This window comes from Xenopus tropicalis, chromosome 10 (genome assembly GCF_000004195.4).
Source record: "Xenopus tropicalis strain Nigerian chromosome 10, UCB_Xtro_10.0, whole genome shotgun sequence".
Lineage (NCBI taxonomy): Eukaryota > Metazoa > Chordata > Amphibia > Anura > Pipidae > Xenopus > Xenopus tropicalis.
The window spans coordinates 22,050,179-22,111,126 of record NC_030686.2 but is presented as its reverse complement, the minus strand read 5'-3'; the positions used below and the strand labels follow the sequence as shown (position 1 = coordinate 22,111,126).

At 38.0% G+C, this 60,948-nt stretch overlaps 1 protein-coding gene across 2 annotated transcripts; it reads left to right on the top strand.

The window, feature by feature from the left end:
• The first annotated feature begins 8,052 nt into the window (after positions 1-8,052).
• ramp2 (receptor activity modifying protein 2) lies at positions 8,053-40,423 on the top strand. Of its 2 annotated transcripts, none has more exons than XM_031894744.1 (4): positions 8,053-8,250; positions 36,236-36,313; positions 37,061-37,139; positions 38,973-40,423. In XM_031894744.1, the coding sequence occupies exons 1-4, from the start codon at positions 8,190-8,192 to the stop codon at positions 39,226-39,228; spliced, it is 474 nt and encodes a 157-aa protein (XP_031750604.1). In that variant the 5' UTR covers positions 8,053-8,189; the 3' UTR covers positions 39,229-40,423. The 2 variants fall into 2 exon arrangements, with proteins under 2 accessions (XP_031750604.1, XP_002932549.1); XM_002932503.5 differs by having other exon boundaries at positions 8,059-8,250; positions 37,037-37,139.
• Positions 40,424-60,948: the final 20,525 nt, after the last annotated feature.

The following is a 60,948-nucleotide window of genomic DNA, read 5'->3' as shown; positions in this document are numbered from 1 at the left end:
ACTGCTACTGCTCTGAAAACTAAATACTTGAAGGACATAGCTGACCATGTGAACAGTGTATTGGTGTATGTCCAAGAAGTGTGCAGCATTGCAAGAAAAGATACCAAAGATATAAAAAGGGTCCTCAAGAAAAAACTTTCTAATGAATACAAATGTGTATAGGTACACATCATACAGAATTACTTCTATTTAAGACTTGCTGATCTGCTTTTCTGATGACTTTGCTTTTACTTTCTGCTTACTGCCTTTCCTTCCTTTTTTTTCTTCTTTACTGCTTTCTTTACTTTTATGTTATATTATGTACTGCGCTACTTATGTACCCAAGGCTGTTGAGTACAACAAACAATTAACACAGTAAATAGGGGGGGTCATTACAATAATATTCCAAAACCATGTTAATGCCCTGTACTCTCCTTTATGAAGGAGGATAATTCTGGAAGCATTGTTTAATACAGAATATAAAGCAGAGCGAGGCCAGTTAGTAGCAAGTTGCAGTAGGTTAGTAGGGTTAGTGTGAGCGTATGCCTTAGTATCTTACTTGTTACAGTTAAAAGAAAGAGAATAATTTGGGCAAGAATGAGTAACACAAAGTGACAATGTTGTTATGGAATTGTTTATTCTAGCCAACATAATAAAAGCATTACTATATTTTGTTTAGGTCTGGAACTGAAGGTGACACGTCTAAAAATGAATTGAGATTGTTTTTACTATTTTGTGCTCTAATTTCACAATTTCCTAAATCTTACACAAACATTCAAGAAAAAAGTTATTTTAAATTTTTTTTTTTTTTTACTATTTCACATATTTGACGATTAACACACAGAATGGTTGAGTCCCTCACAACAGATCTGTGCTATCGTGGTCAACTAGCCACTCTGAAAAGCCTTTCCACTAACAACAATAGTAACCGGTGGAAAGCCTTTTCTGAGTTGCTTGATGGCGGCAATAGCAGAAATTTGTTGTGGGGGACTCACCCACTCCAAGGGACATGAGTTTTAGTGGAGAGGATCCAGTTATGTTTAAATATACAACTATTTTCAAGTTAGCTGTTGCAGTTTGAATTACTTCATTATTAGCAGCAATAAGCAGTTAGTGAATCATAGTTATTGTGAATTAAGAAATGCTGCATATTGCCAGTCAGTACTGCTGAGCTCAATAAAATACATGAACATTTTTTTTTTAAAGCGTGCAACTATTTTCACTGCAAATAAAAAAAAAGTATTGTCGTACTGGCTGATACATTATATAGCCTTAAGAAGGGGCTGGATGGATTCTTAGCAAGTGAGGGAATACAGGGTTATGGGAGATAGCTCTTAGTACAAGTTGATCAAGGGACTGGTCCGATTGCCATCTTGGAGTCAGGAAGGAATTTTTTCCCCTCTGCGGCAAATTATAGAGGCTTCAGATGGGTTTTTTTGCCTTCCTCTGGATCAACTAGAAGTTAGGAAGGTTATATAAAGGCATTATGGTTGAACGTGATGGACGTACATCTATTTCAACCTAACTTACTACTGTATGTTACTATGTTTCAGATGTTGTTTTGTGTTTCTTTTTAATTATAGTAAAAGTTGTAGGTGCTTACACGCAAAGTCATTGTTTACGATTTCTCCCAGTACTCGATTGCCTCTGTTATCTGCACTTTGTACATGATGTGTTGGATGAATTGGATCATCTACGTCATCAGTAGTGATGAGCAAATCTGTCCCGTTTCGCTTCGGCAAAAAATTCGTAAAAAGGCAAGAAAATTTGCGAAACGGTGAAAAATTTGAGAAACACATTTGTTGCATGATTTTTTTTTGTCACCCACTGCTATTTTTTTTGTCGCCCATGTCTATTTTTTGTCGCCTGCACTTTTTTTACACAACCGCGCCCATTTTGATGCACCGCACCCGTTTCTGACGCAACCGCGCCCTATTTTTTTTTGTTGCGAGACAAAAATAATTCTGCGCAACGCATTTTTTTGCAGCGAATTTTCACGGAAGTTTCGCAAAACAATTCACCAATGGCGAAATGCGGAAATTCGCTGCGAATCCATGCCTGGCGAAAAAATCCGCTCATCACTAGTCATCAGCCAGAAACCTAGGAAATCCATGACAGTTGCCAATATTGCGCAGTACATTTTACAACAGTTAGGGCCACTTTACTGGGACTGTACAATAGGCTTCCTCCTGACTTATCCAGACATCTGAAGTGGCTTTTCAGAGCCCCAAAAGTTTACAGACCGTGCTTTCACATGTGCTTCATTAAAAGCAGATTCAGCCGTTGTATGCAGCCTGATTATTGGAGTCATTAGACACTGATAACATGGGTAGCCAGCGTCTCCTAAAATAAAATAAGATGAAATAAGTTCATGAAGTCAAATAAGCTGCTTCCAGTCTCCCACTGTGAAAACAGGGCCTGCTTGCAATGGATGTCACAGTGTGAGACTGATAGCTGACACTACAAGTAGCTGCTTTCAGTCTCCCACTTTGAAAAGAGGGCCTGTTTGCAATGGCAAACCATGCTTATGGCAGGGAGTCCCTGGTTTCACAGTGGGAGAAAGCAAATATAGGAAACTTCTAATAGATATGACACAAATACTTAACAAACAACCATCCATGAGGCATTTTTCCACATTCAAAATCAGCATATAATCCGGACTGCTTCAAGATGTAAGAATCATGTGAGGAGCCTGGAAATCCTAACACAATACTCATGATATTTACCTTACTGTCACACACGACTTGGATATTCAGAGAATGGTAACTTTTGTGGTTCTGGAAAATATGCTGTCTAGTGGGGGGATTAAATGCCACATGGGTGCAATCTATGGCACCTTTGACATTTGGGATGCCACTGACACACTGACGGTGTTCCAGTCATTTCTATTGATGGGAACCTTTATATAATTCCCAGACACTGAACGAATTGCATCCAAGACCTGCCCAAGGCTACATGAAAATGTGGGCTGTGACACTCCACCATATATCCCTCCAACTTTCTGAAAACTTCATTTCTGAAAAAATGAAGGGAGCACAGATGTTTCACTATGCCAAAAACAGCATGGCTTCTGTGTGTTAATGGCTGCAGATAAGGCTCCAGTACCTCATACAGGCCAGAGATTGCTGCTCTACTTAATCTATAACGCCTCACTATTTCCTCCTCTGATAATCCCTCTAGAGTTGATCTTTCCCTGAAAACTTGAGGATGCATCACTCTAGGACGATCACATACTTGATTCTCTTGTTTACATTCCAGAAAAAATCTGACTGCAAACTCCATCTTGTCTTCACAAACGCTCAGGAACTGCAATTTTGTTTAGTAGCTCCCACTTCTAGGAGGTGTTAATATTCACAATAAATATTGCGATACTTCATGCTTTTAACACTCAAAATATGTCTGTGAATTAGGCGTTAGGACTATTTCTATTAGATAATTATCACAATGCGATGGACATAGCGCTTTGCGATAATTGAGATTTTTCTGCATGCTATATGGCTATTAACGCATGAGAAATGACCTTGATGAATCTAAAACTATGCGTTAAGTGATAACGACCTTTTGTGAATCAGACCCAATGGCAGATATCCCTTCCCTTCTCTGGAAGATCTTCTATTGTTTCGAATTGTTATGGGTTTTCAGATGTTTGTTGCGGGCTTTTGTGTAACAATATGAAATAGTTGTGTTTATTGTGTGATAAGTCAAAAAAGTTGCAGATTTTGCCATTTTTCGCAACTTTTTCTACATTCCTGGAAATGAATATATCCAAAGTTTAATTTTTTTTAAAAAAATTCAAGTTTTAGTAAAACTGTCTCTTGGTGTGGTCCCCACAGCAGTTGGGTAACACTTAGCATTTAAGAGTGAGTAGGAATTGCTAACAAAAATTCAGATTTAGAAAAATATATAAAACATTGTACAGTTGAATTGTTGATATCACTTTTTGATGAATTATCTTTCTAGATTACTGTAATAATGAAAGGTTAAAGGAACAGTAACACCAAAAAATGAAAGTGTATAAAAGTAACTAAAATGTAATGTGCTGCTGCCCTGCACTGGTAAAAGTTGTGTGTTTACTTCAGAAAGTCTACTATAATTTATATAAATAAGCTGCTATGTAGCCATGGAGGCAGCCATTCAAAGGAGAAAAGGCACAGGCACATAGCAGATAACAGATAAAACACTATTGTATTCTACAGAGCTTATCTGTTATTTGCTATGTAACCTGTGCCTTTTCTCCTTTTTTCCAGCTTGAATGGCTGCCCCCATGGCTACACAGCAGCTTATTATATAAATTATAGTAGTGTTACTGTAGCAAACACACCAGTTTTACCAGTGCAGGGCAACAGTGCATTATATTTTTATTACTTTAAAGCTGTTTCATTTTTTGGTGTTACTGTTCCTTTAATAAAAAATAAAGCCAACCTTGACCTTAGATAGTAATACAAGACAGCTTGAAATCTACTTAGAGGGGCATTAAATCAGACTCCCCTAAAAAGGACATGGAATCTTACATAACCATTTACTCTGTGTACTTTTTGGCCTGGCAGCTAACACATGATAAGAAAATGATAGCTTGGATAAAAGTGCCATCTACTTGCAAAGTAACAATGTTCATCTGAAGATTTAATGTATATATTAATGCATAGAACAGGAAAGAAAAAATCCCTGACACTCAAAAACACTTACATTTACAAGATATAAATAACTGATTCCAATGAACAATAATAACCTGAGTGCTTCCACATGTATAGCAACTACATTCAAATTATGCAATTCCAGCTGACTTACTTTGTCTCCCCAATATTGATGTGAGCTTGCAAACATTACTGGCTTCATGGGCTGTGTATTATGCAGATGAATGCATTTAACCATAGATGGAGTTTTCTCCAAGCTGAAAGAAGAATATGTGTAAGGTATTGGAAAATTTTGGTTGCCCCTTAATACCAACAGATGGCAGACTGGCCCATACTTCCTTTATGGTAACCCGTGGGCTGGTGCCTAGGCTGGAAGCTTCAGAGGTGGGACATAGGTGCCTATACATTCCTCAGAATGTGTTCCACTTCTTGGGGTGGCCTAACATATTTACTTTCAGCAGAAATGCTTAACACTAACACCTGTTCGGAAAGAAAACTGAAGGATCCCTGTTTTTCAAATGTATATGATATTTGGACTAACAATAGAGTTTGTATGCAAGGGTTAAAAAATCCAATATGAAAAATAAGAATCTACAAGTTATATTTTGGAGTTTCTAGAAGCCACATACTTTTGATACACTATGAATGGTGGGGTGGCTATTTACTAAGTAGAAACATAGGGTTCATTTTTATCGAACATTTTTTCGTTTGTACCCAAGAGCCCTTGTATAAAATACAACTGCTATAATAATTATGGAAACTTTATAAAAACCACAAATTGTAGCAACAACTTGCAGTATGGTTTTTAACCCATTTTGAGTTTTTAGTTTTCCAAAACGATATGGCTTTGTCAAGTTAACTTTTTGGTGGGTCTAAGGACACAGGGCAGACCATAGAGCTTGTTTACCATTGTGAGGTTAAATAAAGGTACTGCTCATTGTACTACAGGTATGGGATCCCTTATCCAGAAAACCCATTATCCAGAAAGTTCCAAATTACAGGAAGGCGATCTCCCATAGACTCAATTAGCAAACAATTCTAATTTTTAAAAATGATTTCCTTTTTCTCTGTAATAATAAAACAGTGCTTGATCCCAACTAAGATACAATTAATCCTTATTGGAAGCAAAACAATCCTATTGGGTTTATTTAATGTTTAAATAATCTTTTAGTAGACTTAAGGTATGGAGATCCAAATTACGGAAAGATGCTTTATTCGAAAAACCCCATGTCCTGAGCATTCCGGATAATGGGTCCCATACCTGTACTACAATGGGGCACAAAGAGGTGAGCCTCACTCATGTATGTTGTGCTACATGGCATTGGTGCTGCATAGAGGATAGGCAGTGGTGGCCAGGACGTAGGTCTGCCCATGAATACCCCTATCTTGCACTTGCAGCTATACATACATTACAATCGGTTATAATGGTAATTGTGTATTTTTGTCACTATAATAACAGTTAGGTTTCTTTTATAATGTTTATAGTAACACAGTGAGTTAGGTTGAAAAAATACATATGTCCATCAAGTTCAACCATAATGCCTATATATAACCTGCCTAACTTCTAGTTGATCCAGAGGAAGGCAAAAAAAAACCCATCTGAAGCCTCTCTAATTTGCCACAGAGGGGAAAAAATTCCTTCCTGACTTCAAGATGGGACCAGTCCCAGAATCAGCTTATACTAAGAACTATCGCCCATAACCCTGTATTCCCTCACTTGCTAAAAAGCCATCCAACCCATAATTGGGGCCGATTCACTAAAGGTGATATTTATAGCATGTGTTAAAAATATTATCACTTGTTATTTTTTTAGAGTTAACAAACGATTCACTAAAAGGACAATTGTCATAATTAAGAAGCGATGTTCTTTGCGTTTTTAATGCATGCGAAATTACATTGATGAATCGGTACTATTTATCGCATGCTTTTTAATGCAAAAAAGCATGCGATAAGCATTATTGACCTTTAGTGAGTTGGCCCCATTGAATCTAATGTATCAGCCAGTACAACTCATTTGCAAAGGGAATTTCACAACTTCACAGCTCTAACAGTAAAAAAATCAGAATATTTAAACGGAACCTCCTTTCTCTTAATTGGAGTGGGTCCCCTCATGCCAGTTGGAAAAACCTATTGGTAAATAAAGCATTAGAGAGATTATTATATATTATATTAAACATCTCTTTGTGCACTATGTTATTGTGTATGCCACTGTTATTCCTAAGCATGTCTCTGTGTCATTCTATGAGTATCACTATAGGGCTCAAGTACATCCACAAGTGTAATTTCCCTGAAGTCAGTTGTGCCTAGAACCACTTTCATTAAAGGTACTTGCGCAAAGTAAAATGCACTTCTTGCACTTCCATATAGCCGTCCTGCCTTTCCTTCCAAAACGGTTGCTTCTGAGCCTATTGACGCTGGGGAACCTTGGAGCAACCACCGCCTCCTGACCAGGGGTTAGCTCCATCTACTTCTTCAATTTATTTATTACCTTCAATTTATTGTTACCATTATTACCATATTGTTTTTGCATTTCCCACCACTAGTAATTGTGTGCTTACTGTTTGCAATTGCACTTGCAAATAGTGCAACTGCATTTGTTTCTTATGGCCTAAATGCAGAAATCTTAAATTTTTTCACCATTCTTGACTGACAAGTAGTATGCTGGAGCATCATCTATGTTGTGATCCGTTCTACCACTGCCTTATTTTGTAAAATGGAACATTTTGCGCATATTAGTGATCGACAACCCATTGTAACAGTGTGTTCAAATTTATTTAATTATCGACGATGAAGAGGAAAAAGTACTGTATTTCCTATGACAATTTTGGATTGGTGTGGGGACCTACACCCTCTATGCCAATGGAGTAAAGCTGCATGTTTTGCAAACACTATTTACCATTACTCTCTGACTATTTGTAGGAGGAACGCACAACTGCAAACATTTCTTTTCAAGGCTGCTAATCATTATTTGGACTCTTTTTGTGTAGATTTATGGGGAGTCGCACAAGCTTAATGTTGAGAAAGCCCACCATATGTTCCTGCTCCTACTGAACCTTAATTGAACATGAAAAGTTCCCTCGTGTGGCTCGGATATTTTACAAACTATGCATATTTAATAGGATCCATGATGCTGAAGAGTTCAGTTCTAAGACTCAAAACGGCAGAAACTGGACGTAGTTCGAACAACAAATCACATCCTGTGATTTGTTTGGAAAATGGCTGAAAATATAAATTTGCTTGCGCTGGTTTGGCTTCGTCAGGGGACTTTTGATAGAGAGACCTCTTGGCTTCTTCTATTTGACACAGATGCTAACTTTCCTTCATGACAATAACAGTCAGAGTCCAGTGTCTTATTGCACTCTCCTGGTTCAGAATCCCTCTTAACACGTCACGCCATATATGTTGTGTGACGGTTCACCCGGTGGGAGGTCTGTTTCTAAGGCTGTGCTGAGTAATCTCATTATTTACACGGATTCTGTACTTGTGCAGGAAAAGCTCCGCTTCCTGAAAACCTCTGTTCTCGCTTATTTCCCACTCTGCTGCTTCTGCTGGTCAATAGCACGGAGAAATCCCAGGATGGAGTATAGAAATCTACGGACACTTACACACGCATTGCTGCTTCTGCTCTGCTCTTGGGGTAAGCTTTTCCTTCTGCACTTCTCTTTCATTTAGCAGTTCCAATGTCAGCACATCTGTTTGGTGTAACTTTTTTTTTTTATCGTACTTCTTGAACTAATTTCCTCACAAGAAACGTATCTGAAGTTCGTTCATGGGCTGTTTTGTAGTTAAACAGATTATGCTGTGATGCACGTGTTGCTTGTTGAACAAACATGCACTCGTTTTTCCCATATATAATATTTTCCTACCTAGCAGTATCTTCTGAAACCTCAGCAATCAAAGTCAAAGTAATTCACAAAGAAAGGGATATCATACTGACAATGCATTGTGAGATCCTAAGTAAGTCTATGTTGGCTGTAAGGGATAGCACTAGCAATGCATTCAAATTGAATACAGGAAAAACATGATATTCATGATACCAATTTGCCTTTTTTTTTTCTTTCTGTATGCAAGCTGGCATAAATGATGCTTTATATTGTTCTCTGAAGCCTCTAATCTTCTGAAATATAATCACAAAGCTGCTTTTGATTAGTATAATTTAAAAGTAAGATGCAGCATATTTGTTTACATGGACTTGAGTATTGGCAGGCAAAATATCATACAGTCATGTACAGTATTACTGCATTAGTAAACCACTGCTGAAATCATTATATGACATGATTTACAGAGTTGGAACATACCCAAGCACCCATGCTTTGTTTAACTATTTTATGACCAGTATACTGCTTTGCGATATGATTGCCCACTGCAAGTTGCATTAATTTGCATTTAATTTGGAGAGACTGCTCCACTTTCAGAAAGCTTTAGGTGAGGAAATTAAAAATGACTTGTGGTTATTTGCAGCAGTTTGGCCCAGTATAAGAGACTGCTTATTCATCATATTGGACAAGGCATTGAGGTCCCTAATCAGTACTGTGGCTCTGTTCTACCTGAACCAGCCCATTACATGCAGTGGCCGCTGGCAACGTTGACATACAAGCAGCTGTGCAGAAGACTATTTTTGCAGGCTCCCAAAAACATAATAATGAAAAGCAGCTTCACTACTTGATACCTTGACTACCAAGTGGACTTCTATATGCTGTTCAGGATTGAACATCCAATGGTCAAATAAAAGCAGCCAAGTCAATTAACTGGATTTAATAATTGGAAACAGTCATTCAAGATACTGGTAGCACAATTTCAGGTTGGTATAGACCTGAAATAACACACGAGAATACGCAGATGAATGGGAATCATCTGCAGTTTTATCTGTTTAGAGTAGAAGCTAAATCTAAAGGCAAAGTTTGACTTACTCACATTGATTGTTTTGACATTTTGGTATAAAGTATTAGAAGGAAATCCTTTTCATGAATATTTTTATTTATTTATGTGTATGTGTACTGCCATACTGTTCCTCATATTAACAACCCTAAACCCCTAGATAAGGAAAAGGGCGATCCAGGGAAAAATGCTTGTTAATAATCTGCAAATATTTCCAGTTGCCAGAAGTTTGGAGAAGCTACCAGCTTTTCTCTGGAGAATGATATATATAATATGTATGAATATATGACAGTTGGTCTTTTTCTGCGGAGAACCCAAAGTGAAGACATCAGATGTAGGAGTAACCCTATACAATTGTAAGGTTGCATACTAGATCAACTAGTAGTTAGGCAGGTTATATATAGGCATTATGGTTGAACATGATGGAAGTATGTCTTTTTTCAACCCAACTTACTAAGTTACTAAGTAAATCACTATCAAGGGGCAAAACTAGGACCTATAAATGTTTTCACCTCCAATTATTTACTATTTAAGTCTTTATACTCAGTGCATGACATTTTTGTTTGGATTTATTTCTCTGTGCCATGATTTAGATGCCTTGTTATGTGAGTTTAGAGATATTATAGAATAGTAGGGTTAGGGTACACTTACCTTTTGGGAGGAAGTTTTCTGAGCATGAGATTGGTGAATTCTTATTAAACTCCCACTGTGACTTCTGTCTCTAAGAATTCTCACTGGAAGGTGCCAATATAATATTACTCAATTTGTTCTCTAAATAACAGTTGTGCAAAACTTGTCTACAGAGGAAACATATTTCTACACTGACTTTTTAGTATATATATTGTGGCGTGTGTGCAACTCAAATTAAATTCAGTTCCTTAAAGGCAAACTCTGTGCAGTTTTATCTCATATTATTCTTGATTTACTTGTTCCTTTGTTTTAAATGACATAAAACAAGAAAAAGAAAAAAACACAAGCCTTACACCCTTATCAAATTAAAGGACTATCCTGTTGAACTTATCTTTGTTTTGTGAGATATTAGATGTCATTGGAGAGATGTGGTTTCAAAAGTAAAGCTATTTTATTTTTTTGAGTTGTTTTAAAAAGCTAAATTTGTAAAAAATAAATGGAACATAGTGATTTATTGTAGCAAGTTGTTTAACAGGTCATTTTTCAGGTGGGTGTCATAATGAGCCCTAGAGAGTGATAACAGTAGGAACCAGTGCAAAAATGCAAAGGAGACAAAAACACATAAAAATAATACATGGGAAATAGAAAACTCATGGAAGTGGCATTTTATTTGTAAAAAATAAGCCCTGCAAAATGACAAGTAATTTAGATTGGTTGCCGGGATCTTGGAGACTTATTGTCTTTAACGGGTATAATCTTAGACTTGCTTAGGTAAACCAATGCTCTAATACAAATTACTATGGGACATAACAAAATATACTATATAGACCCATGATCCCCAACCAGTGTCTCGTGAGCAACATCACCAACCCCTTGAATGTTGCTTCCAGTGTCCCCAAAGCAGGTTCTTATGTGTATATTTCTAGTTAGGAGGCAAGTATTGGTTGCATAAAAACTCAGTTTAATGCCAAACAGAACCTTCTGTATGTCCACAAGATTATAGCTCGTATTGCCGCCACCCCCCATACTTTTCCATTTGAATGTGGCTCATGGGGATTTACAATTGGGGGTCCTTGATAAGACAATAGCAACATTTTTAGCCAAAAGTATCAAGACACTCCAGTTAAAATATGTCCTCAGTTGCAATACTTACTGCTGAGTTCTAAACTATCTTCAGAAGCACAGGAACTATTTGTAGGATGCAAACAAACCTAACATCACCACATGCAATGCATTATAACAAAGTAAGGTTGAAAAAAGACATACATACATCAAGTTCAACCATAATGCCTATATATAACCTGCCTAACTTCTAGTTGATCCAGAGAAAGGCAAAAATGAAAAAATTCCTTCCTGACTCCAAGATGGCAATCGGACCAGTCCCTGGATCAACTTGTACTACGAGCTATCTCCCATAACCCTGTAATACCTCACTTGCTAAAAAAAGCCATCCAACCCCTTCTTCAAGCTATCTAAATATCAGCCAGTACGACTGGTTCGGGGAGGGAATTCCACAACTTCACAGCTCTCACAGTAAAAAATCCTTTCTGAATATTTAAACGGAACCTCCCTTATTCTAAGTGGAGTGGGTGCCCTTGTGTCAGTTGGAAGTCATAGTTATCATGTCACCTCTTAAGCACCTCTTCTCCAGTGTAAAAAACCCCAACTTGGCCATTCTTTCTTCATAACTTAGACTTTCAAAATTAAACAAACGTGGACCCAGTACAGAACCCTGAGGGACCCCACTGAGAACCTTACACCCAGCAGAGAATGTACCATTAACAACCACCTGTAGCCAGTTTTCTATCCATTTGCAAACAACTTCACTAAGACCAATAGACATTAGTTTAGAAAGCAGTCGTTTGTGGGGAATGGTATAAAATGCTTTGGCAAAATCCAAATAGGTCACATCTACTGCACCCCCACTGTCCAGCTTCTTACTAACCTCATCATAAAAAGCAATTAAATTGGTCTCACATGACCTGTCCTTTATAAAGCCATGCAGATTACTGCTCATAATGCCATTCTCCAGTACATAATCTTGTATGCGATCCCTTAACAAGCCATCAAATAACTTGCCCACCATGGATGTCAAACTTACTGGCCTATAATTGCCAGTCTGAGATCTTACTCTCTTTATAGATATAGAAATGGCATTAGCCTTCTTCCAATCCATAGGTACTACACCAGATGAATATCAGAAATGGAGGCCACTGTAAATCTGACCCTAGCTCTCTCAGTACCCAATGGTGTATTCCATCTGGCCGTGGTGCCTTGTTCACATTAATCTTGTGTAAACCTCTTTGGTGCGATATATGACATTTCACCATCTGGCAGTCTAAAAAAAATGTTTCTAGGTTGAACACTAACTGCATGATGAATAATAAAGCAAGAATGAATTAAGAAAATATAATGGTTCTTGGCTGTTTTCCTTGCTCTGGGGCTAGGGGCCCTGGTTCCATTGAAAGGCAGTCCTTTGGGCCACAGCATACTTGACAATTTTGTGCTTCTTACTTTGTGGCAACAGCCTAAGGAAGGCACTTTCATCTTTTGAGCTCTATAATGCTCCTATGCTTAAAGCAAGGTTCATACATAATGGTTTTACTGAGTTGAGAGAGGAATACATTGGCTGCCCAGCACAGAGCCCTGACCCCCTCTCAACTGAACACCTGTAAAATGAAATAGAATGTCCACTGTGAGACAGGCCTGGCCTCCAATATCAGTGCCTAATGATCTTGTGGCTGAGGGAAAGAAAAACCCTGCAACAAAATCTAGCAGAATGCCTAGAGGGTTTTCGATCAGCAAGGGAGGACAAGTTTATATCAAGACCTTTGGTTTAGGAATGAGATGTTGAATGAGCAGGTGTTTGTATACTTTGGTAATTTATTACAAATTGTAATACAGTATCTTACTCCTGTGGTTCTTCACACGTTCGAATAAAATATGCATGGACTAGAAAAGAGGGAATACCCCCACAATATTAACCTCCATGAGTTCAAACAAGACAAGTGGTTTCCAGTTAGTTATGGTTCCCTCCAACATAACCAATATAACATTTTGTCAGGACCTCATAAATGTTGTTATAAATGTTGTTGTATTGGTGCTCTAGGTGTAAATAAAATATGTGTAGTCTAAATGTTTTCCGATTTGGCTACAAGGATTCCCCACAATAACCTGTATAGCCTACTTAAACCATAATGAAGTCCTTATGAAAATCAAAAAGCATGCAATTTTTTTTTTTACTTTAACATCCTTGAACGACGAGTAAAGTTTTGGTGACCTTTATCCATATCTCAGTTTCTTAGGGGATCTTTGTATCATAGATCGGGAAAAGGAAATTGCCATAAGGAAACATTGTCAAGTCTCTTATGCCGGAATGTTAACCTGGGTTTTTGCATTGTGCGTCATCAGTGTCAAAAAAAGATTTGTGGACACATTCTCAGTACTTGAAACCGCAACCTGTTCCCATATACATGTGCAAGGAAAGTATTGATAAGTTTTTGAAATTGGGAAATCAATGGCGATATTTTTCTGCTTTTATTTCTAATGGCCTACTCAGCAAAAGCTTCAGTTGACCAGCCCATACTTGTGCTGGAATTCTATGGAGGATGTTGAACTGCAGGAAAAAAAACATGGCGCTTTCCATCTGAATTTGCACTTTGTGCTTATTTTGTAAATGAGTCCTCTAGTATATTTATTAACCATAAGCAGTTGCATATATTGCTACAAAAGGTAACATAATAACTGCCCTACAGAGTATAAGCTGCATGGCCAATGTGGCATTTGAAAAAAAAAGGGTTCCAAGATCTGCTTGTATTCCCATTAACATATAACTTATACTCATGGTATCCCCAAATATTTTATGCAAAAACGCTTCTTTCCTAGCACTTGTGGCTCACTGTGACCCACCAGCAGTTTTGCATTATTATACACTTCCCATTAACTTATGAAAAATGGTGAAGTATGGCATATTAATTTAATTTTACTTGATTTTTAATTAAAGTGAGTTAAATAATGTTGATTGAAACCCCCACTGTGTTATTAAAAGGATGTTCTTATTTAACTTGAGTGACAGGGAAAGGATGTGAGAAATTCAAAATAATAGGAATATCCTCTTTTTGTCAGACAAAGTGATATAAACATCCTTCCTACTCTTTCAGTTATGCTGAGTTGAGAGTTATGGACTTAGGAAAGTACTGTCACCAGTTACACACTCTGGAAACCTACTGGGAAAACACTTGAGTAATAGAAGTAGTTGCCAGCACATGAACTACACATGAAAAAACCTAATCAATGGAAGGGTGCCCTTTTGATCCTAATTTTACAGTTATATTATAGTGTTATTATAGGTGGGGGTGCTATTTTACCACTTTAAAATTTGCTATTTATTAAAGATAAAGCAGTGAACACTTTTAGCACCTATACATAGCTCCAGGGTTCCTCTGCATCAATAGGCACACATGAAAACAAATCACTGGATAGCCTGAACAGGCCTGAATAAGCCTTTGCTTATTTTTACCTATTAGGGAAAGCATTTCCATACAATAAATACTCTGGTGCCTTCCATTAGTGGATCTTTCCATGGGGCACCAGGCCTTCATTAAAGGAACAGTAACACCAAAAAATGAAAGTGTATAAAAATAATTAATATACTATGTACTATTTCCCTGCACTGGTAAAAGTTGTGTGTTTGCTTCATAAACACTACTACAGTTTATATAAATACCCTGTTGTGTAGCCATGGGGGCAGCCATTTAAATTGAAAAAAGGAGAAAAGGCACAGGTTACTAAGCAGATAACAGATAAGTAACATAGATTCCCATTGTATTCTACACAGTTATCTGTTATCTTCTTATGTAACCTGTGCCTTTTCTCCTTTTTTCAATTTAAATGGCTGCCCCCATGGCTACACAACAGCTATTTCTATTAACTACAGTAGTCTTTCTGAAGCAAACACACACCTTTTACCAGTGCAGGGCAACAGTACATTATATTTTAATTATTTTAAAACATTTTTATTTTTTAGTGTTACTGTTCCTTTAAAGATAAAAAGAATGTTTTAAGTTAAGTGCCAGCAATCATGCTTTCAGTCCTCCAGTTTTCATTCAGAAAGAAAGTAGAAAATCACTCAATTTATAGGTCCCAATAACTGGTCCCTGAATCCATCAGAGTAGAAAAAAGGAATGGAAGTAATCAGTAATGTGGACACTTCGTGTTGATCCCTCAAGTGGGTGTAAAGCCATTTTGCTGCAAGCTTTGTGAAGCTTTTTTAAAGAGATGTGAAGATGTTAAGGAGATGTGGTTCCCCCCCCTAAAGTGCTTGTACTGGCAGATATATTAGATAGATTAGATGGCTTTTTAGGAATGGAGAAAATACAGGTTTAACGATATGTATATTAATGAATGTTAATATTCTTGTACAGTGCTGATTCAGTGACTGATCTTACTGTAGTTCTGAAGTCAGGATGGAATTCTCCCCATCTGAAGCAAACTGGTGACAACTACAGAGGTTTTGTTTTTGTTCTACTTCATTCTCAAGTAAGATTTATCTGAGCAAATATTTGGATTTGCCAGATGTGGCAACCTCAACTAAATATGTAAGTCCTCAAGGAAACACCAATAGCCCCAATTTTCATAATACACTTAAATGTGTACAGGTTGAACTGTCCGAATGCTTCATCAATTGGTCTATCCATCTGTGTTTAGGTCATGATATTCTAAACAGACCTCAGTGTTCCTTAAGGACTAAAGTTGGAAATCCTTTAAGTATACCCATGTGAGTAGGTCAGGTCTAGTGTGCATTACCTTGGTTCACATCTGCATTGAATAAAGATGACATATTCCCACAGCTTTCATTTAACACTCTTTTGAACATTCAGGGAAATCTCTACGTGCAACAGGTCCTCTCCGCTTTTTATGGAATACAATTTGACTTTGTCTTGAGTTTTTCTTTGCAATAGTTGATAGGGGCTGTTTTTACATTTATTCTTTTGCAAACTGGAAATTGGACAACATACACAGCACAACCTTCATGTTGTGCATATGTTTTGTGAAGTTCACATGCAGCAATACTGGGCCATTTCTACTGGACTTTCTGTAGCTGTCTATGAGTGAATGGCACCAAAGCCACTGATAAAGGTCTTCTTGCACCTAACACTTGCACCTTACACTTGCACCTAAGATTTTCCAGCCTTTGGTCAGCACCCTCTTAGCCCCCCAAAAATCTACAGATATAAGAGAATAGAGAGTCTTTCAATCAGCCATAGTTTCAAAAGGTATGTAGGACCTCAGCTCCACAAATGTCACACTGTTTTATCTCTGGGTTTCAGATGTATTTAATAGGGTGACAATATTTTTTTTCTCTCTTCCAGATATATTTGAAATGCAGAAAGTTAGCTGGGATTTAGGGAGAAAGCTTATTTGTTTTACCAGATATGCCCAAAGTCCAGATAGAAATACAATAAGGGTAATGTCCCATGTAGAGATTAGTCACCCACAATAGATCTTTGCTACCACGGGTGGCTAATCTCTCCGAAATGCCTTTCCGCCAGCAACAAAGGGAATTGCCTGTGGTAAAGCTTATGCATCACTATGGTTTTCTGAAGTCCTGCAAAGTTGCTTGCAGCAGGAAACTTGTGTTGTGAAAGTAATGCATAGGAGAGAGATTAGTTTCCCAGACAGATTAGTTGCCCACTGTAGCAGAGATATATTGGGGGCAATTAATCTCTTTGTGCCCCAAGTTCTTCCAGAGGGAGGAAGCTTCACAGTGTGGCAACCACTCCCATACACAATTTGAATGCAGAGTTTACAAACATCACAACTGTCAAAACACCACAATTTGTTCATGAAACCATCTCATGTATGGCCTTTCAATTAATGGTAAAAATATAAAAATAATGTAATGTAAAAATATGGACAAAAAGTACAGACACGTCAGCTCTCCTGTATTTGTTGGGAGTCTCCCTGATATACGCCCTTCTCCCTGGTCTCCCATAGTAAAATGTCCGTCCAACTTCGGGTGAAGATTCTATGAAATGCATAGAATTATTTCCCAAAGTTTTAACACCAAAATACCAAAAGCAGTGGAGCTGGGAGCACAGTAGGGTAGTGATACAGGAAAGGGAAAAGGGTGAACCAAGAAAGGGGCAAAGGCATGACAGTATCACTTAAGATCCAGGTTGGGATTTATAGTAGCATTTTTACATAAAAAATGTGTTTCTATTCATGTGAATGGGTGTAATACCTCTCTCTGGTGCCCAAAAACAAAAAAGAAAGGTCACTATGGGGAAAATTGCCCCTTTTGCCAGCAGTAACCTCACAATGACACTTCTTACTTTTTCATAGGAACCTTGGTTCCTTTTAGGTTTGAGAGGCAGCAATTCATTAATTGTCTGTGTTACAGGCCACAGCGACTAAACAGCTGCTGACATCCCTGTTAGAAACTAACATGAAGTAACACACAACATTATATGTCAGTATGTGTATTAACTTACTCAGTATAGAATCCTGAATGAGAGAAACATGATACTGGAAATGGAAACATGATTCTTTTCTGTGCCAGAAAAACTTCATCTTGCACTGAACAACACAGGTCCCTCCCAGAACTCCAGACAAGATAGGGATTATGAAAAGCAGGAGCCTCTCAAAGTCTGGCAGGGAGTACTGTCATGGAAGAGCTGAGGGCAGAAATAAAATAAAGGTCCCTGCAGATGTTTGTGTACAAGAGCGGGGGTGAGAGGCCTCGCTGTATAGTGGGGCTCCCCCAGGCAACACAAAGGACAATACTATAAAGATCTTGGCCTGAGGCACTAAAAGGTTTGTGCTTGATGTAATATGAGTTTGTTCCAGATATATAGAGTACATTAAGTCTCAAGGTTTGAAGTTATTTTCTGATAAATTCAGTAACATTACCAAGCTTTAATCTATTGCAAAATGACAGATAAACAATGCCTTTATCTCTATGCTCTCTCCTAACTGCCATATTCCCATGGCTCTTATCAGTGCTAAGACCTGTACCCACATAGCCCCTTCTCACAATATCTCCGCTGTCTGCACAACTCCTCTCTAGTTGTACTCTAGCTAAAGAAACAGCAATGCTAAAATCAATTTGCTGTTATGTGAAAAAGTAAATCTATTGTAAGTTTTACTAATACCTCACAGTATTTATGTTGGCTTTTGCAATATATGATATATTTATTCATTTTTTTCTTGAATCCGTTAAGTTAATTAGTGCCACATTAGTCTTGCAAGCCACATTATGATATTGGCTTAATATAAAGGCATAGGGCCTTTGGAGATGTTTTAATGTAACTTTGAATAAAGTATTTTTTGCTTTTAAACATTTTTTGTGACCCCTGTAGAGTTTCTTGAGTGCCTATTTGTCCATGGTGGTTGTTGATTTTTACTATATTTTAGGACAGGGTTTGCCTAGGCTGAAGAACAAGCCTTTGGCAGCCTATTATTTAAAGGAACAGTTCAGTGTAAAAAGAAACTGGGTAAAATAGGTTGACTTCACAAAATAAATTTTTTTTTAATATAGTTTGTTAGCCAGAAATGTAATCTATATGAGGAGTGGGCAGATGTCTAACATAATAGCCAGAACACTACTTCCTCCTTTACTGCTCTCTAAGCTGTTAGCAGTAGGTAACCAGTAACCAATTAGTGATTTGAGAGGGACCACATGGGACATTTAGTTCAGTTAGTTTGCTATTAACTCTGACCTGCTTGCTTACAAATTAACTGAACAGTTATGTCCCATATGGCCTCCCCTAAAGTCACTGACTAACTAAGAGGTTAGAGAGCTGAAAGCAGGAAGTAGTGTCCTGGCTATTATGTCAGACATCCTTTTACTCCAGCCTTTATAGATTATATTTATGCTTAACCAACGATATTTTATAAATATTTTTCATTTTGTGCAGTCTATCTATTTTACCCAGTTTCATTTTTACACTGAACTGTTCCTTTAATTCCTTGCAGCACAAAAAAAAACCATGTCAAAGGCACTCACCCTCCATAACATAAAAAGACCATTAGTAGTCAAAGGCAATTTCATGGTATATGTGCCCCAAGTTCACAGAGACACCTATAGGTAAAACACCTAAGTACAGAAAGAAAAATAAAATCACAAGGCAAAATATAAATTTCTAAACAAGGGAACAGCTAAGAGGAAAGCCAATACAGGTCCAATAAAGGCAAATAAGAACTTTCACAGCCAGTTAAAACCCATAATACAAAAAGTTGGCGGGTACTGGGTGGGAGAAAGATTTGTAAACCATACATACAGTATAAAGCATAGTAAAAAATGCAGGAGGGTTTGCTAACCCTTTTCTACTGTTTGTGCTAATTAAGAACCAGTTGATGAAGTATACTGTAGGTGACTGGTTGGCTCCAGGGAACTATAAGTATGTTAAATTGACATCTCTGGTAGAAAGCTACATTACATTACAAATCACATTATAAATAAATATTAGCAACCTTGTATGCACAAAATATCCCATGAAATAAATCTAATTATGAGGTGAGCATGCGGTGGATGTGATTTGTTAAAATATTTCTAAAGCATTTGATAATGCAAGCCATTTTTAGCAATTAAATCAAGGAATATTGGACTTGAACATGCTATTTGTACTTAAGATTACAAGGAGTGGTGATAAATGGAATGTTTTTAGTTGGACCAATGTTGTTATTGGAATAACTTAAGTCTCTCCATGGTCTGTTGCTTTTTAATTTACTCATGAATGGTCTTGATGTTGACATTGCATGTACTGTATAAAAAAAAATAATAGGTTCCATGCAGGACATTTCTTTTTTGGAGTACTTTCATAAAAAACATGATGCTAGGTATACACTAAATTGAAATGTTCTGGTGGTCTTCTTTCTTATGGTCTCCTTATGTGAGAAAGACTTAAATGCTATAACAGGTAGACTGCAGGCATGAAACTACTTAAAATAGCAGCTGCTATCTTAAGCCAATGGAGAAAGCTTCAAAAGCTTAGGTACTCAGGTAAGGCAATGGTTCCTGCAGAATAAATATATTATTCTAGGTGGCACTAATGTGGCAAATCTATTGGCAGTAAAATGACAAGATAACTTTCCTTCTCCTTTAATGACTTCTAGCTGCAGGGTCTATTTCCTCTCCGCCTCAGTTATAGGAATATCTGCTGAACATTCTGGGAGGTTAATTATCATCTTGCTATTGTTTTGCTGTGCAAATGTAGGGCGTCAGATCCCCAAAGTTTTTTGGCTGTTGGACGGAAGGTATAATGGGGCAGGCCCTGCAATGTGTGCCATAAATTCCCATTATGAACCAGGGAGGACCAAATGGACTATTCCCAAATGGTCTAGCCTACACTTAAAACAGATATGAGTTTAGGTTTATATATTTATTCACCTCTTTTATTCCCTTGATATATTGTTGTGTGTGCTGTAAATGTTGTTTTTAACCGAATCCTTTAAATTGAATTGTTGTCTGGTATTGGCTGATAATTTATGTCAGCAATTAAGTAGCATTTTTATTATATGTTATCCAGCACTTGTATGGAAAGAGCCAGTGCACTGGGAGATACTTTGTCTTATGTTTATTGCCTGAGCAAACAGGTTTTGTGCGTTGGAGTTGAGGTGTTGTGGGAAGCTTATTTCTATCAGTCAGTGAGTTCCATCTATCAGTTAGTATTTGCCCTTGGCTTGTCTGACTTTCATTTGTGTTGACCCCTGGGTACTGCATTGTCTAGTTTATTGGTTATGACCTGGTCCCATTTTATCACTGGTACTCTGCTTGTATATGATCTGGCTAGCCTCCTGACTCCTCTACTCTCTTACCCATTAGTCCTGTTTCTCCTCTATTGTGTATGAAGTGGCCCGGCTTACCATTCCTCCACTCTCATTATTCTTAGAGATGCCCCTAGCCCCCTGCCTTTCTGACACTGTTGTAAGTTATAGTTCTGCATCCTGCTATACTCACAAGCAAGGAGATGGGGCATGCTAATACTTTTCCTGGTGCTGTTGTGCATTATAGTTCTGCATCCAGCTATACTCGCAATCTAGGAGTTGGGGCTCGCTTATACAATTTCTGGCACTGTTATGCGTTATAGTTTTACATCCAGTTATACTCACAAGCAAGGAGCTGGGGCTCGCAAATACGATTCCTGGCACTGTTGTGAAGTTATAGTTCTACATCCAGCTATACTCGCAAGCAAGGAGCTGAGGCTCCTATTAATCTTAGCACTGTTGGGAATATGATTCTAATATGCACATTGAGCCTTGAGGGCCATCCCACATTCTGTACTGGTATTACAGGCTCAGCCTTTGGGATTCAGCACTAAGTTTGCACAGGAGCAGTAACCCATAGTAACCAATTAACAGGGTTACTGCTACTGGGCAAACTTAGTGCCTTTAATTATGGGGGTTAGTGTCTCATACCCTAACCCAAGGTGTGGTCCTTCATGGTTCCTGGAAACTATTTAGCAGGTCTTAAAATAGGAAAGTGACCTTTTTCATAGTTCTTGGAATAATTGACAGCCCTTGTGCTGAGACATACCGATTTGTTTATTATTTGTATGTTAGAAGTAGACAGAATCTAGAGGATCAGGGCTAGGTGTTCTAGTATCTGAAGAGGGGCTGATTTAATGCTGTTAACGTTTGCTAGGAACATTTCCTACAAAGCACAAGGAATACTCTATGAAAGGGTCCCTTTAAAGCAACTAATACTTTTCATATGCTGAGCTGCAGAGGTCTCTCTAGTGCTACAGCTGAGCTGGTCATCCCCTTGTGGAGCAGCCTCTCTTTGCTCTCAAGCCAAAGCAATCAGAGGGAAGCTGAACTGATAGGCCTGCGGCAAAACTCTGTGGTTTCCTTTGGCTGTTGCAGTGTGTGCCATTACAGCAAACTCAGACCCCGGGGTCTTCTGTGAAAACTCCATTCTCTAATAGCAAATAAAAAGAGGTCAGGCTTTTATAAAGTAGTGGAAAATTGAGACGTTGTTTCAAAAAAGGCAGTTTGTGAAGAAAATAAGAGGAATAAATGTTGGAAACATATTTAGAAAAAAGCACGGGATAGACAGAAAGATCCATGTTGCACATGAAATCAGACACACTTTGGGGAAAAAGTCATATATGATACTATTTACAAAGCCAAAACAACTTTTTTTTGCCCATTTTCCACTCTACATATGATTTACATTGCTTTCAAGTGCCAGTAAGCAATTTGCATATTTATAGACTTTGATGTATTTAAATTAGGACCCCTCTAGAGTTTTTCGGTTTTCATTTATGTATAGCGATTTCCTTTGGTCAGTGATAGCATTATAATACATAACAGTGTATTTTGGTGAGGGGCTATGCTGAAATAATGTTAGGTAATGTGGGCCTTTAATGCTAGGAGGTAAGGGGAAAATTGATTGACGGATCAAGATCTTTTTTTTCAACCTAAATTAACAAACTAAGGCAACCCCTCTCTTCTTTAGGGTAATACATATATTTGCATTTATTTGTACAGGTATGAGGATCTGTTATCCAGAAAGCTCTGAATTACATGAGGGCCATCTCCCAAAGACTCCATTTTAATCAAATAATTAAAATTTAAAAAAAATGTATTTCTTTCTCTCTGTAATAATAAAGCAATACATTGTACTTGATCCCCACTAAGATATAATAAATCCTTATTTAAAGTAAAACAACCCTATTGGGTTTATTTAACGTTTAAATAATTTTTTAGTATATTTAAGGTATGGTGATCAAAATTACAAAAAGACCCCTTATCTGGAAAACCCCTGGTTCCCGAGTATTCTGGATAACAGGCCCCATATCTGCACAAGAGAAGGTACTAATACCCCCGTAACTGTTCAGAAACAAGGTTCAATAAGCACATGGGGCTCGCACTAGAAGAGTCTGCTGTTTTAAATACTCACCTAAAAGACTTGAATGGTCAATGGCAGGTATAAGCTACAGGGTAAAACGTCTATACTCCTACATTAATTGGATCCTCATATCCTGTTGTCCAGAAACAAGCAGCTACTTTTCCATAGTTGGCCGTTAAAAGAAATTCAACCTGGCATGAATACGTTATTCCTGATTTTTGAATTGAACAAAATTATATCATTCTGAAACATTTTGGCCTTAGAGTAAAATCTTTTTTTTTTTTTTTGCTATGTCCAGGACATCTGCTTCAGGATTCTCTAACACTTACCAGCTATTATTCAGAGCACACCAGACTGGTGTATTGGCATAGCCACCCTATGCTTGGAGTACATATGTGTGCAAATGCCCTTAAATAGCTTCAATACATGTTCAGTTTTTGATCCAAACTATTGCTTTAACTTGTACTTGTGTTTTTAAATGAGCCCTATATAAAATTCCAATAGATCAGCGCTGAAAATCTACAACTGAATTATGAGGCTTTAGCTAGGCTCAGGACATCTATCCCAACTCATTATTTTCTTCACAACACGTTCATCAGATATCTTCACAGGAGAGCAGAATGGCATTTTCACTGGTGGATGTGAGTCATTCATTGCATAGACCCCTTGTGCTCATGAAAAGATATGTTGAGAAAACAACACAGGGGGCACTTGAGGGCCAGAGTTTCAAACTCTAAATTAAATAATTAACTGAAGTCTTTGAATACACATTGAATTATGCCTGTAGCAGCACAAAATATTTATTTAAAGGGGAACTCCACCCAAACACAACTAAATTTTTTTGAAAAGTAAACATAATTTCAAGCAAATTTGCAATATACATTAATTAAAAATATGCAGCCCTTTTCATGATTTTTAATATAATATTATGGTTTAGAACAGTCCCCTAAGCCTGGCCCCCTATTCTCCTGCTGATCTGGCTGACTACTTTGAATCTCATAAAATGAAACAGTAGGTGACTGTCCTCAGCCTGCATCCTTCAAATCCCACAATTCCCTGCATACATAATGTTAAGGTATGAAACATCACAGTGCAAGGGATTGTGGGTTATGTAGTTCCCGGATGCTGTCTGTAAGCTGAGGTTGTTACAATTTGTAAGATCAGTAACATCAGTCCCTACTCCCCTGCCAGGATTTCAAATGATGCAGAAAGAGAAGAACTGGTTTGCAGCCAGATTTCAGCATATAAAAATGTTATTTGTTCACACTTTTTCAATAACAGGTTACAGTGCTAGGTACACAGTATTAGGAGTTTCAGTGCTGTGTTAACACATTTTGGTTTGGAAAACCGGAGTTTCCCTTTAATTTCTTGTAATTGGTGCTTGAAGAAAATTTGCATTCTTTCTCTGAACCAACACAGGTCTGACAGTTTGCTCAGTAACTGGGTTTGGACCTATGTCAATAGGTGCATATTAGCTAAACATCCGGCCCCAGTGGTTCACCTCTCTTGTTTCCCACAATCTATAAGGCTTTTCTGTTGGTGAAAGTAATCTGGAACAGGAGGGAACCTGTTCCAACAAGAAATTATTTTTCGGGAACAGAGTTCCCTTAGGAACCACAAATATTTCAGTAGAAAAGCATCAGATTACATACAGTTTGGGGTTTCTTAGTCAGCAAAATATAACAATAATAATATACCTGTTAAGGGGCAAGATCTTGAAGGAACGCTTTGCAAAGCAGCACCTACTAATTTATGGCTAATTTTTACTAATTATTCTTATAATAAAAGTGATTTATTACTAGTTTGACACCTAATTAGACACATGATATATCTTATGTGTTCTTACAAATGTATTTACAAACTGTGATGAACAATCACAAAATGTGATTATTATAGCTATGGTCAGTTGCACACTCACAGTGTAAACACTAATAACCTTATATATATTTTTAAAAGGGTCACTTTTACTTAGGTAGAAATGTGTGAGTGGATGCCCTTTCCTGTGGGGGGTGGGGGGAACTGTTGTCAGGGGCCCCTGAGATGGAAAGACACATAAAAGGGGGTGGGGCGTGCAGGTAGTGTTTGGCAGATCATAGCTGTGGGAAGGATTAGGGGCATGGGATGGTTTTTTTCCCATTGTGAGACCATTCTACTTGTTGGCAGGACCTACCTCCCAGGTGACCAGTGGGACAATCATTGGGGCCCCTTGGATGGAGGTTTCTGGTAACTTAGTAGTATGGCCCATCTCTTCCTTTCCAAAGCAGCAGTTTTACAATTCTATGATACTGGCTATGTTTTTAGACAGCAATGCAACAGTAGCCTGAGATCCATCTTAAATCTTTATTGCTTTACATTAATGTAGGAATTTGAGCCTAAAGTGGATTAATTACTAGCGCTAAAAACTGTCCAACACTCATTAGAACTGCATACAAGTTGAAATAGAAATAGCCCCCCAAGTAATCATAAAGCAACCATTGCATTGATTCTATATTTGTTGCGTGTCCCTATGTGTGTGAGCGCACATGAGCACAGAGCTTAAGTGCAATATTGCTTCACTGTTAATTAGTTCCCTCACTGAACCACATTCTGCTATATTTTTTACATTATTAATGGGCTGTAACATTGCAATAAAATGTATTAAAGAGCATTTACATCCAGAACATCAGCCATTTTTACCATATTTTCTGCCTCAGGCATTAGTATAAAGCTACAGTGGAATGCATCCTAATTGCTAACCTGGTACTTAAAAGCTACTACTTTTTTATCTGTACGCTCACTGTAGTGAACTATACATTAGCTATTGGTTAGTATTCCCTGCAGCAAGACATGTTTTTAGAATATGCACCCTTTAGGAACCAATGGAATTTCCTCTTCCAAATTTTGCTCTTTGTTATCTTACGTGACAGAATGCACTCTGCTTTAATACAGGAAAAGCACACTTCTTATCTAGCAGCTAACAATCAAACAGGAGCACCTTATATAAATAAAGGCACGGCTCAGGGCTGTTGCTAGATGTGGTGAAGGGAATGTAACTGGATCAGACCCAGGGAGCTCAAGGGGCCCATGGTTACAAAGAATTGATTCTTGCACATTTTAAAGTTTATAAAACTGAAATATAACATTACTAATTTACAGTGATGGGATGTGTAGATAGTGGGCCTGGGATTAAGAACTTAGTTATATGAGGTTTGGAGGTTGGAGTGGCATAAATATCAGGCCCACAGGAAGGTCTAACTGTACCAGGGAGACCCACTGACTTCAGCTACACAACTACACTGAAGCTACCTTGGGTGGGGGGCCATCTGCAAAATTTATTTTGGGGTCCCTACTTAAATAAAAGGTCACTTTCATATTATGAAGGGCACAATTACCAAAGTAAAACTTTAAAATATGCAAAACCTCAACAGGCCACTTGTTTTGTAACCCTATGCATACTGGACACCAAATTGTTTAGAAGACCCGTGTCTTCTAAACATATGATGTTTTGCAGTTTGGAGTAGATCACGTTTTCTCATTTTCTGTTGCATAGCAGTGATGTAAGCCAGGATATTTGTATGCACAAGATTATAACCTTTTTGGTTAAAGTGATACTGACACCAAAAAACTACTCTTCAAAATATTAATGTACATTAAAAGTTACCTATAGGGAGGGGGCGTGGCCGGGATGCCTAGCTGAGAAGACATGCTGTGCCGTAGCGCCACACTCCTGATCAAATCCTGTAATTCAACCAATTTACCAACAAAAATCCATTGGAAGAAGATGCGCACCCGCTTGCCCAACAGGTACAACAACTGCAAAGAGACCACCAAGCTATGATGAACCTGAACGACCTGGAAAATCACAACATAAGATCCAATCTAAGAACTGTTGGCCTACCAGAGGGCTGTGAAGGGCTTAATATTTCTTGGAACACTGGCTTGGAGCTACTACCTTTTCCCAACATTTCGTTGTTGAAAGAGCCTATCAGATACCAGCTAGACGACCACCACTGGGTGCACCCATGTCCGCTCATCCTGAAGCTGTTGGACTAGAGACAGATATTCTGCACTCAGAGCTGCCAGGGAAAAGGATGACATCATGTACCAGAACATTAAAGTCTCCATATACTACTCACTGACCGTCCAGAAGAAGAGGGGGACTTTCCTCAAGGCATGTTGCAGATTGCAAGAATGGGGAATCAAATATGCCATGATGTATGCTGCCAGGATGAGAATACAAGATCAATCTTTTTTGACTGCTTTTCTCCTTTCAATGTCCTACTTCTGAACTATGGGCATGTGTACATCAGTCAAAGGTGAAAAGGGATGGTACCCTGGGAAGTGTCTATTGGTCTCTGGGCCAGTTATTATTAGTATAAAATAACCATGCTGAAACACAGACAAATCCAAATAGTGTCCTGGAATGTCTGCTGCATTTATTTATATGGTGGGACAAAAAGTTAGAGCTCTAAGGCAGAAATGGGTTGGCACTCTTTATCATGCTGATTATTCTACTCATTTGAGAGGGGTAGCAATACTAGCCAGGAAAACCATAGGCCTGACGATACAGGAATTGGTAACAGACCAGAAAAGCCAATACATAGTTCTGAAGTGTCAACTGCTTGGTCACTGTTTAATCATAATGAATGTCTACATACCACCCCCATTCAATATTAGCCTTCTAAACAAAATATTAATGTTGGTAGCCAATTTTTAATTCGGTCCTCAATCGTTCACTGGACAGACTTTGCCCACTTCCACATGAAACCTAAGCTTCATACAACTGGATGAATGGAGTGGGCTTGCAGGATATATGGAGAGGTAAGCACCCAAATACACGACAATACTCCTGCTATACGATTGCAACATCCCCACTTTCCTGCATAGACCTAGCCCTAATGAATGCTTAAGAGCCCCACCAGCTCACTGCCATCCCTAGACTAACCACAGGCGAGGAATTACTTGACCACCAGGCCATAGCCAATGCATTTGTAAAATATTAAAAGCATTTATATATAACTTCAAAAGTGACCCAAATAGACCTCCAGGAGATATTTTGGCCAACATCTCATTCCCTAAACTGAATGATGAGCAAATGATCTTTTTAGATACACCAATATCAATAGATAAAATCTTTGGTTTAGAGGAAGTTTATTGGATGGGTCACCAACTGCAAAGGTCCAGGTTAACTCTTATTTATCGGAGTCCTCTGAACTACTCAGGGGCACCAGGCAGGGGTGCCCATTGTCACCCCTGCTTTATGTCCTGGCAATAGAACCACTGGCCATCCTGATTCAGAGAGACCCTCATATAGTTGATCTGAAAGTGGGAAGACTAGAGGAGAAGGTCTCCTTATACGCCAATGACATACTGGTGTATTTAGCAGACCCTGGCACATCCCTCAATAAGCTGCTACAGGTGGTAGCAGGGATTATGCAGGTTTGAGGGTGAATTGGGATAAAACCACTATTTTTCTACCTCTAAGTCCTTATATAAATTTCATAATGCCCCAATCTACCTAACGAAAAGCTGGTTCAAGCAAAGTTAACACCTGCATTTATATGGGCGGGACAGACACCCAGAATCTAGAGTCTAGCTACCCTGCAATCTCCAACCATGAAAGGGGGGTTGGCACTGCCAAATTTTATGCTTTATTATCATGCCTCCCAATTTGTGTATGCACATTGGTGGTTAGCACCGGATATTAATAACCAGGCACTCATTGTGGAGGCAGCATGTGCAAACCACCTCTACCAAGGTTGGTACTTAATCTTTCCAACCACCACCAGTATAAATACAGTCATACAAACTTTTACCTTGTACCTGAAAAGATATTACCCAAGGCCGGATATCTGGTCCCCTGGCTCACCCTTATGGGGTAACAACTAACTCACTAATTTTCTGAGACTGTCAGAGGCCGGTCTATGGGCCTCCTTGGGCATTAAATACCTTGGAAAAATAGCCCATGGGGGACAGTTGAAACCCTTCCAAGAGTTAAAAGTGGAACACCAGCTGCCACTTTAAATGTTATTCAGGTGTATCCGGCTAAGATATGCCTTTCAGGCCCAGTTCCCTACTAGAGCTATAGATATATCCCAAAGTACACTTACCTTTGAAAGTCCAGATTATTAAAAGCTAATACTCTAATATATGCCATTCTTCAGAAACCCCTAGACACTTACCTGGAAAGTCTTTGTTTGAAGTGGGCATAACAGATTCCTGCAATAGAGGGGGAGCCTTGGACTAAGTACCCAAGCTCAAAATGTCCAACAGGGAAAGGCCCATTCAGCTAAAGTTTCTTCACAGAGTATACTTGACTCCTTATAGATTAGCTAAGATATAATGGGGCATCCCAGACACATGCTACAAATGGGGAGTGGATGTGGGAACTATATATCATGTATTCTGGGAATGCCCTCAAATTCAAAGGTATTAGAAGGATATTCTAGAATTTATACAAACAAAATTTGTTCCCCGGCAATTGTGTCTGATGGGTCACATAGAGCCACTGATGCTTAACTAAAAAGTTATAAATAAGGTCCTTCCCTTGCATCCAGAGGGTGTCCGGGTAAATTCACTGCCGTCTGGGGCCCATGGCTGGCACTACTAAAAACAGCAGCCACTGCAGAATAATCAAGGCCATATATCCCGTGGGGTAAGACCGAGATCAAACCATTCCCTGACAACCACAATTGTGAAGCATGCTTCCCCAAGTGCACAGCAAATGTTGAGAATGCTGGTTTATCCAAAACAGATGTTAGACACCTCCTTTCTTTTTTCCTTTTTCATAGTACTATAGTTTTGTACTGTTTTACATGAAAATATAAAAATAAAAACTTAACTATAGATCATGCTGATTTTTTTTCACTATTATGGCTTTTCTTGTAAGCAATTGTTACCTGAAGTTTCTTACCTGACTGTTTTGCAAACCTGACTCCTTTCTCAACCTGTCAGTCATAGCATTTAATACTGCTGCACAAATATGGCAGCCCCCACATAGAGAAACATGGGGGGTCAGATAGATAATGTAAAAGCATCAGGCAAATATGTTTAAGGCAAAATTATAAACAGCATGCAAAGACAATTTTATAATAGATGTAAAAAAAAAGTTTTATTTCTGGTGCCAGTATCTTTTTAAGTTTTACATGAACCTGATGTCTTGTGTAGATTATTAAATTACAGAGAAAAGGGAAATCATTTTTAATTAGAATTATTTGCTTATAATGGAGTCTATGGGATATGGCCTTTCCATAATTCAGAACTTTCTGAATAATGGGTTTCCAGATAAGGGATCCCATGCCCGTATAGGAAAAGTGAAGACATTCTTATGTGGTACTGCAGCTTGGCTTTAATCTGGAAGGGGGGAAAACTCCTTGCTTAAAAAAAAGGTGGTTTTTCAAGTTAATTTCGGTAATACTGCATTTTATCATTTTCCAAAATGGCATCCAAACAGGTTTTGAAACTATCTATGTACTATTTCTGTCACTAGAACAGCTTCAGCTAGAGAATTCCACATTGATGGACTTACTTCATCATGAAAAAAATTAGTTTGACATGATCTCTCCTTCATAAAGCCATGCTGATTAAATCGTAAAATGCCTTTCTCCAGAATCTAATCTTGTGATAAGATTACAGGTCTACTACAGGTATTACAGGTAACTACCAGGATAAGATAATTTTTTTGCAAATATTGGAATTATACTACCAATACTCCAATCCATTGTTAGCATACTAGATTAAAATGTATAAAGGGAAAGGGAGTCCATCTGCATAATCAGCAACCTAGGGCATTTACTACATAGGTGTTTTAACCATGACTAATATGGAGTACCTATATCAAATGCAAGGACATTAGTAGAACAGAACTTGTGAATATGTGCAATACAAGTAAATCATCAGACCACTGGACCATGTTGAAATTCACTACCATATTCTGTGTCAACCACTGACAGTTGGTTTCAGCTAAGCTGTCTGAACTACTACAGGGTAGGCCCTGTAATGTTAGCTCTTCTATTGCATATACTGGGAAATGAAATTTAAATGCAGCTGGCATATTCAGTTTCCCCTGTAACAAATATATTTTCAGTTTCTAATGGAACCACACTTTCAGTGTGCAAATTACTGATATATTTAACACTTTTTGGCAATTAGTTTTTGCACGTGGAGTAATCATTTTCTTGTGTTCTATTTTTGCCTACTCGATTGCTGCTTTACAACACTAGTAGTATTTATAGGTCCTAAAAGATGAATATGTCCTCTCTGACGTTTATTAAATGCTTTCCTCTTCCTTCCTATTAACTTCCTTATGTCTGTATTTAACCACACTGGTTGATACATAATCTTTTTCCATTTCTTGAAACCGTAATGGTTTAACATTATTCTAACCCTTCCACTGCCAACAGTTCTATTGTTTTAACTACCTAAACATTTTGTGCGCTTTTACCTTACCAGCATTTTCTGTTTGAGCCAAAGTAAATTAAAAGCCCCATTATAAAATCTTTCCAAATTCTGTATACATTTTTGTGTATTTTTACTTACCCAAAAAACAAGGTTTTTATAGAGAACCATATCAGAAATAAATTTAATTTATGTGCAGAAATACAAATTATTTTGAAAGCCCAATGTTTCCAAAGCACACCAGTGCCAAACATATATAGTTTTATGTAAACTTGTAGCACACTGCCAGATTCTCAAAGTATCACCCTAAAAAATCAGCATGTGTTAAACAACAGGAGATCAGGAGATCAGGAGATCACAAGACCACAAGAAACCATATGTACACATGCTGGTAAATCCAATACAGGTAATGTACTTTTGTCATTTTTTTGAAATTTCTGAACATCATTAATATAAATAGAGTCTTGTGGACAATTAGATGCCCAATTTGCAAAGAATTAGGAAAGTAGTGCATACAAATTGTCATGGCAGCATCATCTTGTGCACTTCCTTGCAAATTATGATGAAAAAGCAGAAAAAGTAAGGTCACCCACAGAAATATATATATATTTCTGGAAAATACATATTATGTCAAAACCAAAATGGGCCTTTCTATGCCAAGCAACTACAGTTGCTTAATTAAGCAGTTTGTATAATTTTTTTTGAAAAACACCTCCAAGCTTGCAGTTAACAATCATCTTATATGTATGCATAACTTTATTTATAAAGCACTACAAGGATACACAGCGCTGTACAGTCTTACAATATACACAATTACCCACAAGGAGGACAAGTGTTATAATAAATACAATAAACAAGTATAAATACACAGAGATTAAGTGCCATGTGGTATGAGACACAGTAGGAAGGAGGTCCCCTACGCCATAGATCTTATGGGGCATCTTCCAGATCTACTTTGATAAACAGATAATACACCTTAAAATATGAATGGGCTGCAACTTGCAAACAGTTGATGCTCAATATACATAAAATTACCAACCTATACAGCATTGTAATGGCTATCACTACAGCTACTGCAAAATAAACACATTGCCTGCATTTTGTGTGTGGAAAAAGCCACAAAAAGTAAGCTGAGCCCACAAAGTTTGTATATTCACAAAGAACACATTTAGGGGCCCTACTAATCAATTTTGAGATAATTTAGTCTTTTTTCTAACTTTTTTTAACTTATAGAACATTTCGGAATGTATGCAAAAAGTTTGTTAAAATTCCACAAGTTTTTAGTGGTTTTCATTAAATTTCCACAAAAAAAAAGTACCATTGAGTCCTATGGAAGGCTTCCAAAGCCAGACAAGGAAGGCATCAAAGCCAGAAAGGTTTTCGTGGCTTTTTGTTTTTTGTTTTTGTGACTTTCAGAACGCAGTTCGTATATGAATAAAAACTGAATCCAAGTTTTCCAGTTTTTACATATCTCTGATAGAACGATCACACAACATAATAATATTTTCCTCAGTGCGAACAACAGCTGTTAAAAGTTGGCTAACTGCGAGAAGGATTTCTTGTTCTAGGTGGTTAGCTAATGACTTCCACCAATTCAATGGAGCAAATTTATTTTTAAAAAATCTCCAGCAAACATGTCCTGTTGAAAAGTTCCCATTACACCCTGAAATTTTATGGCTGTAGGTGATATACCATAATCCCACAGTACATGTTGTGCAAATCTGCTTTAAGGGAAACTCTGGCTTCTGAACCAAAATTTGTTAAAAAGCCACAGACAACACAGAAATCCTTAATTTACCTGTCACTGTAAAAATAACATTTTTACAAGCTGAAATCCAGCTGCAAAACAGTTCTTCTCTTTCTGAATCATCTGAAATCCTGGCTTGACAAACCTTGTCAAGACTGGCCTCTGGTGAGTGACCAGCAAGTTGGAGCCTATGTGCAGAGAAACCCCCAGAAACACCCTTAAATGACTGGATGGATTGTGAAGGCCAAATGAGGTGAAGCAAAGGCATTTAATAGAAACCAAACAGAACAAAAATAAGTGTCAATATACAGGCCTGTGATGAGGCAAGATAAACAGAGTCCATAAACAGGCAAGTTGGTCAGGGCTGGCAGGGCAAGGTCCGTAAGGCAGGCTGAGTTCAGTGGCAGGTAGCAGGCAAACAAGGTCGAGTAAACAGGCTGAAGATCAAACCAGGGAATCCAGAGAAGACAAGTACCAGGTGGGGACAGGAGATCAAAAGTGAAGAACCAGGCAGGGCACAGGCAGGGAGCTAGGGAACCATGGATCACTGAATCATAGGATGTCAGGAATCAGGATGGCAGCTAGATCAGACTCAGCAGGAACGATGATCGAGTACTGGGAGTTGCCAGGAGCAGATTTATAAAAGCTGCTAATTACAAGACTAGCAACACATGCAATCATCGAGATGGGTGGAGACAAGAGGGGAGCAGGTAGAGTTGCTGAATGTACATCAGGGCAATTGACCAAGCCCTGCTCAAAGAGCCTCTTGTGCCTCTAGTGCAATCATAGTTCATCACGAAGTCCAGGGTTTGATTTCCAACAAATCCTGACAATGTTATAAATCATAACAACTTCTCCACAGCTTACAGTCAGCATGCAGGAACTACATAACCCGCAATGCATTACACTGCAATGTTCCTTTCCTTATTGACATCACAGAAGGTTAATGATCAAATTGAGGAATATTGGCCTAGAACATAATATTTGTAATTGGATAGAGAGTGATGGTAAATGGAACATTTTCTTATTGGACCAGTGTGGTTAGTGGAGTACCGCAGGGGTCAGTCCTTGGTCCTTTACTTTTTAACTTGTTTATTAATGACCTGGAGGTGGGCATAGAGAGTAATGTTTCTATTTTTGCTGATGACACTAAATTGTGCAAAACTATAAGTTCCATGCAGGATGCTGCTGCTTTGCAGAGCGATTTGACAAAATTAGAAAACTGGGCAGCAAACTGGAAAATGTTGACAAGTGCAAAGTTATGCACTTTGGTAGAAATAATATAAACGCAAACTATCTCCTGAATGGTAGTTTGTTGGGGGTTTCCTTAATGGAGAAGGATCCAGGGGTTTTTGTAGATAACAAGTTGTCTAATTCCAGGCAGTGTCATTCTGTTGCTACTAAAGCAAATAAAGTGCTGTCTTGTATAAAAAAGGTCTCACCTTGAGTATGCAGTGCAGTTTTGGGCTCCAGTCCTTAAGAAGGATAATAATGAGCTGGAGAGAGTGCAGAGGCACTCTTTAAGGGGATGGAAGATTTAAGCTATGAGGTTAGACTGTCGAGGTTGGGGTTGTTTTCTCTGGAAAAGAGGCGCTTGCGAGGGGACATGATTACTCTGTACAAGTACCTTAGAGGGGATTATAGGCAGATTGGGGGTGTTCTTTTTTCTCATAAAAACGATCAAAGCACCAGAGGCCCCCCTTTAGATTAGAGGAACGGAGCTTCCATTTGAAGCAGCGTAGGTGGTTTTTCACGGTGGAATGCCCTTCCTAGAGATGTGGTAATGGCAGATTCTGTTAATGCCTTTAAGAGGGGGCTGGATAAGATTTTGAACAAGCAAAATATCCAAGGCTATTGTGATACTAATATCTACAGTTAGTATTAGTGGTTGTATATATAGTTTATGTATGTGAGTGTATAGATTGGTAAGTATAGGTTGTGTGTGCTGGGTTTAATTGCATGGACTTGAACTTGATGGACTCTGGTCTTTTTTCAACCCTATGTAACTATGTAACATGTGCGGTGAATTGTTGGATTTGGAGGGTGCATGCTGAAGGCAGGCAGAAGGCAGTCAACTACTGTTACATTTTATTTGAGTCTCAAAGTAGTCAGCAAGATCATCAGGAGAACAGGGGACCAGGCTTAGGTAACTATTTCAAACCATATTATTACATTAAAAATTATGAAGATGATGTTTATATTTTAATATGTATGTATACTGCAAAATTGCAATTGGAATTATGTTTACTTTTTAAAAAGCTTAACCCTTTAAGTGCCACAGATGTAGATAAAAGGACTGAAGTGCCACAGCACATAGATTCTACAATCAGCAGTTCTTCCTGGTTTGGGAGCAAAGGAGCGGCCAACTCAGTGCAATGTGCCTGAGTCTGAGCTTTCAGAAGGAGCCAGCACTACACATAAGAACTGCTTTCAGATAACCTATTGTTTCTCCTACTCCCATGTAACTGGAAGAGTCCCAAGCCGAACTTGGATTTCTTATTATTGAGTGCTATTCTGATATAAACTGGGAGCCGCTATCTTGCTACCTTCCCGTTGTTCTGCTGATCGGCTGCTCATTTCGATATCACTCCAACTTGCAGCTCAGCAGTAAAGTGTGACTGAAGTTTATCAGAGCACAGGCCACAGGACTGTAACACCCTGGGAAAGAAGAATATGGCTAGCCACATGTGAAATTTCAAAATAAAATATAAAAAATCTGTGTTTGTGAAAAATGGATTTCAATGCAGAATTCTGCTGGAAAAGCTCTTTTTACTTACACATTTTGAAAAAAACATGTTTTCCCATGACCCCTGGTCCCTGACCACTTTGCACTTGTCTTGCAGAACTGGGTTTCATAAATGGAGTATCTATCTCTGGTACAGCCTTATAGAAAACTCCATTTATATACCTTGGATTGGCTGGCCAGCTACTCAAATAGTCTGACTTGACTACATCTCCACACAAACCGCTGCTCCTGGTTCCTCCCTTCAAACTCCTGACTTGAATAATGAACAAAATTTGCTGACTAATTTAAGGGTCAGTTTGCCCCTGACCTTCAGCCACCCAGTGTATTCAGAAGTCAATAAAATTAAAGCTCCTTAAAGCACTTTTTTTCCTAATGCCAGTTTGTTTCCACAGTTGCCAGTTCAGTGGCAGTCCAGCAAAACCTCACAGATTCTGCTCATAATGAGACCAAGCACATTTTTAAGGACATACGTAAGTTTTGATTTTGATGTGATATCTCATTGAAGTTCTAACTACATACTTATATAGTGTTTGTTGAGTACAAAAGTAATTTGCATTGATCACTTTTAAAGGGGTAGTTCAGCATTAAACTAACTTTTAGTATGATATATAACTTTTTAGTCAATATGCAATTGGTCTATGCAATTTTTTTTTAGAGATTTTGAATTATTTAGCTTTTTATTTATCAACTCTCTAGTTTAGAATTTCAGTAGCTGTTTGTAATTCTGTGCAACATTCTAGTATACATTGCTGTTGCAAGGGATAGCTGTCTGATATTTGCATTCTCTGAATTACGGTTTATGACACAAAACCACTTTGAAGTTTCATATTAAATGAATATAGGAAAGTTAAAGGGGGTGGGCAAGTTTAAGGGGTGGGCAAGCTTAAAGGCCAGGCAAGGGTAAGATTTGTGATGAATTTATCATTGGGTGTCCACTGAACGGTAGCACAGTGCTTAATGTATCTATAACCTGGTGATTTTTCTTAAAAAGGACATTATTATGCAATTATTTGAAAAATACTATAGAATGTATATAGGTGTGTAATTCCATAGATTATTATTATAACTCTTAAGTGTAAGCTCTCTTTTGTATCAGTTGCAGAGTATTTTATAATTCTATATGTTTTATAAATATGTGCTAATAATAGTAATAATAACAATAAAGTTTCTATTTATAATTTTCTTTCCTGCAGAGTCAATGCATCTTTATTTTGCAGAGTCATGTTGGCTTGGTTACACCAGGAATATGTCCACAGTAAACTCGGATAATTGGTGTGAATGGCATCATATCAACAGGTAGACATTGTAAAAATATCAAAAGGGTTTGTGTTTTGTTGAGATATATATACACAGCAGTGATCCCCAACCAGTGGCTCGTGAGCAACATATTGCTCACCAATCCCTTGCCCCCAAACCAGGTAATTATTTTTGAATTCCTGACTTGGAGGCAAGTTTTGGTTGAGTAAAAACAATACTTACTACCAAATAAAGCCTCCTGTAAGCTGATAGGGTGCATAGAGGCTACCTAATCGCCAATCTTAGCCCTTATTTGGCACTTCTATTAATTTGTGATGCTTGTGTTGCTCTCCAAGTCTTTTTACATTTCACTGTGACTCACGAGTAAGATGGTAAGGTAAGGTTGGGGACCCCTGATATACAGTATATATACTTGTCAGGCTCAGAACACCAATATATGAAATTAGTGCTAATTTATTTTACTGCATTACGTCATGCATGTGACATCATGCTCATCGTGTGTGCGCGTGTGATATCACGCTCAGCGATGGAGCTGGAAGGTTGGGGGGTCGGGTTGCGCGCCTATGTCTCAGAAGTGACATCACGCACATCGTGCACACTTCCGCAGAGCAACCTGACCCCACAGCTCCGTTGCTGGATTTCCTATGGCAATCCATGGCGGAGGCTGGGCGCATTTTTTTATAAAAACTTATAGGCACCTGAGGTGCCTTATTATAAATACGGCCCTGGACTCATGATATTATTAATGACTCTCAACATTAAATTATACGGTGTCAGTGTTTTTTCAAACCTCAAGACATGGACCTAAAACATACAATTTTTTTTGGCTAGAATAAAAGTGCAATTAAGAAGACCCTAGCATACTATAACACCTTTATACATTTTTCAGCCTATTACCCATGTTGTCTAGAATAAAATAAATATAGAATCTGGAACAATGCTCTTTATGAATTAGAATACAGGAGGGTATGGCCTTCCCTGTCTTAAAGGAGAACTGTACCCTCAGAATGAATACTTAACCAGCACATAGTTTATATCATATTTAGTGGCCTATAAAGAATCTTACCAAACTGGAATATATTAGTAAATAATGCCCTTGTGCATCTTTTACCTTGAGCGGCCATTTTGTGATAGTCTGTGTGCTCCCTCAGAGATCACCTGATATGAAGTTATGCAGCTCTTGTTGTATGTGGGCCTTGGTTTGTTTGTGTACACTGTGAATTGTACAATCCCAGGAGGGGGGCCTTAATGGGTTGTTTTTAGATGCAATTGTTTTTGAACAATACAGTCAAATTTAGACAACTGCAATAACACTAAGAACTGGTGTATAAAATGCCTTATTTATATAATTCTCTCAATGAAAGCTACTATTGTATATGATACAACAACACATTTCAACAAAATAAGGATTACTGTATCCTTGATATGTACAAATATTGCTGCTTTAATCCCTGGACCCCCCCACACCCTTCCATTAATCCATTCCCCTAGCCTTAATTTCTTGTTTATGTATAGAAAATAGTCTTGGCAAAAGCATAAACCGCTGAAACCAAATATTTTTATGTTTTGCCTATCTTAAAGTCTGACTGAGCAGCAGTTACTTTGCGGCTTTTCATTTAGGTAATAATGGGCCATAATCAAGGATGTTATTGTAATCTGGGTTCTCTTTCTAGCAGACAATTGTACCATAGTGACAATATGATCAATGCCAAGAGTTGACTGTTTCATTGATTGTGAAACTTGTGACTCTCTGCTTTGTTGAACTAATTTGTGCTGTAGTAGCATACTGTATATATCTGGGTTCATCATTAGATGATACTCCACTACTGTGTGCACACACTGTATAACTAGTTTTTTTTTTTTCTATCCTAGACATTACAGTAATTTAAGAATATGCCTAGAGGACTTGGCTGAAATTTTGAATCTTGCATTCCCAAATAATATAGCCAATAACTACATTATGATGGGACACAGGACTTACTTTATAAACTGTACTCTACCATTCCAAGAGCTTGCAGACCCTCCAGAACATATTCTGTTGGCCTTAATACTTGCCCCCATAAGCATCATCCCATTTCTGGTCACTCTTGTGGTTTGCAAAAGCAAAACTACCAAGCCACATACCTAAAGCCACTCATGCAAGGTTGCTGTTGTTTGGTCCCAGGACTGCTTGATAACGTGCCAGCATTTGGCTTGGACAGACCCAAGCTTATCATGCTGACCCTTGTTCTTCATATTGAAGTCTGATAACTGCAACTTTGTGATGTATCCAATGGCCATATTACTGATAATATATAATCTGTAAACTTATTTTATCACATTATTTCACTGGATTCAACTTTTCTCCAATGTGATTTGAACCCAAAAACAGCCACTGGATTTATTTTCAGTATATGTGATCAACAGCTGCACATTGTGGTCATCGAGACTGCTGTATACAGGAAATGGTCTTCCCTTTTTCAGAAGACATTATCAACATTCACCAAATTGCTGTCCATAGAAAACTGTTGTAGTATTACAGGATTGGGAGATTAATATTGTTGAACCAATGACGTGCAATCTAATGAGACGTTAAAAGGACAATCAGCACTCCTAAGGGACAAACGAGGAACATGATTTTGGACACAAACTGTGATTAAACCAAGAAATGTGGCATTTTATTTTTTTCAGTGCATAATTTATAAAACGATTGTCTTTGTAAAGACAGAATCACCCATAAAATGGGGGAAAATACTGTTCACTTGGCAAACTGGAGATTTCTTTTGTGTGCATCATCTCTTCTTATATTTAACGTCAGCCTAAGGGAACAATAATGGAATGTTTAAAAGAACATGTTTTTGCATTGTATGTGTACATTAAATTTCATACTACTGTCATTTTCTAGAAAAAAAACTCTGTAGCCTGGGCAACACCATCATTCCTTACTCTTATTATTCTATCGAGAATGCCTCTACTAAATGGCCTTCAACTTGTGCTGGAGTACCTAGATCATAGCCTATGGGCAATACTTCCTATTGCTTCCTGTTCCTGTTCAACAATGCAACTGTTGTGTTTTGCCACAAAATCACACAAGTGCAGGGGACCTATTGAGTTTGCACTTACTGTTTTTTTTAGAGGATACTTAAATGTAAGAGAAGCTTTTTGCATTTTAACAAGTGACATTATTATTTGTCTGCAATATTTGTGAAAAGTTTGTGAAAATATAAATAAGCAAATTTCATGTAATGAATCCGTGAACTTGTAGATGCTTACCGTCTTCTACTTATGGTAGAGAACAAGGCAGTGGTCAGGAGAATGCCTGTTTATTAAACACTTTGAATGTGTTTGTCCAAGTCTTAGAAACATTGATAAAAGAATGGCATAAAATTGTATATTATGTATATATGTGCTGGGAAATTCAGGGTTGACATACATAAGTACCTTGCACACCGGAACAAAGAAAATACTGGGCTCTTTTAGGGCCTTTTACAACACTGGTTATAGGTAAAAGGTTAACATCCCCTTTCAAAAACACACTAATCTATCACTGTTAAATCAGTCCAGACATTCCTAGCAGCAGTGTAATATCTGGTAATGAGCCATTCAGAAAAGGGGTTATTTATACTACTATCTTGAGGTGCAATAGCTGTGAGAGGGGTGGGCACTGCAGAGTAGGAAGGGTTGGTTGTTTTGGCATCAGCAGGGAGGAGTGCTAGGTACTGGCGACCAGAGGTAAGGTCCTCCAGTGAGTCCATGGGCTTATAGCCCAATACCAATTTGCACTGTAAGAATATGTTTCATAGGTGGTGCTATAAACCTTTGAGTGAACTGACAGACAAAATTCTTAATGAATTTATGAATTCATCTATAATTTGAAAAATATGTCCTACCCTAGAGATGTGCGCTAATTTTTTTATTAGATCAGTATTTTTTTTAATCAAGCAGTAAAACTGATTAATGATCTTCTGAATTGTTAATCCTTCCATTAGCTTGCATGGGCTCATTTTCAGGGACTAACGATTTGGAGAGGAGTTCATACTCAAAGTGGTCAGATACATACAAACTGACACATCAATCTGCTTTGAAAAATGTTCCTGTCAGGAAATGTTAATAAATTTGATGGAATTACGTCTGTTGGGAATCCTTCAGGATGCCCCAGGCAGAACTGTCATAAATCAGTCTTAAATAGAAACCCAATGGTATTGTCTTCAAGTAAAACAGAGATTTGTTTAAATTGGAAGCAAGTCTTTATGGTACTTAAAAATAATGAAAGACCACCATAAAGAGCTGTACTCGGTCAAGAAGCACTGCCGAACTACTCTATTATCACACATCCGATACAAAAAAAGAGAAAAAAAATATATGCAATGCTAAACAGACATATTGGCCATTCTGACAAATCAAAATGTTCTCTTTTTATAAGTGGCACGCCCTGTTTCTTTTTATTTCATATATTGGGCCAGATTCAATTCCATGAGAAAACAGTATTTTATGGTATATCGTGTGAAAACTGAAGGATGAGATTTAATTTGAGAAGAGAACTTTCTTTTAAATCAGTTTCAGTTTTTTCCCATAGACCTAAATATGAGTAAAATGAGATGGGTGAGTGCCAATATGATTGTATTGGGATTAAGTAATAAAAAGCACTAAATTTGCCAAGGAACAGTAACCCATTGCAACCAATTAGCAGGTAGCCTTTACTGGTTACCTCTTTAGAAGCTAACAACTTATTGGTCGCTTTGGATTACTGATCCTGTGCAAACTGAGAGCCTTTTATTACATATAGGGATATTTATCTACATAGTCCAAAAATAAAGGACTCAGATCTATAGCACCCAAAAAATATTAAATTCAAAATGTTCACCACATAAATGCTTTTCGATCCTCAAGCCACTATCTCCCATCCACCTATGGTCCCATCAGAACAGAAACACACATTGGTGAAAATTGTAATTTATGCAGAAAAAGTGGCACATGGGAAGAGGGCTGAATGGGGGGAGTTAAAGACAGAAGGTTGTCTCCTACTATTAAAACAAGAATAAGTCCGCTCTCCTCCAATTCAGATATTCCATTAATGAAGCAATATAAACTTCATGCTCTGCTCCAAGTGCATCTTATACTTTCAATTGTGCATTTTAATACTTTCTTATTTAATATTATACTCCCTTCCTTCTTCCCCCAATTTTAAACACATCCTTATTCCATACTACTTTATTTTACAGTCAGTTCACAACTACAGTGTCCCTTTTTTTCTCCCACTCCATTTTTAACTTGAACTATTGAAAAGTAAACTCTTTCTGTTCATTTTAGTCCTATGGCTCTTATCGGCCTCTCTACTCTCCCTGACGCATCTCTTTTTTTCCTGCATCACACCCACACTAATGGGGAGTGGTAGCTTCAAAATCTTTAGCAACACACAGTTAGGGGCAGATTTATCAAAATGTCAGTTCAGAGCTTAATACATAAAAACTGATCTATTCATTCCTATGGGATTTTTAGAAGGGCATTTATCAGTGGGTGAAAGGTGCCAGCAAACAGAGACGCTCAGGAGCAAAAGAGGAATGCCTGCTGAGCATGGGAAAAGTTTAACAGGCAGAGAACATTGAGGAGAATCATGTTCCCACTTGCCAGGCCTTCTAGGATAGTCTGTAATTCTGATATGAAAGAATGCTTGATTCAGAGTAATATCATGACTACGGTAGAAAGGTTATGTGACTTCTTTGTAAAAGCTTTGTCAAACCCTTACTCTATGATATCTGACTACCTATGTCATATTATAGCAAAGACCATTTATTCCTCAAATGCCAAAGTGACAAGGCTGGTACAAGAGGAACTTGCCTAGGGTGCAATGACCTTCCCCCTTGAAAACAAAATCATACCTCTGCACATAAAACACACATTTTTTTTAAAGTTACAGAAGTTATAGAGCTATCGGGAGCGAAGCATGGCAAAGGTGAGCAGGTAGTAAAGGAAGGGGGGCTGTTGTGATGGCAAGGGGCTGTTTAGGGAAACCAGTGAACAAGTCTGCAACTGAAGGGGAGGGTGGCAATCATGAATGCGCACAAAGGATACGTGCCTTGTGCAGCCAGTACCAATTAGCCCGGCTCTGTAAACTGACCATTCCTCACAGGGAACTTAGTGGCTTTCTTATGTATTGATGTGACAGTAGGTACCCATGTATGGAGTGCACACAATATCATTTGTACAAAAAGATCAGCCAGTTCAGTCACTGAATCAGACTATAAGGCTCATTTACTAATACAAATGCTAAGTGCTAAAACAAATGGCAATTGCAATATTTTTACTCACAATGCAGCTCTTTCCACCAATTTCACCATTATAATGGATCCACCCACAAAATAGTCAACGTGGTTACCACCAGAAACAGCATTAGTATGTGATCCAATAGATGCAATTCAGTTACGTGTTAATGGAGTCCTAAAAGTAGCAACTCCTCAAGGTAAGTGTTACTACCATGGCTCCAATGTGTTCATGCACCCTATACTTTGCACCATGCACACTATCGGGATTATTTAATAAAAGGCTCTAAGTTCACAGTCAATGAGCCAGGACAGGAGTGGGGTAGGGTGTTAGTATGACTCCAGACAGAGTGCTCCCAATGCTCAATATAATTTATATTATTATCCCAGCAGTAGCTAAACTTTGAGTGGCATCACCTTTATTGCTACAGCAAGGAACATAAGTATTTGAACATCCTGCGATTGTGGAAGTTCTCCTACTTAGAAATCATGGAGGGGTCTGAAATTCACATTGTAGGTGCATTCCCACTGTGAGAGACAACATTAAAAAAAAAAATCAGGAAAACAAAATCAGGAAATCACATTGTATGATTTTTAAACAATGTATTTGTATTTCACTGCTGCACATAAGTATTTGAACACCTGAGAAAATCAGTGTTAATATTTGGTACAGAGGTCAAACGTTTCCTGTAGTTCTTGACCAGGTTTCGCACACACTGCAACAGGGATTTTGGCCCACTCCTCCACACAGATCTCCTCTAGATCTGTCAGGTTTCGGGGCTGTCGCTGAGCAACATAGAGTTTCAGCTCCCTCCAAAGATTTTCTATTGGATTTAGGTCTGGAGACTGGATAGACCACTCCAGCTCTCTTCATGTCATTGACCAGCTCCTCCCTTGTAGTTCTGGGCTCACCTTCCTTATCATCAGTGATACCCCATGAGGTGAGATCTTGCATGGAGCCCCAGTCCTAGGGAGACTGACAGTCGTCTTTAGCCTCTTCCATTTTCTAACAATTGCTCCAAGCTGCTTGGCAATTGCCCCATAGCCTTTTCCAGCCTTATGGAGGTCCACAATTTTATCTCTGGTGTCTTTTGACAGCTCTTTGGTCTTGCCCATGGTAGTAGTTGGAGTCTGACTGACTGTGGAATGGACAGGTGTCTTTAAAGAGCTCAGACAGGTGCTACTAATTTAGATTAATGAGTGGAGTAGAGGTGGACTTTTTAAAGGCAGAGGAACAGGTCTTTGAATGCAAGAATTCTTGATTGCCAGGCGTTCAAATACTTATGTGCAGCAGTGCAATACAAATACATTCTTTAAAAATCATACAACGTTTTTTTAAATGCTGTCTCTCACAGTGGGAATGCACCTACAATGTGAATTTCAGACCCTTCCATGATTTCTAAGTGGGAGAACTTGCAAAATCGCAGGGTGTTCAAATACTTATGTTCCTCACTGTATCTGATAAATTGTATGGTGAGGGTTGAGAAACTTGAAAAGCTGATATTCTCATACTATATCTTATCTTACATGATATGAAGTGCAATAATAATCTCATTTTATTTGGCTATCTGATTCTATTTGTCTATAATCTGATTTAATCTGGTGTAATCCCCTTATTTACTAACACTTGCCCCATCCAAAATTTGTCATGTAAAAGCTTGTGGATTTTCAATAAATCAGTGGAAACTGTCATAAGCAAAATCAAGCCATATTCTCAAACTCGAAAAATTTGAGATATTCAAGTTTTTTATTTTAACGAGTTTTCCTTATTAATAAATCAGCAAACATTCAAAATGCAAGCTAATTCGATTTAGAAAAAACGAAAACCGATAAATAAGCTCATAAATAAAACATTTATAGGTTAAATTTTTCTTTTGCCAACCAGTTTATTATAAATAATAGAAGTAAAGTATAAGTATAATTATAGTTTCTATAGTTTAATGTGTATGTGTTGTGACACGTGTGCAAATTTGTACTTTTTTGGATGTGGCCTGGCCGCTGTGAGTCACAGTTGCATGAACAATGGCACTTAATCACTGTTATTTTTTAAAAATTCACATGAAATTACTGAAAGCACTGTGTGAAATTCCAACAGTCAGCCTGGTGTAAGAGTTCACAACTCTGACACCAGGCCTTTGTAAAGACTTAGGAAAATGTACACAAATCAGATGGAAATTTTATTCGAGGAAAGTAATGTAAAACCATTTTAAATTTTACTTTTTTGTGAGGCTGCAGTGGATAAATCTGAGCTAATTGGTTGTGACAGAAAAATAAAATTGCCCATTTTTTTAAAACAAAGATTTTTTATATTAATGACAACTTTTACATTTTTCTATGTTTATTTTCTCGAGTTATTTGTCTCGAGTTTTTCTTATCCCACACCTAGAAAAGTGTCATCATTGTTGGGGTCAACAAATGTGTATTTTATAAGATGGCACCAATGGAAAGCACAATAACTAATACTTAAGCACAGAAGAAATAAAAAATTTTCTCACCATCATGGCCTTATACAAAGCATCCTTATAGTTAATGGCACCTAGGGGCCCATTTATCAAATTACGATTGCTTCCGAATACAAAAAAATCCTATTTTTTCTACATTTTGTACTGTGCGTATTTTCGGCGATTTTTTCGCTAATTTGTGCAACTTTTTCGTACTGTGCATCAAAATTTATATTTGTCGCAATGAGTACAAAAGTTTCGGAAATTAATTCATTCTTTGGTATCGTGACTTTCCTTGGGCCAGGTTGGAGCTGCAGAGTGCCATTGAGTCCTATGGGAGACTTCCAAAATCATGCACAGAAGGATCAAAGTCAGAAATGTTTTCCTGCCGTTTACGATCGTTCGGATACAAAAATTTCGTGACTTTGGATCGCCAATACAATATTATCATGACTAATACAATTTTTTCATAAGCATTTTCATGACATTTGCGATCATCAGAAATGATCGTATCTATTCAGAATTTTACCCATTTCGGGATTCAAACTCGTACTTTGATGAATCAGCCCCCTAGGGGCAAATTCATTAAAACTCCAACATTTTTCATTTTTTTCTTATTAAAAATTTGAATAAACTAATTTCCACAAATGTCTGACATTTACTAAAAAGTCTGAACTGAAAAAATCTCTGAGGGAAAAAGTTGTAGAAAACCAGCATCAAAAATCCAAAAAACTGAAAGGGACATCTGCCATTGACTTCTACATGATCTTGGCAAATTTTAGCTGGCGTATTGTTGGATTCTGAGTTTTAGCTGTTTTGTTGCAAAGTAAAAAATGTGCGACTTTTAGCGCTAAAAAATATGAATTGGAAAAAAAATCAGAGCGTAAGTATATGCCCCTCTCCAGTCTTTAACACTTAAAGGAGAACTAAAGCTTAAATAAAGAAGTAGACTAGAAAGTTTGTATATTGTGTTTTGGGGTTCTGTACCAGACCTCACCTGCAACCACACGCCCTTTAGTAGGGAAGATCTGTGCCTCCAAATATGTCTCCAATATCTTCCCATCTTTTTTTCTGCTGATTCCCTGCACATTCTCTGTGCTGCTGTCACTTACCTGAGCTTAGGGACAGACGCACGATATACTTTATATAGAATATAAATGTCACAAAATAAGGCAGATCAGTAAACAATTTAGATTATTAGTACGTGGCAGTAGTGATTTGTATAAGGCCATGATGGTGAGAAAATTCACAAAACACGGCTACCGCATGACTTCTTCATGCAACCGCAATGTATTAGACACAACCCCAATAGCAAGAAGCGGAATTTCGCAGCGAATTCATGTGTGGCAAATAATTTCATTCATCTCTATGTGGCAGCTCTGAAACCAGTGCAATTAGCATCCCAATTTAATTTTATCAGCCCTGCTTGATAATTTGAGACAATCCCTAAGCTTAGATGCCCAACAACTGCCCAGAGTTTACTGAGCATGTGAGTGTTACTGACACTTCCAACAAAGACCAAGGGAAGCTCCTGTGACAACCCTTCAAGACCCAGGTCAGACCTGGATCATTACTGTTACAGATATGCTGAACCTTTAGGGTGCAACAAATTTAGTATACAAAATATGGTATTTCTAGAATATGCATTTTTAGGGTTTAGTTCATCTTTAAGGGTACATACATTACCTTGACACAAACAGCCAAGTACAATTTTGGAACTGTGCTGCATCTGACTGAGGGTCCCCTCATAATGCAGCATTTTTCCTCATGATTCCAATGTACATGCGGTCATGAGGGGGAGATGCACCTCATGCAATTGCAGCTGATGCATCAAAATTGACACAGTTAATCAACTCTTGTACAGGCTTAGAACTGAAACCAGATCCCTCGATAGGCATTTTATCAATCCTCCCGAGCTCAGTTATCAAATATAAGAGGTCACTCTTAGGTTACTGCCTAGGGGCTGCCAGGACAGTGATACCATGCAACTGAAGATCTATCACTCCTTGTCACTGCCTTGTCCTTTAAAGCTCCAAATTAGAAAAAGACTCATCTCCCACAGTCCATTTTACACAAATAATTTTAAATTTTTACAAATTATTTCCTTATTTTCTCTTTAATATAAAATCAGTACTTGAGAATAAATGTGAGTTGCACAAATCCATATTGGTGGCAAAACAATCCTATTGGGTTTATAAACGTGTAAAATGATTTTTAGCAGACTTATAGTATGGTGATCTATACTAAGGAAAGATCACTTACGCAGAAAACCCCAGGTCCTGTGCCTATACCCTTAATACAATACTGCTCTTGCAATTGTAAATGATCCCTACATATTTGTTATAATACTCTAAGAAGAAAATAGTAAATAAGTAAAAAAAATAGACAGTTGTAAAGCAATCATGAAGCTAAACTAGCACACAATCTACATTCAGCCTGGTAGAGCGCCAAGCTCGTCATTCTGGGAGTAATGGATCAACCCAATCCATCTGGCACAGTTCCACCTAAGATTATGGCCAACAGTGAAACAATCAGAACACTTAACCACTGAAACCACAAGAGTATTGCATTATTGTTTTCAAAGGGCATTCATCGCTGTACCTCTCAGAGAGCCTTGCCAGCTTTAAATTGTTTGGAAATTTAGAACCAGCGGTATTTATTTTTTTGGTCTAGCTGTTGAATTGTGAATTTATTAAAATATTTTCTCCTTTAGGGAAATATCAATCAGCACGGCTGCAACGGGTAAGAAGATCCAGGAAAGGCATGCTAAATTGTATTTGATATGTCACAGCTTCAGAGTTATTCATTAAGTTAGTTAATCTTGCCCTTGGAAGCCAAACGCTCAGACCTAACTCTTACAACATCTGCTTTTAGTGGAGGGAAACTGTTTCTGGCTGAAAGAACTAGAAGTGAAGTAAAAAATGGTGGCAAAAACACTGCGGCTATTGTCTAAAGAAAGGAATGTCTTTGGTTTAAGCCAACTCGTCTCCAGTTATTCGCTCAACTACCTTCTCTTACCTCCTGCAACTGGTGATTATCTGGCAACAATTTGTGTAGCGTACTGACATCACAGTATAATTAAGGCACAATGCAATTCTATTGTGTACCACAGCTTGGCTACAGATCCATAACTGCACTGCTCTTCCCATCACCCATTGCCAATCATTAAAACAGAAAACCTTGAATGACATAAGGAAACTGTTTAATAGGGAAGTAACAAAGGGAGAACTACCACCCTAGATGAGCTCCAGAAGTCAATGGTCATCTAGGCCAATAAACAACTGATCTTAATTTTTCCTATTTTTTCCATGATCAGGAAAAAAACGATTGTGGTGAAAATTAACATTTTCCCTAGGGCAAAATGCACAGTGGCAAACCAGTCTGTGTGACCCCTTTTTCTCCAGGTAGGACTTCCCTAGTACCTGGATGCCACCAGATCTTAAAAGGGTGGTTCTTCTTTACGTTAACTTTAAGTATGATATAGAATGTCCAATTCTAAGCAACTTTTCAATTGGTCTTCATTATTTATTTTTATAGTTTTTGAATTATTTGCCTTTATTTTCCAACTCCTCCAGCTTTCAAATGGGGGTCACTGACCACAGCAGCCAAAAACTACCACTTTGTTAGGCTATGCTTGTATTGTTATTGTTTCCGTTTGTCATTTATTTTTATATTCAGGCATATTGTGCATGTCTGGTTCCATCACTGTTGCTTTCATGTTATTTGTATTAAAGGAACAGTAACCAAAAAATGAAAGTGTATAAAAGTAACTAAAATATAATGTGCTGCTGCCCTGCACTGGTAAAAGTTGTGTGTTTTACTTCAGAAAGTCTACTATAATTTATATAAATAAGCTGCTATGTAGCCATGGAGGCAGACATTCAAAGGAGAAAAGGCACAGGCACATAGCAGATAACAGATAAAACACTATTGTATTCTACAGAACTTATCTGTTATCTGCTATGTAACCTGTGCCTTTTCTCCTTTTTTCCAGCTTGAATGGCTGCCCCCGTGGCTACACAGCAGCTTATTATATAAATTATAGTAGTGTTACTGTAGCAAACACACCAGTTTTTCCAGTGCAGGGCAACAGTGCATTATATTTTTATTACTTTAAAGCTCTTTCATTTTTTGGTGTTACTGTTCCTTTAAAGACTGCAAGTATTGACACTATAGTGCATTGAGCACTGAGTGCAAATGCAGCGTTGTGGGTGCTCGACAGGGGTAATTTCACCTAATTCTACTGCAGTTGTGCTAACTCACAAATTTAATGCAATTGCATCAAATATTATTGAAGTTCAGTTGGCATCATTTCCAGTGTTCAGAGTGCAAGTGACACGTGGAGCTGCTGCCTAGTCCAGAGGCGACAGTAGCTCCACGGTTCCTCCGCATAAATATTTTTTATATTTGGGACACAATGTAGAGAGGACTAAGTGGCGCAGAGCACAAGTATATGGTAGTGCAAAGAGTGCATTCTGACACAAAAATCTTTACTAGAAATGTCTGTATATGCAATTGACTCTTGGGAAATTTGACAAAAAGCAACTATGCTTGTGGTCATTAATGACCCCAAACAGGTGACAACACAGAGACACTTTTGGCCACTTAAAACACCTAAAACAACATGTTTTAGGTAACAAAAACCCACTAAAAACACCATAATGCCATAAACATTAGATATAATCTTTCTGTTTTTTTTCTTACCCTCCCATCCCCAGTTTTCTCCTTTAAAATCAAATATACAGTGCTTTTTTGGTTTTATTGGGCCACAGATCTAGCCCTGATAACTTTATTTTCTTCTTTTTATCAATATATTAACTTTAAGACTCAATTATATAATTGCCCAATAGTTTCTCACTTACTTAACTCTTTTAACTGATTTTGTTAGGTCTCGTAAACATACCTGTATATATGGAACAGTTTGTACTGTGTATACATCTATTCCCATGACTTTACTATATACACTCATACAGATTATATAAATGTGCCCTATAAGGATTTGTGCATGTTTTGCAATTATTTATTATATACACAATTATTCCCTTTTTTAATATAATTGCCTTCTCACTTGACAGTTGTATTAGGAGTATTTGTGCAGAAACTATTAAAATACAGACATATCAGAATCATAACATATAGTTGCCGAAGACCTATAGAGCTACTGCTAGTGTCCTCCATTAGGTTGGGTACACACAGGTACCTGCAGAATACCTGCAAAGCAGTCGAGTTTCAGGCAGAGAGTCCCTGATTCCCTGACCATGCACAGTCATGGGCAGTCCCACTCCTTATGATAATGCTATTTTTTTACTCTTACCTGGCTGATCTGCCTCCAGACTGAAATCACTCACGATTTTGTGGGTCACAGGATTAGAAGGTAAATTAACCCATTGCGTGTGGGATCTGGACCCATGCAGGTGTCTAGCTACAGCATTAAGACTGATCTCCAGCCTAGGGATTATGGACACATGCAAATGTATAACTACTTAAGCCAGTAAAATGAAATGCATGGCAAGTGAATAAAATGCTTCATTGACAGGTTCTTTATGGGAAACATTTTAGTTCTGAGATTGTAATGGCCTAGTAAATGTTAAAAAAGTGGGAAAGAAAGTCCTCTTCCAGAAATGTGTTCATAGAAAGTGGCTATATAGTGAATAATTTAAAATATTAGGATATTATAGTGCTTTTATACAAGTCATGGAACTCTGAGGTTAATTCTAATATCCTATTTTACAACATCTCATTATTTATTACATACCCCCTACTGTAAAACATAGGGATATTATAATAATATTATTATTATAGTAATAATAATATACATATAGGCCATTGAACTCTGAGGTCACTTCTCATATCCTCATATTTTATAACACTATTTATTACAATAAACAAGTCTGAGTGAGTCATGTGATAAGTTCCATTACTATGCAGAGTATAACTGATGACATCACGAAGCACCGTTTATAAAGATATAATTTACAGGATATTCATGGTTCTTCTCTATTAAGGTTTTAATTGAACTGTAGGAGAGGAAGACAGACAAGAGGATCTTAATGTTAAGTGGAGTTGTATTGAAGGTAAGGATGAAGCTTTACCTGTCAAGGCATAGCTACAAACTGGATAATGCACTGCATATCTCCCTATTAAAAGACTTATTACAGTGGACATTATTACAACAGGAACACTGGTTCTGCAACAAATTGTCGAAAATGCCAAGGGGGCTACACATTTCAGCAGTGAAATGAATTGGAACAAATTGACACATACGTCATTTGCTTAGCCTCCCAGGGATAACCACCTTCCCACATGCCTCAAGATTGAAAGGTTGGATAAAAACACAATTGAGATTAAAAAGGTATTGAATTCAAATGTTACAAATGTGGCGTAGCTAAAGCTATTATTTCTCTATCTATAATTCTCTGTTCAAAACAAAGGTACATGGTACGGAACAGCCTGTTAATAACTGATAAACACCAGCTGAATAATAGCTTGGCACCCATTGCGTTCACTTAGGAAGATGTGTCACCAAATCTAGGCTGACCCTCACACCCTCCCAAAGTAATTATGACATTTTTATATCCCACTCCCTTATATTATGCAATATGTTGTTCTTTAAACACTTGAAATTGTCGGGACTTATACCCTTTTATAATGATCATATTTCCTGCTTAGGAACAATGGACCACAAAGAAATGGATTCTGTGAATCAAGAGGTAATTAATAAATCAAGTTTTATAGCAAATAGGGGCATCGCACAATAATCTGCGATGCCTGGAATTGCATGTGTATTTAATTATCCAGCAATGTTTTGGGGTACTTACACCTAGCTTAGATTTGAATCACTGGAATAGGTAGTCAATGTAAGTTTCTTTCCAGCTAACTGAAAGAAAAGTCTAGATGATAATAGGTAAAGAGAAAAGACTAATAGAATAAGGAATTTAAGTAAGAACATAGTAACATAGTAAGTCAGGTTGAAAAAAGACATACGTCCATCAAGTTCAACCATAATGCCTATCTATAACCTACCTAACTGCTAGCTGATCCAGAGGAAGGCAAAAAACCCCATCTGAAGCCTCAGAGGGTGGAAAAATTCTTTCCTGACTCCAAGATGGCAATCGGACCAGTCCCTGGATCAACTTGTACTAAGAGCTATCTCCCATAACCCTGTATTCCCTCCCTTGCTAGAAAGCCATCCAACCCCTTCTTGAAGCTATATAATGTATCAGCCAGTACGACTGATTCAGGGAGGAAATTCCACAACTTCACAGGTCTCACAGTAAAAAATCCTTTCCAAATACTTTGTTTATGGGTGTCCTCATGTTAGTTGGAAGGACCTACTGGTAAATAAAGCATTAGAGAGGTTATTATATGATCCCTTTATATATTTATACATAGTTATCATGTCAACTCTTAAAGGAAAAATAACACAACATTTTTTTATGTAAAAAATATTTTCTACCCTGCTCCAATAATTGCCCCATCCTTCACAGCATTTATTATTCTGAATGCTTTATTAGAAAATACATTGTATTTGTCATTTCAAATACGGCGATATGGTGATCTTCCCTCTGCACAATATACTATGCGACGATCAGCATCTCCTCCTTGCCTGACTTCAAAACGGGAAGTCAATTGTTTGCCTGTACAGAAGGAAGACCTTACATTTTTCCACATTAAAATTCATCTGCCACTTAGCTGCCCAGATTGCCAGTTTGTCAAGATCCTGCCGCAAGGATGCCACATCCTGGATAGAATTGACTGAGTTTTGTGTCATCTGCAAACACTGATACATCGCTTATAATACACTCCTCTAAGTCATTTTTGAACAAGATAAACAAAAATGGACCCAGAACAGAACCCTGAGGGACTCCACTGAGAACCTTACTCCAAGTAGAGAATGTACCACCCGATCCTGTAGCCAGTTTGTAGCCATGTGCAAACAACTTCACTAAGACCAATATACCTTAGTTTAGAAAGCAGTCATTTGTGGGGAACGGTATCAAATGCTTACCCCAAATGTCCAGCTTCTTGCTAACTTCATCATAAAAAACAATTAAATTGGTCTGACATGACCTGTCCTTCATAAAGCCATGCTGATTACTATGCTGATTACTGCTCATAATGCCATTCTCCAGTACATAATTTTGAATGTGATCCCTTAACAAGCCATCAAATAACTTGCCCACTACGGATGTCAAACCTACTGGCCTTTAATTGCCAGGCTGAGATCTTACTCTTTTTATAAATATAGGAATGACACTAGCCTTCTTCCAATCCCTAGGTCCCATACCTGATGAAAGCGAGTTTGAGAATATCAGAAACAAGGGCCACTGTAATTCTGACCCTAGTTCTCTCAGTACCCAAAGGTGTATTCCATCAGGCCCAGGTGCCTTGTTCACATTCATTTTGTGTAAACCTTTAAGCACCATACCCTGTGTCAACCACTGCATAGTTGGAGCTGAGGAAACAGTGCAGTTATTGGGTAGCTCCTGGCACTCTGACTCCTCTGCTATATACACAGAAGAAAAGAACTGGTTTAACACATTTGCCTTTTCTGTAATCTGCTGTAATTGTTACTATAAGTCAATGGGGCCACACCCTCAACATGCATCTTTTTACTATTAATATACTTAAAAAACTTTTTGGGGTTAGTTTTAGCCTCTGCCACAATGTGCTCCTCATTTCTAACTTTGCCTTCCAGATTGCTGTTTTATAACACTTGTTATAGTGTTTATATTCACTAAATGCAGCTTCTGTCCCCTCTGACATATATTTCTTAAAAGCTTTCCTTTTTTTACCTTTACATTATGATCACTGTTACCCAGGGGTTCAAACACTTGCACATTTGCTATACGTTCTGGGTCATTACAGATCACTAGATCCAATATAGCATGGTTCCTCAACAACCTGTGACATAAATGCAACAAGTTTTTTTACTGTACTGTCCTGGCAGTACTAGTCCAGTCAATGTCAGGATAATTAAAATGCCCCATTATTATCACTTGCCCCAAACTAGCAGCCTTTTCTATTTGCAATAGGAGCGGAGCCTCCTCTTCGCTTACATTAGGGGGTCTATAGCATACCCCTACCATTAATTTGGTAGACTCCTTACAATCTGTGAGAAGCTCAACCCATAGGGCTTCAGCCCTCTTTCTCCATCACTTCCTCCTTAATATTTGCTTTTAATTCCTGCTTCACGAACAGACACACCACTCCTTCTTTTGTATTGCCCCTGTCCCTCCAAAACAATATATAACCTCCAATATTAACTGCCCAGTCATGCGACTCATTCAACCAAGTGTCAGCAACGCCAATGACATCATATTGCCGCTCCAACGCCAGCACCGCCAGCACCTCCAGATCTCTCGCTGCACCCTCTGCCCAACTTCTAGTTTAAAATCTCCTCTAACCCTCTAGCCATCTTCTCCCCCAAAACAGCTGCACCATCATGATTGAGGTGAATCCCCTACACTACAACTTTAGCCTGCCTTCCCTTCCTATCACTACTCGCCCCACCTGTATTAGAGGTGCTGACGCCCAGGGTGATCTGAGAGTCAGCCTGCTCCATACATGTCAGCCCAGAGCTGTCTTCCACAGCATCCACCCCCCATTACACTGGACCCTGCCAGTGGTTGCTCAGTGAGCCTCCTGTTCTCCCCCATGTTTGCAGCTGCCCTCAGTGCTGCCAGTTCCCCTCTTACAGTAGAGTCTGCACTTCAGATTCCAAGAGAAAAACCCACCTGCATCTCTCACAAGTAAATTCTGCATGGAACTGCTGCTCCTGGATCACATACATACAACAAGATACACACTGAGTAACACCAGCAATAATACTGGAGCTCATATTGCCACCGGGTAGTCTCATGAGTGCAATCCCTCGTATAGTGCCTTTTTAGTTATAAACGCCTTTTTGTTTTTAACGCCTGCCAAACATTTAATTCACATGCAACACTCGCTTAGCAGCTCTCTCACTCGCTGTGCAGTCTCACTTCAATAAGTTACAGACTGCACAGCGAGTGAGAGAGCTGCTAGAGCTTCCCCTAGAAGACCTTATGCCAACTCTCCCCAGTTTTTTTTTTCTCTTCTTGGGTTTAAACCTCAATAGGTTTAAACCCAAGAAGAGAAGAAAAAAACTGGGGAGAGTTGGCATAAGGTCTTCTAGGGGACCCCTGGTATCCCCTGCATGACATCATGTATTTTTCTTGCCAGCCACAGCAAATGGCAAGTCTAATCAATATATATATACGTTTTCTGTCTTGGGATCTGACATTTTCCACACCATTACTATTATTGTGGTTGCTTTGGTTCAGATTAGCAGTAAGCTCTACGGGGCAAGGACCTCTTTCCTACTGTGTCTCATACCACATGGCACTTAATCTCTGTGTATTCCTAATTATTTATTGTATTTATTATAACATATATATATATACATGTCTTCCCTGTGTGTAATTGTATATTGTAAGCTTGTAGCATTTTATAAATAAAGTTAAACATACATACTTACATACCAACAATGTTTTGGGGTACTTACTAATGATGAGCGAAACTGTCCCATTTCACTTCACCAAAAAATTGGCAAATATTTCAAAAGATTAGTGAAATGGCGAAAATGTTTTTGTGTACTTACACCTAGCTTAGATTTGTATCACTGGAATGGGTAGCCAGTGTCTGTTTTTTTTTTCAGCCAGTTGGCACACTTGAGTGTAAAGAACTTTTTAATGAAAAATATATTTTTTTTCCAGGCCAGTGCTCCAGTTCTGTAAAAACAGCACTGGTCTGGGGATCTTATGCACTAAGTACAGTTATAAAGTGCATACTATATTACACACAGTCAAGGCTCCCTGGGAAATGTCTACAGGACATACTGGCAGGAAATGTCTCTGAGGAAAGTGTTGATTGTCGCTAAGGCACACAGGTACTTATTGTCAACACACAAATTCTTGTTAATTAGACTATAATTATCTGTGTGTGCCATGACCATGGAAAATCTTTCCAAGGGGATTATTCCCTTAGAAATTGTGTCATTAAAGAGACATTTAGACTAGTTTTTTCTGTTTTATTTGACTAGCCAACTGATTTTTTAAAAATTATGTTACAATGTATCCAGGGAAACACAATCTATCCCTTAATTAATTTTCTCCATTGCTGCTTTGGCTGGGAAAGAAGACGTTGCACATTTTTAATGTTAGTAGAAGAGGAGTAGGCAGCAGGCAATGGGGGTTGGGAAAAGGTTTATTTACATAAGTGCACCCAGAGAAAAAGAATGGACATCTAGTACAGATATGGGAACTGTTATATGGAATGCTTAAGACCTGGGGTTTTCTGGATAAAGGGTTTTTTTTTGTAATCAAGATCACCATAACTTAAAATCATTTAAACATTAATGAGATTGTTTTGCCACCAATATGGATTTATGCAGCTTAGTTACCCTCAAATATCAGGTATTGTTTTATAATTATAGAGCAAAAGTCATTTTTTTTTCATCAAAATTATTTTTTTTAAATTAGAAATATTTCCTTAAAATTGACTTTATGGGAGATGGCCTTCCTGTAATTCTGAATAAGGTATCCCATACCTGTATGTAAACCACCATTATCAGCTACAGTAAAGTTGAATCTGTGTTGGTATGCTATAATAAGCAATATAATTATACAGAACCCCTTACCTTTTCCTCTCCTCCACCCACGCATAGCTTTGCACTGAGGTAACCTTTCTAATAGAATTGAAAAAGCCTAGCCAGTTCTCTTACCAGCTACCACCCAGTGTCCCAGTGCTGGAAACACTTTTTTGCAACTGTCTTGTTCAGCATATTACCCCCAACCCAATTCTTTTTTTTTTTCATTTGAAAATGTTTTATTTATTTTTTACAAAAGAAAACAGGTATATTTAGAATGCATTCTGTACAATCTGGACAGCATTTTAACAATAGTCCAAACGATGACTTCTATATTTGACCGAAATTAGACAGGTAAGTAAGAGTTCAGTCCTTGTGCTGTAGATTGTTTCCTGTCAATTTATCTCCTGCGAGTTGTCGGCGTTTGGTTGTTGCAATGTAACTCCCAACCCAATTCTTGATTCCTTGAATCTCATTTCCTCCCAATATTTAACAGTAAATGCTCAGGGCAAATGTAGTCAATGACCTTCTCCAAACAAAATCCAAGAATCACTATTAAATACTCATTCTTTTAAAATCATCTTTCCTGGTCATGGGGCTGCTGTAAGATTCCATAGACAGTCACTATTTAGTGGACTGGTGGGGGCTGTTTGGGGCTCTGTGTAGTTGAAATGCTAGGGCCTATTTTCGGGCACATTTCGGACCTTGTAGTCAGTACAAGGGTCCCTTGTTTCTAGCATCCTCTAGATGCCAGTGTTTGTGTTCTACCCACAGATGCCTTCATCCCACCCACATATGGTGCTGCATATTGAGACACACACAGTTTTTGCAGGCTTTAGTGCCAAGAGGTAAAGTGCAATGAATTGGCAATATGAGTGTATTTTTATACATATATAGCCTACTCTATTCACAAATTTCATGTTACTGCACTGAGCAAACTTAGTGCCTTTTATTACATATAGGTCAGTGTTTTAAATTAATCTAGAGTAAAGTGATCTTTTCAATATATTATTTGTCTTTTTTTGGATATTTAAATCATTTACCTTGCACCCGAGGTAAGAGCTGAAGCAGAGTGCCATCCTGGGTTCGCTGTATTATTTTGGTTATATATATACTGTAGATATGGGATCCGTTATCTGGAAACCCATCATCCAGAAAGCTCCGAATTATAGGACGAGCATGTCCCATTTTAAAAAATACCTCTTATTTTTAAATATGATAAAACAGAACCTTGTACTTGATGGGAACTAAGCTTCACGAATCCATATTGGAGGAACAACAATCTTTTGGGGTTTATATAAAACATTTAAATTATTTTTAGTAGACTTCAAAGTATGGTGATCCAAATTATGGAAATCCCAGGTCCCAGGCATTCCTGATAATTTATCCTATCCCCAAATGTAGAAAAAGGCACTTAGTTTTCCCAGGAGCAGTAAACAATAGCAACCAAAATGTTTGCTTTTAAACAAGTGACCAGTAAATGCTTTCTGGTGATTGGTTGCCTTGGGTTACTGCTCCAGGGCAAACTTAATGCCATTCTTACTTAACCCCATATTTGCCTGTTTTTTGCACTTTGCACCTTGACCCACAATCACAAATTAAAACAATAACAAATTAAAACCTAGATTGTTCCATTAAGTAAGAAAGATTAGCCATGGGTAAATAAAATGACAAATGTAAAAATAAGCACATTTAAAAGTAAACTTTCAATAATGAAATAAACAGGCTGATGAGAATTCTATGAAATCACACAAAGTGGCAGAATGTTGGTGCTCCCTGCAAACAGTCTTAATGAGAGTGAGAAGTTTAATACAGCTACAGTGAATTATGGGGGAAGCAGTTCATTGAGCACAGTACAAGGAGCTTTATAAGTGAAGCATCTTGTAGGTGACATCAGCACTGGGTGTTTCCAGTTCAGTTTGCACCTCACGCCCCAGTACGTCAGCACAAGGGACATGACCAGAACGTGTTGATGATGAGCGGCAGCAGCCTAAAAACTTGGAGCTGATACCCTAATCTCTACGGACAGCAGAACTGTCAACAAATTCTTTGCCAAAGAACATTTTGGTAGACAACTGTATTAACCTTACAAATTGTTTATCTGGGGTTATTAAAGTTTTTTTGAATATACATATCAATATACATATCTTAAAATGACCAACTTAACAGATAAGCATTCAGTGTCTTGTGTTTTAAGTTTAGGTAGGCAAAGTACAGTACAGAATATATCGTTTTTTTCAGGAGAACCTGAGCTTTCCAAATCTGCCTGAGTTTTTGTGTATTTCCACTTCTATAACAAGACTTAGAGACTGAGAGACAAAAAAAAAAAGATATTTTTCATGATATAGGGATTTATAACAGAAACATATTTTATTTCATGGACAAAAATTCAACTGATCAACTGAAAGCCTTATGGCTCCTGAACGTGCCAATACCTGATACGTATAGTTTTATGGAAATTTTAGATTTCTATTGATCAAAAACTCCCAGTTGTAAATTACCAAATTTTAAAGGCATTACAGTGGAATACAGCATACTTTAGAAGCCAAAAATCCTGAAACATTAGGTTTACCCCAGGAAACCATATATTTTTGAAAGGTACACATTCTGCCAGTACCGAAATGGGTAACCACGTCTTTCAACTCCTAAGTACCAAACAGCAATGCTTTCCTGAATTTAGCAGTTTCTATAAAAAAATTATGAAAACTATAAAAAAAAAATGGCTCAAAATCTAAATATGAATGCCAGGGGTCTACTAAACAGTTTGATGCCCAACATGCATAGATTTGCCAAACTATGTGGTGTACAGAGGCACCCAGATGAAACTCTGAACGCTCTGAACGCTGCAGTATAAGCTCCTAGTATGTATATTATGTGCCATAAGACCTCCTAACACGGTGATTCTCAACCTTCCTAATGCTGCAACCCTTTAATACAGTTCCTCATGTTGTGGTGACCCCCAACCATAAAAGTATTCATAAGACCATAGGAAATATGTGTTTTCGACCCCTGTGAAAGGGTTGTTCGACCCCCAAAGGGGTCCCGACCCACAGATTGAGAACCGCTGCCCTAACAGAATGGAGACCCTAGAAAACCATATATTTTCTGAAAGTACACGTTCTGACAAAACAAAAATTAGTAAATACACTAAAAATGGGTAAATTCTACTGCAAACTATGCTAACCATAACAGTTTTTATAAAATTTCTAACAAATTTTCACACAGCTTGCATTTTGCCCTATTATGTACCCCCACATTTTGTAACGTATCAACATAAAACACTCAACAAATATGAACGTCAGGGGTCTACCGAACAGTTTGATGCCCAATATGCATAGATTTATAAAAAAAAAAATCCACAAGGTTATTTAAGTATGTGTGTACACTTGGCAAAAGGCATGTTGTGTGCATGTGCAAGTAAGTGTAAGTGCTGTGAATGTGTAGAACTCCCACAAACACCCCCCCCCAAAATGTATGTGTGTGTAAGTGTGTATTAGTGTAATTAGTGTGCGTTTGTGTGTGTATGTGACACTAACCTGGGGACAAGCAGGCTAGAT

What these genes read in the sequence shown, in the direction of transcription:
- ramp2 (XM_002932503.5), top strand. Translation starts at nt 8,190, where the DNA reads ATGGAGTATAGAAATCTACGGACACTTACACACGCATTGCTGCTTCTG. An exon ending in GCACATTTTTAAGGACATAC is followed by an intron (nt 36,314 to 37,036) that starts GTAAGTTTTGAT and finishes TCTTTCCTGCAG; the next exon opens with AGTCAATGCATCTTTATTTT. An exon ending in GAATGGCATCATATCAACAG is followed by an intron (nt 37,140 to 38,972) that starts GTAGACATTGTA and finishes TTTCTATCCTAG; the next exon opens with ACATTACAGTAATTTAAGAA.